The sequence below is a fragment of the Podarcis melisellensis genome (genome assembly GCF_964234715.1).
Source record: "Podarcis melisellensis genome assembly, chromosome: 1".
Taxonomy (NCBI): domain Eukaryota; kingdom Metazoa; phylum Chordata; class Lepidosauria; order Squamata; family Lacertidae; genus Podarcis; species Podarcis melisellensis.
The window spans coordinates 105,940,844-106,009,257 of record NC_138528.1 but is presented as its reverse complement, the minus strand read 5'-3'; the positions used below and the strand labels follow the sequence as shown (position 1 = coordinate 106,009,257).

At 41.3% G+C, this 68,414-nt stretch overlaps 1 protein-coding gene across 1 annotated transcript; it reads right to left on the bottom strand.

Moving 5' to 3' along the window:
* Positions 1 to 7,877: 7,877 nt before the first annotated feature.
* On the bottom strand, positions 7,878 to 66,840 carry PSMD14 (proteasome 26S subunit, non-ATPase 14). The gene is made up of 13 exons (XM_081930105.1): positions 66,518 to 66,840; positions 66,218 to 66,313; positions 61,844 to 61,926; positions 59,351 to 59,404; positions 43,572 to 43,643; positions 42,835 to 42,954; positions 40,112 to 40,182; positions 39,054 to 39,204; positions 20,613 to 20,720; positions 17,855 to 17,929; positions 13,212 to 13,337; positions 12,381 to 12,443; positions 7,878 to 8,275 (listed from the first exon to the last, which is right to left on the bottom strand). The coding sequence occupies exons 4-13, from the start codon at positions 59,396 to 59,398 to the stop codon at positions 8,177 to 8,179; spliced, it is 933 nt and encodes a 310-aa protein (XP_081786231.1). The 5' UTR covers positions 59,399 to 59,404; positions 61,844 to 61,926; positions 66,218 to 66,313; positions 66,518 to 66,840; the 3' UTR covers positions 7,878 to 8,176.
* Positions 66,841 to 68,414: the final 1,574 nt, after the last annotated feature.

The following is a 68,414-nucleotide window of genomic DNA, read 5'->3' as shown; positions in this document are numbered from 1 at the left end:
ACCGTCGCTTTCTTCAGGCTTGTGTTCCTTCGGTATTTTTGAATATTTTTCTTTCACACGGAGCTCTCTCCTGTGATAATAAGACGGTTGTCACAAGTAATTACCTGGATTTCGTAGGAATAAATTAACATGCTGCTAGAATCAGAGGAAAGATGTTCTAAAACACACTTTTTTTTAATTTGAAAAGAGAGCGAGAGAGAGACGGATTTTAAAAATCCAGGCTTAGTTAAACACTTTGAAGGCCAATGGTTTCATCAGGAGAGCTTTGCCTTTCAATCAATGCAGCGCGATCCTGCTCCGTGAGGCTCAAGGGTAAATCCCTAGACCAGAATATGGTTAGGATACCAGCTTGAAAATGGCTGTCACTAATTAAATGGAAAACACAGATTTTTTAAATATATATATATAGATTTAAGGGGATAATATGCCACTGAGGCAAAGTAAGAGCTGCCTAGCAGGGGGCTGGGCTAGATGAAAGTCGTGGTCCCATCCAACCTTACAATTCTTTAATTCTAAAGGGAGTAACACACTTCTTAGACAGGGTGCAAAGAAATAACTTTCTTCAATAGCACAGCATATCTACAGTGTTATGCTTTGGGCAGTCCCCGATTGGCTCGCCATCCCACCAATCGCAGGACAGCAGTCTGGGAGGAATGAAGACCGGACCATATTTTATAAGCGATCATCTTCCTGTATTCCCATTTTAAAAGCTGAAACCCACTGCAGGAAAAGCTCAGCGCCTTGCCCCCTCCCATAAACATCTTTTTCTCTTCCTTTTTTTCAAGCATCCAAGTCCGAATAAGACTTTGGTGTAACTGGGAAGCTGGCATTCCACATGGTGACCTGACATTCATTCCAACCACAACTGTATTATTTAACTATATCGTCCCTCTGAATTTCGACAGGGTTCAAGTTTTATTTTTAGCCCCTCTCCCAAAATCTGGAAGTTCTGCTCAGCAGGTTCCAACACCAGAGAAAAATGTGGGAGGGCAGTCATTAAAAGAGACCAGTCCTGCTGTAATAGAAATGTTGAGGTTCAAAGTTGTGTGTGTGCATCCTTTAAACGCCCTAGCTGATCTTACGTTAGATGCAATTTAATTCCACATCACCATAACTTGTTTAGATTCTGCAATGCTGGACTAAAAGTGGGGCAGGTGGGGGGGCGGGGAAGAGAGAACCGTAACACTTTATAGAGTACAATGGAGTCCTTAGGTTAGGCAGAAGGCTTTTAAAAACTGGTTGTCCAATCAATTCCATTAACTGAAACATAGAAATCCCAGTACACATAAACTTGAGGCATCCATCTTCTTGCAATGCGTGCCTTAAGAAAAGAGTATCTATGGGCTTATCTGCCCTTTACAGAGACTAGTATCCAAAGGGTACAAACCAGGCGAGAAAGGTGGTAATTTCAGTTTCCCAAAACATCCTGAGCTGTATCCCATTAAGTTCTCCTTGAAATCAATGGCCCTAAGTCATGTCTGACGGTGTGAGTGGCTCCACTCTATGATTATCACTTAATGCAACCTTCTGTTGTGGCCCTTTAATGCAATAAAAAAAAAACAAACAAGTTTCAATGGGAAATTCCAGCATGATGCTGCTAAGTTGCCATTCATTAGTACATTCCCTGAGGGGCAGTCCTGTTAGTTTGTTTCAGCAAAAGCTGATGCCCCAAAGAGTTGTGCTAGCCTTTAAGGTGGCGCAAGTCTCTTACTGCATAGCAGAAATTTATTGTGTGGAACTTCCAACACTACAGGGCCTAGCTGGTTATCTCAGTACAGAAAACCATTTAAAGTATAAGGGAAAAACTCTCTCACACTGCACAGGACAGAGATAGACATACCTTAACAAAGATCTCTGCTGCTCATGCTGTATATTTTCCAGCTAAGAACCTTTACCTGCATTTTATCATTTCCACTAAGGAAAATGCAAGTTTGAGACATATGGAGAGTCTTGCTTGAGAGGCCACCATGAAGATTCTCTTGGGACAACAGTCAAGCAGCAAATGGCCACATCCATTGTCCAATAATATTGAGAATCAAAGGGCAAAGGGCAAAGGGGAAGAAACTCCTGGACAACTTACCAGACCCTATGTCTGCAAATGCTATTCTAGGCTGCAGTAATAGAAATATACTGTCCTAGTCAAGCCTAGGCGTAGCCAAGGGGGTGGGGGAGGGCAGGGAGGGGCAGCTGCCCCCCCAAATCAATAGCTGAGGTTCTGCCCCCCTCCAACAAAAATCCTGGCTATGCTCATGTGATGAAGAGAAGCAATAGTCCTACTCTATTCTGCCTTGGTCAAACCACACCTAGAGAACTGTGTCCATTTCTGGGCACCACAATTAAAAAAGGATATTGACAAGCTGGAATGTGTGTAGAGGTATGTAACCAAGATTATAAAGGGTTAGGAACCCAAGTCTTATGAGGAACAGTTGAGGGAGTATTGGTATGCTTACCCTGGTAGAGCCTGATAAAGAGGAGACTGAGTGGAGATATGATAAAGGTAAAGGTAAAGGTACCCCTGCCCGTACGGGCCAGTCTTGACAGACTCTAGGGTTGTGCGCCCATCTCACTTAAGAGGCCGGGGGCCAACGCTGTCCGAAGACACTTCCGGGTCACGTGGCCAGCGTGACAAAGCTGCATCTGGCAAGCCAGCGCAGCACACAGAAACGCCGTTTACCTTCCCGCCAGTAAGCGGTCCCGATTTATCTACTTGCACCCGGGTGTGCTTTCGAACTGCTAGGTTGGCAGATAGCCATCTACAAATATCTAAAGGCATGTGACATGGAGGATGGAACAAGCTTGCTTTCTCCTGCTCTGGAGGCTAGGACCTGAACCAATGGGTTCAAGTTACAAGAAGGGCATTCTGACTAAACATCGAGAGCTTTCTGATGGTGGGACCTGTTTGACAGTTAGACAGAGTCCCACCAGAGGTGGTGGACTCCTTCCCTGGAGGTTTTTAAGCAGAGGTTGGAGGGCTATCTGTCATGTATGATATAGTTGGGATTCCTGCATTGCAAGGAGTTGCATTCAGGAAGCAGCAATTCATATGCTGAGGGTCAGTGGCTTGAAAGATCGTAGCAAAATTGGATGAGCTTAAACAGCACATTCTTAGCTGACTGATGAGTTATGACTTACACTGGGTTTACAGTGTAATTCTGGCCATGTCTACTCAAAAATGAGTCCTATTGAATTCAGTGTTCCCAGCTAAGTGGGGCTAGGATCTAAGCTGAGTGCCAGAATGATCCTTTAGAGCGGTGTAGAAGAAGAAAGAAGGCAAGATCTAAATACAAACTTGTATGCTTATAACAGAAGTAAAAGTAGTTTTGACAAGTGTAACACTAGAAGTTGAGGCTGGTGCCTATTGGCAAGGAAACCAATAGTACGAGGAGCTAGAGGCGACAAATTCTAATTTTCTCCTCCTGCTGCCCAATTCTTGTAGCTGGAGACACTACGAGTTATACCCTACAGTTGTCTACTTAAAAGTAACTCCTGCTGGGTTCAGTGGGCCTTAGTTCCAGGAAATGGGTTGTAGGTTTGCAGCCTTACATCCTTATTAAAGTAATGCAACCTTGGCCCATTGATTGCAGTGGGATGTGGGAACTGACTGCAACTCGCACTATCCCCAGCAACTATTGCCAGTGGTAAGAGATGGTGGAAGGTGTAGTCCACCAAGATCTGGCGGGCACATCCTGAGTTTGGAGGAAAGAAGATTCACCTTGCCCCCAGCTGTCTGAGAACAAATTGCTAGGCTTTGCCATGTCTGTATTTGTGTGTGGATGTGGTGTATATCTGGCCTGTGCATATCCGAAATAACTAAATGAAACACGTGATTTGGGTCATGATCTCACATTTATGCATCAGTGTCTCAAAGATGATCAGGGACACTTAAGCTTCCAAGCTGTTCTGAGGCCTTGGTCTTTCCAAACATTTAAACAGGGGTGGGGAACTTTTGGGGCCACATTCCCTGATAAGAAACCTGGGACTGTATGTTCAGGGCTGCTCACACGGGCATACAGGGGGCACACATACACAAGGATGCAAGCTATTGGGAGTGGGGGAACCACTTCACTTTCATTTAGAAAAAAGAGCAGTCAAGCAGATAGCTATGAAGAAAGTTAGAAAGCAAAGAGTGGAGGCAAATTTCAAAGGTTCCATCAGCCAGATACAAAGAAACTGCTGTTGCTAAGCTTGCTTACACAACTTAATTGCTGTTGCTAAGCAAACAGAGGAAGGACTGCTCACCACCCTCACCTGGGAGTAGGGAGGGAGGCCTCCAAGAACAGCAGAAGAAACAGGAGCAGCTCATTATTGTTGCTGCTAGCCAGATGGAAGATTGTATGTGTACTGGGATATGTTTGTTTAAGCACTTTCGTCTGTGTCCACATTATTTCATTCACTCCCTGTGAGCTATAAAACACAACTGGCTGTTTTTGGCATGATTTGGAAGCTACTTCCTTGAAACTGACCCCTCTCCTCCAATATTCCATGTCTCGCTCTACCCCCACCCGTGTCATCACTGGTCTGCATGTCATCATTGCTGTTTATTAATATATAGTATTAATTATAATAGAAAATACAAACTTAACCAGAAAATAGAACCTAAGATCATCAAATACCTTGCAGCAGCCACAATCTAAATTCTAACAGGCTATACTTTAGAAGGGGCGGGGGAACTATCAAGTTTAGGAAGTTTTCCAAGCTGAGTTGTGAAATGTCACATGCTTACAGTATTACAGTAGTTGCTTGCCATTGCATATATGTACCTTGCTTTTCCTTCCAGGAGCTCAGGGCTGTGTACGCTGTTTTCTTCTCCCACTCCCTATTTTTATCTTCACAACAGTCCAGTGTGATAGGCTAGGCCGAGAGTTGGTAGTTCAGAAACTTAAAACTTGTAAGACTCTGCATACTTATAGATTCTTATTCTTGCTTGTTGTTCTTCATCAGGGTTGGCAAACTTTGATTTTGTTTTTGTATTTTGCTGGAAATTTTGCAGTTAAAGCAAGGAGGCTCTTCTTCTGACCTTAGGCATGCTTATTTTTGTGTTATCTGTGAATAATTTTAGCGGCAACCTCGTGTGGTGAGCTAGACCGAGTAAACATGTGTACTTAAAAAGCAGTTCTACCCAACTTGTAAGGTATAGCAGACTAGCAGGGGGAACAATACACATGCAGTGTACTGGGTGCAGGAAATCCTGTTGGCATCCCTACATATGCCAGCGGTAGATGGGGCTCTCCATCCTGGCAAGCAAAGGCATTGTGACAGTTCCCGGGAACCTTCCAGCCAGGCACTTGAGGAAGCCACAGGGCAGCACTGAAGACTGCAGCCTGGGAATGTCCCAACATCAGATGAAGAGAGCTGGAGGACTGCATTTGCCTCCCGCACCTGAGGTTCCCCACCTTCAAGTTAAATGTGCAAGCTTTCCCCCTACCTTTTCTGAGAAATGAAACTAAGCTGATGGGAGAAAACGGCCAGAGCTGAAGAGGGAAGTGGTAGTTCTTTTGTTTTGATGGACAATTTTAGCTTCACAGTGAATTATTTTCCAAGGTAAATCACAGTGATTTGGGAGAGGGATGTTGAAGCCATGCATCAGGTGCATTCATCTCCCAAGTATTAGAATCCTAGAACTGTAGAGCTGGAAGAGACCCCTAGGGTGATCTAGTCCAACCCCTGCAATGCAGGAATCCTGACCAAAGCATCCATGACAGATGGTCATCCAACCTCTGCTTAAAAACCTCCAAGGACGGAGAGTCCACAACCTGCCAAGGGAGGCTGTTCCGCTGTCAAAAGGCTCTTATTGTCAGAAAGTTCTTCTGATGTTTAGTCGGAATCTCCTTTCTTGCAACTTGAATCCATTGGTTTGGGTCCTACCCTTCAGAGCAGGAGAGAACAAGCTTGCTGCATCTTCCATGTGATAGCCCTTTAGATGATATTTGAAGATGACTGTTGTATCTCCTCTCAATCTCCTCTTTTCCTGGCTAAACATACCCAACTCCCTCAGCTGTTCCTTTTAATGCTTGTACAGTATATATTTCTTATCTCTCAATCAATTAAAACAGTCCTCTTCAGCTGCAGTCTTTAATTTAATTAACAATCCTTTACATCTTCAAGGCTGCGTGTATTGCTTTTAAAACAAAAAAACCCCACATCTTATGCCTAGATAGCCAAAGTTTTGCAATCTGCATCAAGTTTGAATATTGCTTGTTTCACATTCATTTATTCTGATTCTACTACTTTAGGTGAGGTGTAAAAATTGTAGTGCTCCAACGGCTTGCATTCTGACTACAAAATAAAAGAATTTTTTTTAATTCAAACAGAAAGCTAACAATTCTAGGGGACAGGGAAGTTACTGTTATTCTATTACAGTTTATATGTTAGCTGTCTTTTGCCAATGCATATTCAAGGGCGAATACAAAGACAGCATGAATGACAGTAGTTACCAGAACTTTATGCACCGGATACTGGAAGCAAACACATTTTTAAAAAGTGGGCAGCAAAGATGTGGACTTCTCCTGTAGTGGCTGAAGTTAAAAATTATCTAAGAGTGAAAGAAAACAGACAAATCGGGGTTGTTTTATTGGTAAATTTCTCTTCCTTTATTCACCTTTGAATCTATCAGCAAGAGATTGTTTACAAAACTATTTTCAGAGGTTAAAAATCTCTCTTGAACGAGTCTTGGTGGTTCCATCTTTTCTTATGGTTTTTAACGTGCAAATCCTTGTTTGATTAAATGTGTATTTTTCAGTTTCTTTTTTACAAATAATAACAATAAAAGATTTAACCCAAAAAGAATTTGTGAAGGCATGTTTTTGATTTGGTGTTTCGCAAAATTTGTTGACAAAGAATCATTGTATTTTATGGCAAATTTGTTTTTAATAGGTTTGTTACTCTGGCATTGCGTACACTACCCTTTTTTCTGAATTCACATACACTTTCAAGGCTCTTTGCAGTCCCAAGAGCAAGAACAAAAAGTTGGGGGGGGGGGGGAAGCGACTGAAAATGAAAGTTTTTGAGATACTGGATTCTGTACTTTACAGAGCTGTAGTGAAATAGACGCTCACCATCGCTTACAGCAGCTATGCCAGGAAGCTTGAGCCAGTTTCATGATTAGCTCACAAGGGTTTTAGAAGATTAGTTGTTTTGGGCAGCATTTGATGGGTTTAGCATGCTTCTTTCAAAATCTTGCTTTCCCACTGCCCCTTTCCAGCACACATCCCATAAAGATGTCCGGGTTAGCTGCTGTAAAATTGCCCCTCTCCTGTTTGCTCTAAATGATAGCTCAAATTAACTGGGCCACCGTATACATTCTCAGAAAAACCTGCCTCCAATTTCAAGGTTTTTAATCAGCACATTGCAGGGGCCATTCGTCAAGCTAGGCAATCCAAATTCTCTTCAATACCATTGTATCTTGTTTCCACCTTTTGCACAAATTTAAGAAGTCATTCTCTCATAAGGTGAAGTGCCCTGCCTGTTGGTCAAAGGCCACATACACAGGCTCACGTCTGCTTGGAAGCCACACTCCTCTGACCTGAAAAGTTATAATTTCAGACGGGAGTGGGAAAGGACAGAAGCAAACTCAGTGCTGATAAGAGCTTAGAAGTGCCCTAGTATTGCTTTGGGTATATATTTCAAGACTGACAAGCTCTTGTAAAGTTTCTGCGGTTCAGTCCTCCCTCACACTGAAAGCAATAAGACCACATTAGTGCTGCCTATGCATAGAAGAGATATGTGCCGCAACAACAAATGACCACATGCCCCAGGTCTCCATGTCCCATCAGCTTACTGAAATATATTTCTTTGCTTGTTGAACTTTGTACAATATTGTCAACAATATACCCTCCCCAATTTATGAACAACACAAGCAGAACACTACGGTTATTAAAAAAAACACCTATATGGCAATAATCAAAATATATATACTGCTGATTTTCTTCCAAATATTAAATGAAAAACCACACCAAACCCCAACCACATTTTTAACTCAGTTCCAGAATTACTCTGGAATTTGCAAAGACCCTGACATAAAAACATATCCAAAGTAATTGCATAAACTGAGATGAAAAGGTGTTAGAGAGATGCTCTTAGACTGCAAATGATGTCTTTGACATCCAAACATATCTTAGTCTCAGTGCTTGAAACAATGGATGATCAGAGACTGGGAACAGCATTTACAAGCAAGTCATTATTTAAATACAACAGTATCCAACATAGCTGCTAAACACTGGACAATGTTGCAAGTCATCAGCACATCCACATGTTCTTCTAAGTGACGTTTGGGGTCCTAAAATACAAGTAGAAAATATTATTCGTAGACCTTATCAGAACATCACATTTGCAATTATTTGTTCTGTGTTTCTATTCCATGGCAGAACTGATGGCATCAATAAGCAATTAAAACTCAGGGTTCTCTTATGCAAGCTATTTGATGTAGTTTGTAATTAAAAAACCTTAAGTGTTAGATTGAGACTGCACAGTGTTCATACAAACTAAGCATGTTATTGTCCTGAAAGCGGCATTTTGAACAAATGAGGACCTAACAATAAGACACATACTTCTTTCCCCCTTAATATCCTGACATTGATGGGCAATTCTTGTGGCTATAGGAGTGGAAGACAATGATGGATAAATGAAGCCCTCCACACGTGCAATAGCTTTCCCACTCCTTGTACTGGCTTGGGCAGCTCCTTGTGTGCAATCCAGGTGAATTGGGGGGGGGGGAATACATTGCACAGAAAGCTCTGTGACAACACTGGAATGTGCAGAGGATTCTTGACTGGGGATTATCATCACCATCACCATCATCATCTTCACTTATTAAATTTCAGACCTGCCTACCACCTTGAAGTGCCAGGGGAGAGCTCCAGAAGCGTGAACATTAATTGTCTGCAACTGTTTTGAATCAGATCCACACTGCCCATAAACACAGGACTGTGGCCTTGTATGGTGCTGCTTTTTCATATTAAAGGGCACCCCATTCAAAACCTGTTCCAACACAGAAGTTCCCCCTTGTGGTTGCTTTAGGGCAGTTAAATAAGAGGTAGTGGCAGGGAGTTACTATATAGGGACCTACTAGGACAACATTTGCTATTCAAGACTATGCTCCCCCATGTTGACTGTGCTCGTTGACCTGCGGATATAGGGCAGTATACAATTTTAATAAATAAATCATAGTAATAATAGTTGCAACAGATCAGCATGAAAATAGCCATAGCCAAATAAGCAAGGGTTTTTTTTTGTTTTTTAAAGTGCAAAACAGCCTCAGAGGCTGCAATTAAGAGCGGGAAGAGTGGTTAGAGGATAATGGGTTGCTCAACACAATTCCTACAATTTGTCTGTTGAAAGCCACACTAACAAGGTGCTTTCTCATCTGCAGCGAGAGAATAAAGGCGCCCCACATACGCTCCACCCCATCTTCTTGTAGCTACTGAGACTGAAAGCGCAATTTGTTGGGGGAAAGAACTGATGAGCTGTGTCAAAGGTAGTCTGAACCTTAATCCAACTGCAACACTAGCAGGCTGCATCAGATCACAATCGCATAGCCCTTTACCTAGGAGTAAGCCCCACTGAACTCAATGGGACTTACTCCTGAGTAGGCATGTACAGTACCACACTGCAAAATGCAATGTTGTTATTAAACCATAATCATGTCACCCTGTTGAAAAAGATACTTATCTAAATATCTGGGTATGCATTGCATTGAAAATTAATAGTGAATTTCAACAATCCATTATAACACTGTCTTGTTCTTATTCATTTATCAAGTTCATTAATGAATTCTGGGCTCCATTGACATCAATGGGAGCTTTGCCATTTGCTTCCAATGGAACTGGGACTCCATCCCATGTTATTTTAAGATATCCTCACTCAAAACAAAAGTGCTTTCCAATTAAATAAATGAAAACAAACCATAAAATACAGATTGGGGGTGGGGGATAGTGAAGTGGGGGGGGGGGGAGAAACCCTGATGCTAAAATGCTCTTTTTAGAAAATTTTGATTTGCAAACAAGTAGCGTATCCATAGTTTGCTACTGAATTAAACATTATTTTTGTCCACTCCTTGACTGTTTCATGTGCCTCCGTTAAGAAACTGCACAGTTGGACAAAGGAGGATTATCTTTTGCCAAGATTAGTTATGCTTTCCAAGATGAACCTGGTTAATAAGCAAACCCAATGACACAGCCAGAACAAGACTTTGTCTTCTCAGCCTCTCCTGTTGTCCAAAGCTGCAACTTAGGTTTATTACATTTGTATACTGCCCAACAAACCAAGTCCCCTGGGTAGTTTAATTTAAAAACAACAACACAAATTACAATTAGCAATTAAAACTACTAAATCCAAACACAATAAATCACAAAGGCAAAAAGCCTAGCAACCCTACCCCACCCAACTTGAAATTGGCATAAAAAGCAGCCAAAACAATTTAAAACAGGATTTAAAACCCAGCAAGAGGAAACTGCATTTAATATCTGAAGCACCTATTAGATTGTAATTAAGAGGCCCCCTTCTCCCAAGGCTATAAAGACCTCAGGATGGGCACCTGTCAAGTCTTCCACTGCAAAAAGACCTTCTTTAGCCTGCCTCTCTACATTAGAAGAGGGAATCTGAAGGCCTCCAAACAAGATCAATGGAAGTGTGGATGGGAGAAGGCAATTCTTCAGGTAACCACAATTCAAGGCAACTGAATCCAAGCAAGAGGACAGATAGTAAAAGATCTGTAGCTGAGATAACTAGCTCATCCTTCCTAAACTTCATTTCTACCCTGCATACCTGCTATAGATGTAGATGTACTTGCTCAGGCAGCACAATTTTTAAATGACATGATAAGGGAACATATTCTCTTCCATGGCTATAACCATTTATAAGTAAATAGCTGCATGCAATGCTGCAGTTCCATTTTCACAGATTTCTGCATGTGCAGCAGAACTTTCCTTTCCTCTGCCTGTAGCTCCACCCTTAGTAGTCTTTTCAAAATCTGCTCCAGAGGGTTTGACCCTCCAAATCAGGTTTGTTGAGGGGGGGTACAGGGTGGAGGAAAAGAAAGGGATGTTCTGAGCAGAAATCTGCTTGATCAGTGCTGGGTACAACCCATAGTAAACCTCAGTACTGTCTCTTTCTTCAAACAAAAGGAGTTTGTTGGTTGGTTTGTAAAAACCTTCAAACCCCCCCCCCCCCATTCTGGACTATCAGAATAGTTTGTTTCCTCCCTTCAACAAAAATGCCCTTTCGGATTGATGAAGATTTTTTTCTAGAAAGAGGTGCTGGAACTCCCCCTTTTTAAGCGGGGTGAGTTGTTGAGTGTGTGTCCCCCCCTTGTTTGCCCGCTTGACCCAATGCCACAGGGATAACATAAAAACCTTCACCGCCAAAATCACCCTGCTGCCTGCAGCCACAGCTGCTGGAATGCACCAATGAGGTGCTGAAATGCAACAAAGAGGTGCCGAAACTCAGTTCCAGTGACTTCCAGCTGAAAAAAAGCCCTGCCTGACTTTCCTACACAGCCATTTCTAGAAACGCCTGGATAAGCACCCTGTTCACTGAAACTCATGTCCAAATCCTTGCCATGAGACTCAATATTGGGTATTTGCATAGCACCTGGTAATATTCAAATAGTGCTGCCCTTACACCCACTACCTTGTAAGGTAGGACAGTATTAAATCATCCCCATATTAGTTACCATGTTATTATACCTTTAGCTTGCCACATGATGCACTTGGGTGCGGTGTACAATGGAAGAAGGCCTGCAGAATAACTCACTCCCTCATCATGGATTTTAAGGTCCCTGGGGGGGTTATTTGGCAGGCAACCTGGCAACTTTACTTCCAAGTAAATGGAAACAGATTATGAATACCCCCCCCCCCTCCTTGGAATGCCCTTTGGCACAGGGGATTGTCATTTGAAAAAGAAGGCGTTCCCAGCTCTCTATGGCACAAGGAACAAGTCAAGTAGTACTCTGGGATTCAAGGATTAGGTTTCATAGTAACAATCCAAATTTACCGTCCTAAAATCCAAAGGACATGGGCTTTGAGCATTGGTAATGGCTGAATTTTTGTGCTGATGACAGAATTTTATATGGATATTCTTGTTCTCTTGGCTTTGGTGCCCAAGTGCAGGAATACTAGGGAAAACCCACTGTTTTTAAGGATAGGATGCCAGATGGTTTATTTAGGTAGAAAAATACCAAATGAAACAGTGGCAGATGCCAAATGACAATTTTATGCCCCACTGTTGAGACTATCTCAAGTCAAAGACTTCAAATAATTTGTTTCAGTGGAAATAAGTGCACCATTTGTAAGGAGTTAAGGAGAAAGGAAAAATCGTCAGCATGTGACTAAACAAAAATACACAAAACATGTTATTTCACGTCAGTATAATTCATTACACCTCACCTGCTTGCCAACATTTTTTATTGCCAGCTGTTCAGGTGTCATCTTATCTTCTTCCTCCACAGCCTGTGAAGGATATGCAGAAAAGGTTAGCATTTGAGATCTTATTAAATCAGGAGCCCCCCAAAATTAAATGTTCTTTTATAAGGCTGAAGCTGAAGTGACAGCATCATTTTAATCACTACATATCCAATGAAAAAGGAAGCTGCGCTAGGGAAACAGTCAAGGCCCACATCTCCACCCCCCCACCCCGTATAACAGTGCTTTCATTGCCACTGTAAGTGGTCTGTGAAGTGTAGCATTTATATCTGTGGTGTTAACAATGTACACCACCCTTCACAGACATGAAAAAGGAAACACTCTTCAGGGCAGGGGCCTAACTTCTGATAGAGGGGGAGACAACCGGAGGATGGAAGGAAGTGGCACAACTAGCAAGGAACACGCAAGTATCATTGGATCTTGCTTCTGATGGGATAAGCCCTTCTCTCTCGCTAGGTTTGCAACATGTTTATATATATTATAAAGGCTAAGCCTGTCTATGTTGTGCACTTTTCTACCTTTTTAAAAAAGAAAGCAGATGCCAGCAGGGCTGGCAATTTCATGCTCACTTCTTAGACACTTTTAATGTTCAACAATGCCATTTCAGTTTGGGGTTATTGGCCCCCCAATTCCAGTACTAAGTGCCCTGCTTTTTATTCTTTGTTTTTTAAAGGATGAACAGCTATCCCACCAATACATGTAGACTGCATATCTGAATCTGGAATTCCAAAGGCAAAAACAAGTCTGGGGCACCCACAGAATATCATCAGCTCAAGCAATGGCATACTGTGGTACCTTGTTGTAGTTCTTTGCTAATTCCAGCATTTCCTTCACTACTGTCTCGTTGAGTTTGCAGTGCTCACTGTAGTCTTGAAGGGTTAAACCTTCCATCCAACTCTTCTTATGTAAATTGAGCAACATCTGGTGAGGAAAGTCAACAAAGTATTACTGATTGTGGAAGTGCTTACTCTAGGTGAGAGCAGGAGTTTGGGTATTAGTAATTGTGGCCTCAGTTTTGCAATAAACTTTGAACTGTGAAGAATCATGCAGATTTTCTATGTCTATCAGGATTTGAAGCAACACATGGCAAGAGACAGGAAAGTTTTTGGTGACGGAAAGTGCTTAGAACACTGCTGCCAAGTCTGAATTAACTGGGGCTATCACAGATCATTTTTCTGTTTTGTAAGTTGACTCCTCACCCCAGAGTTGAGTATCCATTGGAGATCATCTGATGAGAGAGAAATTGTTTGCTCTAAAAGATAATTGTAAAACTTGAACCCACCCTCACAGGGGGATTTATAAAGACCCAATTGAGTGCTAAAAATGGTTTGTGATCATGTGGTTTCAGGCATTCTGCCAGACTATCAGCTTCCAATACATAATTGGTGTCAGAATTGCAGAGGTCCGATTCCCAGTCATGAGAATGAAGTCATGAATGTGCAGAGAAGGACACTGGACTGAAATGGATGCCTGCACACTAGGTGAAGACTTCACATGTTAATGGAAATAGCCCTGAATCCTAAAATCTCTTCTTTGTCACACTTGGCAATTACTGTTCTCGCCTTTACAAAAGTGCTTGCAGTGTAATGAACAAAAATACAACCTCCTCAGGTTAGTTCTAAGGCCTAGACTCCAAAATGTAGAGCAGAGAGGGGAAAAAAAGGTTTTTCTGCAGGAACTAAGATCCAAAGGAACCATTCATTTGTACGTTTCTTAATGTCTTGAAAGCACAGGTCTATTACAGAAGGTCCAACACTAACACAAAAGTATTTCTTCGTTTTTAAATTTTTTGAATTGGCAAAGAGTTTGTCATATGGTTCTTGCACACTTTTAATGAGGTGGTTCCAAGCAAGACAAAGGATAGATTCTGTTTGTCAATAAAACTATGTAACTGTAATGTTTGAATACAGCCTTTATTTAATTTCTATACCCTTCAATAACTAGCATGGGAGTTACTTAACATAGAAAGAGGCTGTCTTAAAGGGCAGAATCTAGTTGGCACCCTGGTGCTTTTGATCCAGTAGATGCTTCTAATAACAGAACAAACCATTCCCTCCTGCAGTCCTCAGCATCCCCTTACACTGAAAATTGGCTCCAGAGAGCTGAGGGACTCTCTAGAACTTGGTGGAAGGGCAAATCAGCAAAAATCCCAGTCTCTTCTGTTTGTGAAAGCATCAATTGGATCAAAGCTCTTCTGTGACTGCAAGGGCACCAACTCGATTCTACTAAAAACATTTACCGACAGTGATGAACAAGCCAAGTGGAATCTATTATTGCTGTCATACCATACAATAACATTCTGCATTTGGGGGAAATTAGTAGACTTTGTAAGGCAGAAAGGACCCTAGCAGTATATAGAAACCAGTATATAGAATTCTAGAACAACTTTTTTATTATATCATTTGAAGCACAGAAAAGATTTTGGTTGTAATGAAACAACAACAACAAAAGAGTATGGTGTACAACAAGGAATTATTAACTTGCCAGCAGTTATTCTTATGTTCAGCTTTGAACGACTTAAGTGTGCCTCTCAATATTACCTCAGCAAGTTTAAGGAAAAATTCTAATTGGATCATACAAAACTTAAGTTTTCATGAAACAAGGACCTTGACATCATCATTCATGACTTTGTAAACCTGAGGACTGATTTTGAAATAGAGTTTACATATGACTGTCCTGAAAATTTCTTTGGAATATTCAGCCACTGCAGAATGTTATACCATGCCACTCACAGGTAGTGGAAGGCATAAATATATTCATTCTGTACTGTAGCAACTACACAATCTGCTTGTTTCCAAAGACAATTCAAGATACTGGTGGTAATCTATAAAAGTTCTACACCTTAGGGCAGTGTTTCCCAACTGGTGTTCCGCGGCACACTAGTGTGCCGCGAGACGTTGCCTGGTGTGCCGTGGGAGGGAGGCGGGCGAGTCGGGCAGTGGGAGCGCAAGGCTTGCGGGCGGCAGCTGGCAGCGCGGAGCACGGGGCGCCCTTCGGAGGATGCCCCGTGCTCCGCGCTGGTGTCGGCAAGCCTTGCGCACCCGGGGGATCTCCCCCCGAGAGCGCAAGGCTTGCGGGCGGAAGCCGGCAGCACGGAGCACGGGGCGCCCTTTGGAGGACGCCCCGTGCTCCGCGCTGGTGTTGGCCAGCCTTGCGCACCCGGGGGATCTCCCCCTGAGAGCGCAAGGCTTGCGGGCGGCAGCTGGCAGCGCGGGGCGCCCTTTGGAGGACGCCCCATGCTCCGCGCTGGTGCTGGCCAGCCTTGTGCACCCGGGGGATCTCCCCCCCCGAGAGCGCAAGGCTTGCGGGCGGAAGCCGGCAGCGCGGAGCACGGGGCGCCCTTCGGAGGATGCCCCATGCTCCGCGCTGGTGCTGGCCAGCCTTGTGCACCCGGGGGATCTCCCCCCCCCGAGAGCGCAAGGCTTGCGGGCGGAAGCCGGCAGCGCGGAGCACGGGGCGCCCTTCGGAGGATGCCCCGTGCTCCGCGCTGGTGTCGGCAAGCCTTGCGCACCCGGGGGATCTCCCCCCGAGAGCGCAAGGCTTGCGGGCGGAAGCCGGCAGCACGGAGCACGGGGCGCCCTTTGGAGGACGCCCCGTGCTCCGCGCTGGTGTTGGCCAGCCTTGCGCACCCGGGGGATCTCCCCCTGAGAGCGCAAGGCTTGCGGGCGGCAGCTGGCAGCGCGGGGCGCCCTTCGGAGGACGCCCCGTGCTCCGCGCTGGTGCTGGCCAGCCTTGTGCACCCGGGGGATCTCCCCCCCCCGAGAGCGCAAGGCTTGCGGGCGGCAGCTGGCAGCGCGGAGCACGGGGCGCCCTTCGGAGGACGCCCCGTGCTCCACGCTGGTGTCGGCAAGCCTTGTGCACCCGGGGGATCTCCCCCCGAGAGCGCAAGGCTTGCGGGCGGAAGCCGGCAGCGCGGAGCACGGGGCGCCCTTTGGAGGACGCCCCGTGCTCCGCGCTGGTGTTGGCCAGCCTTGCGCACCTGGGGGATCTCCCCCCCGAGAGCGCAAGGCTTGCGGGCGGCAGCTGGCAGCGCAGAGCACGGGGCGCCCTTTGGAGGACGCCCCGTGCTCCGCGCTGGTGTTGGCCAGCCTTGCGCACCCGGGGGATCTCCCCCCCGAGAGCGCAAGGCTTGCGGGCGGCAGCTGGCAGCGCGGAGCACGGGGCGCCCTTCGGAGGACGCCGCGTGCTCCGCGCTGGTGTCGGCAAGCCTTGCGCACCCGGGGGATCTCCCCCCGAGAGCGCAAGGCTTGCGGGCGGCAGCTGGCAGCGCGGAGCACGGGGCGCCCTTCGGAGGACGCCCCGTGCTCCGCGTTGGTGTCGGCAAGCCTTGCGCACCCAGGGGATCTCCCCCCGAGAGCGCAAGGCTTGCGGGCGGAAGCCGGCAGCACGGAGCACGGGGCGCCCTTTGGAGGACGCCCCGTGCTCCGCGCTGGTGTTGGCCAGCCTTGCGCACCCGGGGGATCTCCCCCCGAGAGCGCAAGGCTTGCGGGCGGAAGCCGGCAGCACGGAGCACGGGGCGCCCTTCAGAGGACGCCCCGTGCTCCGCGCTCATGTTGGCAAGCCTTGCACACCCGGGGGGCGCCCTGAAACAGAGGGTTCCCCATGCTGCGGACTGTAGCCTGCCGCCCGACGCGCGGGGCGCCCTGAAACAGAGCGCCCCTCGCGCCAGGCAGACATGGGCCAGCCCCACAAGCTCGGGGGACAGCGGGGAGGCGCAGCACCGCCATCCCACTGTTCCCCGACCTGGTTTTGGGGGGGGAAATAAAGGGAAATTTTTTTCCCTTTATTTCCCCCCCCCAAAAAAGTAGGTGCGTCCTATTTCATAATAAAGTAATTATAAAATACTTTCTTTGTGTTTATTTGATGCCTATTAAAGAGTTACTTTATATATAGTCAATATAGGCACACAGTTAATTTTTTAAACATTTTCTAATGGTGGTGTGCCTCGAAATCTTTTTCATGAAACAAGTGTGCCTTTGCCCAAAAAAGGTTGGGAAACACTGCCTTAGGGAATACCTCATTCTCTACATGCAGGACCAAAGAAATGGAAAATAGCATTTAGAAAGATGTGGGTTTAAAAATAGCCACATTTCCTTCATCATTTAAACAAAGATGTTCCTAAATTATTGACTTAAGACAGATTGATTTTCACCAAAAACTTATTTAGCATTCACTAGTTAGGCATGCAGGTGCCTTCTGGAAGAAATGTAGAATTCCACAATGAAGTTCAGGCTGAGGTTCATTTGGGCAAGGTAATGCATTCACCATATGACATAAAGGGGGCGGGGAGAGAATGACATAAATGACAACAAAAGATATTAGAAATTAAAATTCTTATCACAACACTGCAGCATGCTGTAAGTTAATTTAAGCCATTTGCAAGCAATTTTTTAAATAATACCCCAAACAACTGAAAATACGCTAGGAACAAAACTTACCTTCTGTTCTAGTTCATTCTTCCTGTAGTTGATGGTAATGGAGTAGTAATGTCTATTTAATCCATGAATTAACGCCTAGAACATTTAAAAGCAATAAATAAAATATATCTGATAATTTATACTAAATACAAGCAAGAATCTGATTAAAGTCTAGAAACATGGACTTGAGCTGTAATTTGAAAAACTTTCCTGAAAGTTGTTTAGGTTTCCATATCCAAAGCTGCCCAAATATATAGCCATCAATTACATATTTTGCTGTACTTTATATTTTGCTAGAAACGCATCCAAAATGAAACACACATTTCCAAAGGGTACAAGTAGGGGACTATAACTAGGTATAGAAGATGATTAATCCTTTTAGTAAGGATGCATCTGTCTAAGTTATACTCAGATCAGACCTACTGAAATTAATAGACCCAAAGTAGACATGTACATTATTTTCAATGAGACAACCCTGAGTAGGACCAACATTGGATACAACTCCTATTCTGTCACCCAAAATTTTAATTTTGGTGCAGTTATGTAAAATACAATCTTAAAATGGCCTTAAGCAAAGCAGACAATTTTCACACGACAATAGTTAAACTTTTAACATGAGTATTTGTCTCAAATGGAAGTTAAATAAATGCATGTAACTGTTTCTGGCCAGGATCCAACGTAATATCAGATCTGCACAAGGGAGAGCCACAGCCTCAACTGAGATTTGCTGTTTTTTGAAGGACAGAGGGTTTTTTGCCTGTTCTGGTGCCATAGTTTCTATCACTAAAAAGATAGAATCGCTTTTAGAAGCCAAACAGCAGCTTGTCTCTTTGACAGTAGGAGCTGCTACAACAAAATCCTATACGACAAGAGCTGTTATTCCACATGCAGACACATAACTATTTGGATTCTTGTTTCTTGTTTCTAAGGAATGACACATATTAATGGATGGTAATTTAGAAGGAATGTTGGAATATACAAATTGTTAGGTTTGGGCTTGGAATAAAGAACCTGCAAAGGTTGGCAATGCTTTTAACAGCTGATCTGAGACCAAGGTATTACTGAACTCTCTAAAACAAAATAATAATGAAGCATGACACTTTGGGGTTTGCCGGAGAGGTCATTACATGCTGCCTTGAAAAGCCCAGTAATATATTCTCTAGAAACAGACAAGCACAGGCTTGCCCGCACCCAATCAAAAACATTAGTGGGTTCTTCTATACTCATTATGATCTGCAGTTTGCACAGATTCAAATTGAGTAATATACTTCCACCTTATTAAACAAGCATTCTTTGGTTTGCTCAATATTTTGTTAAGCTACTGCATTCATGCTACCAATATACATTTTGAAGTCTGAGGAGTTTATGATTATGACTAGGTAGGAAGTCTCCAGGGTGAGAGAAAATGCTGGAGCCTATGATTCCAACTCAACAGTGGTACTATGCTGTTTTCAAGGCAAGTTCAGTGTTTACAGCATATGTTGCTATTGGTGCTCCCGTAATTAATCTTTGGAGAAATAATTAAGGTTCTTTGTGGCAACTATCTGGGCCTTTTAAAATTCATTTTGAAAGAAAAAATAATATATATATATATAGAAATTATTGTCATTAGAGCATGAGAATGATAGCGACAAAGCATTAATCATTCATGAGGGAATGCTTGTTTAAGAAACAAGAAGCCTCCTGTATGGAGCTCTGTTTATATCCAACTCCAAGAACTGTAGTCTTAAATGCCAGATTATTCTTACAAGATAAAATAACATAGGGTGTTTGTTTTTATTTTTAAAAATTATATGCCTTACGACTACAAAAGTTCTCTAAGTGGTTTACTGTAGACAGTAAAAAAAATCGTTAAAGAGAACATGGGAGGATGCCTGAAAACCCACGACTTGTATTTTGGATCACACTGCAAATAAAATCTCAGGTTATGAGGAAATATCCAAAAAGGCCTATTTTCTGAGGAGCTAAGATTGAAGTGCTAATGGAGGCAAGCTATAACCCCATAAGTACAGATTTGTTTAGCAGAGCTACTGAAGTCAGCAGAGATATTCCAAGCAATTAATTTGATGATTCAATGGAACTGCCCTTATGAACCCAGCACTTATATGAAAAACTAGGACCAACAGAAAGAGAGAACAGAAGAAGCATCAGTGTTTAAAACAAAACGATGTGGAAATAATTTATTCTAACACACACCTATAAAAATCTGATAAATCTGCATGTGATCTCTGGAAAAACAAGGGGCATGGCAGCCATAAAAATGAGTCACTATAGATCTTTATGCAAAATGAAATCTCTTAACTTTGGCTGTAATATTGCATCTCTATAGTAAGAGTTAGTATTTTATAAATGTAATTTATTGTATTTATAAGCCATTTCATATTCAAAATGCTCAAATCAGTGTATTATAAAATGAAATATAAAATTAACAAATGTTTAAAATACAGTTCAACAACTTACACAAAGGCTGGTGGCCTACAAAGCTGATATTAACAACCTAGGAATGCCTGGATAAACAAAAACAAACTGCAGTTGGTACCTATCTAATTTCAGGAGGAAGAATGTTCCATAAAGATGGAGTTTTATTGTTAAATACCCTGCTCCAAGTAATGATAGGACAAATATGAGAAACATTTGGGCCTTGTCTAATGACCTCAGTGATCAGATAGAGTTATGGAGGAAGATTACATTTACCAAAAAAAAGTGTGTGTATGCAAATATTAATAATATGTATTATAAAAAAATATATAGACACATATATACCAAATACTGAATTTACCTGGATAGATGGCTTGTTTAAGTGACCCAGATTTGAAGTTGTTTGTCTTGGTTCATGTCCCAAGACCATCATATTAGCATTGATCAATCTAAAAGCATCAATAACAACCTGTAAAAACAAGACGCCAAAGTCAATTCTTTGTAGAAAATACAAGCGATTGCACCAAGTAACAGTGGAGAAGTCACGATCAACTCACATCTGTTTTTGGCCTTTCTCCAGAAAATTATTTAATTATAATATTAATAAAAAAGAACCACCTGCTGTCTCTGCCACCAGCACACCAACTCGGTTGAGTATTGTAAAGTGACACCAATTACTACATTTTTGGGGCAGTTGAGAAAAAATAAATTAAGTTTTATACACTCTTATTTTGATGGCTTAAGTTTACACACACACACACACACACACACAAACACACAGAGTAACTTTAAAAACATGTTTGTCACCTACATCTTACCTAGTCAAATTGAATGACAGGGAAACTAAATCTGAAAGTGAGCACAAGCTAAGGGACCATGTTTAAAGCCCAGTCCTGTCACATCAATTATACCACTGGAATACTTGAAATGACAACAAAATTATAGTCAGCAAGGAACTTTCCCCATGTATTCCCTTCTAGTCAGATGCTTTTTACTCCCTGCAAGTAGGAAAGAGGCTATAAACTGTCGGATGGATTATGACGACCTTGTCAGTGTCATGGCCAGGAGCAAAACCAAGCAAAACCAAAAAAGGGAAGGGAACAAAAATCAAGGTCACTTACAACTGTAAATATACAGTGGGCAACTTTTGGGGAGGTGTTTTTGTTTTGTTATTTACTTATTTTTGTTTAATCCTGAAGAGCTCTCAAGCCATAGCCATAAAGGCGACTCTTGATTTTGCCTATGGAGTCTTCAGGAAGGACCCGGTGGGTCGAAAACAGACACTGCAAATTCTGATGTGGGGCAACCAACACAAAGGACTACAATGCTAGAGACAAGTTGTTTTTCAATTTAGCCCTCAGTCCTTCAAGCTGATTTGCTTAGCAGTGATCCAACTTTCCTTTTTCTCAAAGCAAAGAGAATCGGTGTGGTGTAGTGTAGTGTGAGCTGAGAGTCTAAAACCCCCAGTTTATCTCGCCTCAACTACCAGCTACATTCTCAGCTCTCCATCCATAGTAAGAGGATAATAACAGTAGCCTATTTTGCAGGATTATTTACTAGGAATGTGCAAAGCTTGTTGAAGGAAAGGAGCATATTGCAGCTTTACAATTTTGTAGGAATAGCATGGCAAAAACCCACACTGAGCCTTAGGAAATGATACCAACAGACAATTGCATCAACACACAACCTCACATCTCCACTAGGGGAATGCCAGTGGCAAGTTAAATAGGATGTGCATGAGATCACAGGATGAGGAACCACTCAAGTTTTTAGGCTTCTTCCTAATGCAAATGTTTTCTGTGTGGAAGCAGCGCTTGAATCAGCCTATGACTCCAAGCAAACATTAAGAGCACAGGAGAGAGGCAGCCAGGATTCATTCCTAAGAGGCCTCCCAAAATGTAGGAAAGCTGCATGGACTAAGGAGAATCAATGATTCAAAGGTTAGAATTACCAATGAGACCCCACAGAACTGAAATAAGCAGAGCTAAAAAGAAATCCAGAGGTCAGCAAAACAAATCCAGAGGTTATCTTCTTTCAATCGCCAAGCTACAGAAGCTGTTCGGTTCTGCTCTTCAGCTGGGTACCAAAGGGCAGCAAACAAGAGTTTAAACTGTTTGCATCAGAGGGTGGAACAAACAACTTATGGGTGATTACATATCCTTTATGCCTACATGGCAGAAGAGAGAAATAACAAATGCAAGAGTATATTGTTGGAATATTATGTGATGCAAGTCATTCTTCATTGTAAGCACTGCCATAAGGCCAATGAGTAACAAACACAGCTACAAATAGGAATTTTCCTATGGCACTGTAAGCATCAATTATAGATTCTATTGTTCAGAAAATTAAAAGCATAAATTGTACTCCTGAACCAAAGTTTTTTAAAGCACTTGCTAATGAATGACACATCAAATGTTTAAGTCCTGTCTAATTAACAAAGCTCTCATCATCATGAAGTTAGAGAAAAAGAGACGCTGAAGAACCCTTCTCCCACATTTCAGCTCGCAACCTGCATAGCTTAATGTGGTTACTGGAGGACTTACAAAGGGTGGCAACCCTGTTGGCTGGTATTAACTCAAAAGGGAACATCTGTAGCTCACTGGCAGAACACCAGTTTGTAGGCAAAGGGTCCCAGATTCAATCCTTGGCATCTCTAGGTAAGACTACAAAAAACTGCCTGAAACCCTGGGCCACTGCAGGTCTGTGTAGACAATATTAAATTAGATGGATCTTTGATGTGACTCAGATTTAGGCAACTACCTGTGTCCTTATACAAACAGCAAACCATCAAAAGTATAAAGTTTGGGGAATTAGTTCTATAAGAAAAAGTCCCCAAACAATATGGGACAAAGGTGTCTTACATTTCTTTTAGAACTTGCATTAAATGAATGAAAACTCAGGAGTTAGTAGGTAGATTTACATCATGTTCAGCCCCCTGCTGCTTCTTGAAAGGGGTTAGCACTATCCTGCACCCCAAGCCCAATAGCACCACGCCATTTCTTTTGGGTAGTCTGCAAATACAAGTCTGTATTTGCACATTAGTACCACAGAGTAACTGAAGTTGTCCAATGTAAAATGTAACTGAAGGCAAAAATATTTGGTGGGGTTTCTTGGGGGGGGGCAGAGATACCTGCACATTCCTTCTATCCTTATGATTATCTGGCCTAATTAAATACATAATTTTAACTTAACAATGTTGTTTACTTGATGGGTTCCCCACCCGGTTTAAAAAGTTACTTTAGATTTCCAGACAGTGAGATCCAAATATATGCATATACTGTGTGCTTCCTAACAGAAGCAACTAAAAAGAGACGAAAAAAATGAGAGTATGTAAGAGGTGGCTTGATGCTTTGTATAATCCTGATAAGAAAACCCCAAGCGCATATGTACCAAGAGGTTGGGACCCAGGGTGGGGTGGGGTGCTTAACAGCCCAGGGGGGGGGGGCATTTTCAGAATTAGCCCCTAAGTTGTGGAATTCCCTCCCCACAGAGGTACATCTGGCAATTTCACTATACAGTTTCCAATGTATGCAAAAAATGTACCTCTTATCCTGGCCTTTGACACCCAAGATTAAGTTAAGTACTTAATTCGTTCTGGAGGTCCGTTCTTAACCTGAAACTGTTCTTAACCTGAAGACCACTTTAGCTAATGGGGGCCTCCCGCTGCTGGCATGCAGGCACCGCACAATTTCTGTTCTCATTCTGAGGCAAAGTTCTTAACCCAAGGTACTGTTTCTGGGTTAGCGGAGTCTGTAACCTGAAGCGTATGTAGCCTGAAGCGTATGTAACGCGAGGTACCACTGTATATTTATATTTAGGACCCACTCTATCCTTGTGACTAATGGTTTAAAACTGTTTTAACACTGTATTTTAAATGGTTGTAACCCACTTGTGTTTTATGGTGAAGGATGGGTCATAAATTAAACAAACCACCACCGCAACAGCCTTGTGGCTGTTGCTTCTCAGACACTATTCCTTTTCCAGCTCTTATCTCCTGTACTATCAGAGCTGATCAACTGACAAGGAAGGAAATAAAGTCACAGCTGACACTGTGGAGACACTGGCCATGTACCCTTCTGATAAATTGTGTGTGTGTGTGTAGCAGTTGCTGGTACCCCTGTCCCTGTTATGCATGCAGTAGAAAAATGATGGAAAGATGATCTCCCTGTGAAAAGTCATTCCCATGCCTAGATTTCCCTTCCTAGATTGAGGCAACTGTATGACACCGTTACAGCAACTACAAAAGCTTAGTATTTTAGAGATCGGCGCCAGCTTTTAAATTTCAGTTATAAATCTCGTATTTTTTATGTAACGTTGGTTTCTTAGCAGTTTCCCAAACTCTTGAAGCAGCATTTGAACCAGATGTTTTAATTTATGAACACCTGCAAATGCCCAACCACAGCAAAAAAGGGAGTATAAATAAAAAGTAAGTAAAAACATAACTAAATATTCTACACTGCAGTCCTCTAGAGGCTTACTTGATAGGAAACAACACAAATAAAGAATTTACACTGAGGATAAAGATACAATTACTTGGCAGTGTATCAGATTCAAAAGGTGCTTCATATTTTAGAGTACTAACACTTACACTCCTAGAATGGATTCTGACTGCTCCACTAGAAAACATGGAAGCCATCCAAGACTGCAATGGCGTTTTCTAACAAAATTGCTTCTACTTGTATTTGAGCTCCATATGCACTTTTCAAAATCGCTTGCTGCAAACAATGCTGGATCAATGGCCAAGCATCAGGTTTTACAACTGTGTTATGATTACAGCGGCCCAGTTTTACAAGGTCATATTTGGGCAACGTTTATGGAAATGCCTTTAGCCATCTAGTGGTTTGTGGTGGAACTATACAAGCACAAACGCTTTGGGAACCCTTGATTTGTTTCAAATCAATTTCCATGCTGCTCCTCGAACAGAGGCAATTCTATGTCTCTGATAATCACCAGTGGTCTGCCTAGTTGACTGTGCTGTTGATCAGTGCTCAAATATATGTCCCTGGATAAAATTATACAGTGGTACCCTGGGTTACAGATGCTTTGGGTTACAAACTCTGCTAAGCAGGAAGCAGTTGCTCCAGCTTAAGAACTTTCCCCAGGATAAGAACGGAAATCGCACGCCAGTGGCGCAGCGGCAGCAGGAGGCCCCATTAGCGAAAGCATGCCTCAGGTTAAGAACAGTTTCAGGTTAAGAAAGGACCTCCGGAACGAATTAAGTTCTTAACCTGAGGTACCACTGTACTGGCTTTTATGCCTAGGCACAGCAATTGCATAAGGGCATCTGATTTTGAATTAAGAAAGTCATTTCTAATAAACTACTGGACAAAAATATGACTTGAGTGACATTTTGCTTCTACTTAACAGCATCATTACAACCAATGAGAAAAAGAATATTTTAACTACACCAAGATTAAAGGAATTCACTGTGATCACTATAGCAACTGTCTTAAGGAAAACTAACATGCTCAACAACCTGCAACCTAAAATTAGATCTAGGATGCAATAAAAAAGCATAAATGCAGCAACACACCCTACATTTTGATTTCTATGCAATCTTATAATTGCTTTTTTGCGCAGCAAGAACAAACGAGTCCCTTCTTTAGATAATCGTATCAAAATAAATAGGCTCATTAATGTCCAGTGCACTAATGAGCAGTGGATGAAGGAGGTGTTAATTATGCTACAGTAAGATTCAGGGATAAAGCCCTGGTGAGCACTTGCGATATATGCAGTAGCTCAAGCCTTCTTTAGGTTTGTGTACTTTGAATTTCATTGTGATGCGGTGACAGCAGTGCAGTCACCTTAAATTTAGCAGCGGAAACTTTGTGGACACAGTAGTTGGAATGCCAATATCACAAGGGTCAATTCAAGAGGAAATAAATTGATATATCGCTTCCGTTTTTGCAAGGACTTGAGAGTTCTTTAGACCTCTAAATTTCTTCTGACCATGACAATGCATAATTGCATTAAAATGCAGCCTAAAGGCTTACATGACAATTACCTCTCCCTAAGAAGGGGGAATAAAGAGCTCTGTGTAACAGCAAAGTGGGAAAAAAAAGTATACAGATCAAGGTGGCTTTTTGTTATTACATGTTGTCCTATACAGCAATTCTTTTCACCAACTGGACGATTTAATCCTGCCTAGTGCAAGTGCCTTGAGACTTTGCAGAGGTCACTTCAACAGTAGACAGCTTATAACAAAACCATTAGCGGTTTGGCTAGCTTAAGGAAACCTCTTCCTTTCCTTTTTTTTGTTTATTATCACTGCATGAATCTGCAGCATATGATAGTTTATAATTTCTCAGGCTTGTTAAATTCATGTTAAAGGTCTGTTTTCTTGTTGAATAAATTTTGTTCATATAATGCTGCCTATTTCATACAGTGAGTCTTTAATAGCACCTTTGGTCTATGCGCAACTCACAGATCAAAACAGAGGACTAAAATAGGGGTTGATGATGCTATTTACATGTGTGATTCCTGCTGTCTTCTTGTTAGTAGCTTTAATATAATAGAAGACCTTGTCTGTTTTGTAATTAACACATCTTTACTGGAGAGATATTTGGAAGTGATTGCTGTGAATATACTGGTTAGTAAAATAAACACAATCACACACCACTTTCTGTTATCAGACAAATTTGTGAATTGTACACATTATACTCCAGATCAACAAACTGTGATATAACAGCCAAGTAGAAGACACATTTATATAACCTTATATTTTTTTTCTGAATATGTGTATTCATTCTGACCTTGCAAATATAATTAGTTTGTGGGATGCATGGAATTCAGTACCATGTTTAGTAATTGCAATGTTTAGAAATAGATACTAAATATTTTGAAGCTGCCAATACAAATTAAAAACTGTACCTATGTATACATCTGTGTTGGTTTTAAAATTGTATGAAAAACAGCTACATTCCATATTTGTATCAACGGCTGTCCTCTGATCAAAGGTCCATGATACTGCTTGTTTTGTCAAAATCTAGCATTCAACTGAATTTCCATCTATACACATTTTATCCAGATCATGAAATAATCCATTTAACAAGCTATCATCTTAATAAGTTATTTCAATATGATTAATTATAGACCAGTAAAGGGAATATTTTTACTACTTTTTAAAATCTATTTTCTAATATATTGTTGTGTTTTTAAGAATCCAAGACCTTCCAGTGGAATTATAGCTTTTACAAGTGTTTATATACTTGAAGGTATTTTTTAAAAAATAAAAAAACTTTAAAAAATATCTATACACAATCAGAGGTAACAACATTTCAGGGGGAGGGCATGCTACAAATACAGATTTAACATCTAAGGTGATTAACTGCGATCAGTTAATTCAGTTCAGTTACTCAGAAAAGAAGCTATTTCTGGCATATATTTCCAGCAAAAAACCAAACAACCCCCCACTAAACCCTACGACACACAGAAGCTCTTTCAAAAATGTATTGTGTTGCAATTCAGTCATCTAGCTATTGTTCATGCCATAGTTTTATGAAGAAACATAATAATGCATAAGAAATTCTTTGCAAAGGATATAATGTAGCTATGCTAGGTGCAGAAGAAGTAATGTCCCATCTAAAATCTCTTTTATCACCTGCAACTGACCTGTTATCAACTGCTTAGTTGGTTTCTAAATTCTTTAAAAATTAAATGGAACACATGACCCTTGAAGCGCAGCTGAGGTTTATGACCACTTCGTTATTTATGCTGCCATGCACACTCAGACAACCACAACTGAAGAACATCTTTGGTCCCCTGTAAGCCCACAGCATAAAAAATTCAGAGAAATCTTACTTTTTATGCCATTTCCAATGAAAAGCACTAAGAACAGAAACTGACTCATGCCAAATGCATATCACTGAATTGCTGTGATTGTGAGTTTGAGGTCTGCTACATGGAAATTATTTATAAAAATGTCAATTTTAGCTCTGGAAAAGAGATTCCTAGGAGTATGCACATTTTATTTCTTTATCCTTGGAGAATTTGTTTGCTTTGGGTCAGGTCTACTATGCAACCTGAATACCCATACTGGGAGGGGAGACAGCTACAGAATAATACATTTATCTTGACAAGCAAAGGCATGCATCTCTAAGCCACAAACAGAAAAACCGCAAGTTTCAAGGCTATTTGCCTTAATGAAGATAGATGGATTATTCTACATCCACCATGGTAAAAGGCATTTAAAAATTAATACTTTTAAACAAAAAGTCTACTTGGAACTTTTTGGTTTAGGGCAGGGAAATAAACTGAAATAACCCTTCGAATTTAAGTAAGCTAGCACTACCGTCTTATCTAAAGCACAGCACTAATTGAGTACCACTACATTAAAGAAAACTATTCAGCATACAAAAATTGCATTTGTTAAGTAAGATATTTCTTTTTCAGCTCCTAGAAGACAAACACACATCTCATCTTCACATACTAAAAGATGAAATAAAAAAACCTTTAAAAATTCTTAGATGTGCAATATACATACGTTAAAAGTTAACAGGACAGAAGATAAAACTGGTACTGGAATGCAATTTGCTACTAATGGTCAGTTTAGGAAACCCACATTGAGACTACAAAGATGATCGACCAAACCATGGAATCACTGTTTGGAGGAACATAAATGAGCCCCAGTTGCATGCACTTCCTCATTCTCCTCCTAATCACACAAGACTTCCCTTCCCCTTTTCCCAGTCTACTCACGTATGGTTTCCCCCATTACCTACTTAGCACTAACCAAAGTTTGTCACAATGTCTGAATTAGCTAACTGATAAGTGCTTGCCTTCCAAAAGGAGAATCAGAAACACGCCAACAGATTTCTGAAACTGATTCCCAAACTTTGCATATTCAGAACGTGGAGAAATATGGACTGTACTAAACAGGGGGGAAAAGCCACACGTCATATGGGATGGGGTGAGGAGCCTATGTGTGAATCCATGGCTTATTCGTGATCCTCTAAACTATGGTTTGATCACTTGAATTAAGCCACTTGTTAGATGTAGTTCTGTAAATTGTGCAAATGCCCTTGGTACATGTCTGAGGTTTATTATCATAAACAAGGTTTGTGAAGTTGGCACTTTCTAACAAGGCGTAAGCCAGCAGTTCTAATTTTCCCCCTCTATGGACGACTTTAAAATTGCTAGGGTCTCTGCTGACCACTTAATAAAATGAGCTTATCTCTTCAGTGTCAGTATCAGTATCAATACCAATGCCATATTATGAAAACCACAGGCCCTAAGCCAGGATGCTGAGAAAGGCCACTTTAACTGATTTTTGAAAGGGAAAAATTAATAGGCTGCACCAACACCATATTATGAAAATCTTAGGTCCACGCTAGGGCCTTGTTAGCCTGTTCGATAATCCAGCCCTAATCAAAACAGTCTTGATTATCCATCATCTGTGGGGCAGGGGAGAGAATCTATCAAGTGCAGAGCTGGAGTCAGGAATTATTGACGATTCCAAAACCTTTCCATGGATCACCTGAATGGAGTTCTGGGAGAAACAGTAATCTAGCTGAGAATATCTTGTCAAAGCTAACATTTAGGTTACGTCACTTGTGCATGTGTATTTCACAATACACACACACACACAAATATATATACACACACACACACACACACACACACACACACATTGTTTCATGTGCAAGGTGAACTAGCATCACAACCTGTATCAGCTTCTATGCCACAGAATCATAGAATTGTAGAGTTGAAAGGGACCTAGAGGGACATCTAGTCCAAATCCCTGCAATACAGGAATCTCAACTAAAGCATCCATGACAGATGGGCATCCAACCTCTGCTTAAAAACCTCCGAGGAAGGAGAGTCCACAACCTTCCGAGGGAGTCCATTCCACTGCCGAACAGCTCTTACTGTCAGAAAGTTCTTCCTGATGTTTAGTCAGAATCCATTGGTTTGGGTCCTACTCTCCTAAGCCTGAGAAAATAAGCTTGCTCCATCTTCCATGTGGCAGCCCTTATGATATTTGAAGATGGCTGTCACATCTCCTGTCTCCTCTCTTCCAGGCTCAACATACCCAGATCCTTCAACCATTCCTCATAAGGCTTTGCTTCCAATCCCTTGATCATCTTTGTTGCCCTCCTCTGCAGCACATGTCCCAGTTTGTCAACATCCTTCTTAAACTCTGGCACCCAGAACTGGACACAGTTCTCCAAGTGTGGTCTGACCATGGCAGAATAGAGTGGCATTAAAACCACTCAATCTGGTGAGAGCAACTGCTCATTTCTGGAAGTGTTTCCAAGGGCTAATTTTACCTTTACCTACTCATGTGTTTTAAGATTTGTGAGGTTAAGAGAAAAAAATGTTCAGACGTAAGTTGCTGTATTACTGAAATTAGCTTTAATGTATGTCAGAAATGTGCCTTAAGCATACAATCTATATAACTGCTCAAAGATGGTAGTCTAGCATGCTGATATTACAAAGACTAATGTATTTGGCAAGCTTTGTACTCCTTCCTTAAAAACACTCTGAAATATAATGGAGGGTGGGGAAAAGCGAGACACTGGAGTCAGTACTAGAGTTGAGGATTTGTGATATGACTGAAAAGAGAGCTTACGAGTTAGGCTTCAGATCCAAGTTGTCAACTTGACAGAACTGAAGTTGCATTTAGAAGCAGCCAAAGATCTGTGCCAAAGTCATCTTCTTGCATTACAGAAGATCTGAATGTGTCAGTCACACAGCCCACAGTAATGCAGAAAGGCCAGAGAAATCAACATTAAGTTTTCTTGATTTTGTTGGCATTTCTCTCAACCAATTCACTAAGCTCTCCGTATTTGTCCAAATAAGCCAGTTAGACAGAAGACAGGTAAGAATAAAATGCTTAAGAAAGGGCACTATTCAGTGTATAGATTAACACTCTGCATGTAAACACTCCTAAGCTGTGAAGCAATTTACATACAGGAAAGCACTGTGGATGAATCTACAACAATCTCACCAAAACAAATTACATCATGAAGAAACTTATTGCATGCTACAATATAGCAGACACAATTTTAAACAAACAAACAAACAAACAAAAACTCTTTTAAAAACTAGAACCTGAAAAAGCACAAAATATGACAGGAAAGCAGGATTTAGAAGTATTAGCAAATGTACTGTGAGATAGGGGAAAGATAGCCCTGCGACATCATTTGAGAGCAAAAGGAAAGAACTATAGGGTCAGGTACAGTGCACTGAAAAGATCAGAAACCACTAGCAGGGAACAGTGGGAAAGAGGAAGCAGTGGGGGGGGGAGCACAAAACGCAAAAATAAAAGAGGGGGCAGCACTAGTTGAATGGTTCAGAGTGCACAGTGGTGACCCACGATGGCTGCTTTCAGGCAAAACTGTCTGCAGCACCATAGCTCTGTGCTTCAAGCTTTGGCACAGGCCCCCTGGAAAGGCTACTTTCCTAAACCCACTATTGCTTCTTCCCTGCCTCCAGACAGGAACAACTTACTGCACTGTGGCAAACACTGCTATAAATTATGTTCTGCTACAAGAAATAACAGTGAAGCTGATAATGCTTACCCCTCTGACTGAACTGTAGCCATCAAAAGACAACCTTAGCTACTTCTGGAAGATCCTCAGCCACTGGATTACAGGAAGTCTCCAGGGGGACAGTCAGTTCCATAACCATGGAACAGCAAACAAGATCACTTACCTGCGCATCCTTTGCAACTGGAACTTGGCACAAAGATGGCAGTTTTGAAGGCACTCCAAGGTTGATGCCAGGGAGGAGGACGGGAATTGTGGGGAAGGGCTCTTGCTTCTACAGCACATTGCTCATGGCTTTCTGAAATTAGAATCTGCCCTCTGACTTTTGCTATGGCAACATTTAGGGAACCAATGCAAATTTTGTAGCAGTGACATAAAGTGCACCTAGTCGCCTTGCCAAGCAAGAGGTGGGCTGCCCCATCTGTACAAACTGAAGGCAGAATGGATTGCAGTGGCCGGGTCCTATCTAGCTCACAAGGACACAGCCCTTTCAACAGATGGAACTCATTGTAAGAATACCTGGCCAGCGCTAGCAGTAGATGCAGAACCAAAATCACTCCATGACAACCAACCGGAGGAGGGAACTATTTATGGTGGGAGTCCAAACCTCCCACAGAGTACAAGATTTGCCAGCCATTGTTAGTTCTTCAGCTCAGGATTTTCATTCAGAGGGCTCACCCATATTCAGCTTTCAATCATGGTTCGCCCATGAGTCGGCACTTGGATGAAAAAAAGGAGGTGTCATTTCCTACGACAGCACAAGAATGTTTCCATTAAGTCTTTCCCTCACCCCCCTCTATGTCTTGTACAATTACCTCTATAGCTAAGTGGATCAAGGCCCAAAGTGCAGTATCAGCATCATGTATATGGGGCCAACATTCTGAAGATGCAGGAGGAGGGGACAGCAGGGAGCATGTGGGGATCAAATGAGAGGCAGCTGCAAGCGACACCCATCTCTGCTCCCCCAAAGCAACCATTGCTGCCTGGACTGCTTGAAATAATAAGAAAAGTCTGTCGGGGGGGGGGGACCACATGATCCTAGTTCCCAGCAACTGCTATCTGGGTTGGGACAAATAAAGAAAGGAATGGGCCAGTCTAGTGGGGTAATTCTGAAGGGGAGACACTGGGGGGGGGGTGTTACATGGGAGTCTGGACCCTGCCATGTAATAAAGACCCCCTTAACAATAGAAGGTAAAGGTAGACCAGGGTGAGTCTGGATTGCATTTGGGTTCTGAATGGGATGACCCAGTTGTGGATAGAAAGGTTCACTGAGTAATAGATGGTGAGGTGTTTCGGAGTGAAGGTTGAAGCTAGACCCTACCTGCCTGCAGACTGTCTTGCCAGAGTGGTGCATGCTCTAGTTATCTCCCGCTTGGACTACTGCAATGTGCTCTACGTGGGGCTACCTTTGAAGGTGACCCGGAAACTGCAACCAATGCAGAATGCAGCAGCTAGACTGGTGACGGGGAGTGGCCACCAATACCATATAACACTGGTCCTGAAAGACCTACATCGGCTCCCAGTATGCTTCTAACCACAATTCAAAGTGTTGGTGCTGACCTTAAAACCCTTTGTTCCGCAAGGGACAATGACAATAAGGATATTGTAATCGTAAAACGTAAACGGCCTACGTCCAGTATACCTAAGGAGCGCCTCCCACCCCCATCATTCAGCCCGGACACTGAGGTCCATCACCGAGGGCCTTCTGGTGGTTCCCTCACTGCGAGAAGCAAAGTTACAGGGAACCAGGCAGAGGGCCTTCTCGGTGGTGGCGTCCACCCTGTGGAACACCCTCCCATCAGATGTCAAGTAAATAAACAACTATCTGACTTTTAGAAGACATCTGAAGGCAGCCCTGTTTAGGGAAGTTTTTAATGTTTGATGTTTTATTCTGTTTAATATTCTGTTGGGAGCTGCCCAGTGGGTGGGGAAACCCAGCCAGTTGGGTGGGGTATTATTATTATTATTATTATTATTATTATTATTATTATTATTATTATTTCCTGTTTACAAGTGATCCAACCCCTTTGCATACAGGTGGTTGCACTCTGAGCACAACAGATAACCACTATTTACATGGTCACTTGTAAGCACACACTCTGGCCAAGGGAACCTGCAAGGATGACGTGGGCAGTTACAAGTCCCTGTGCGAGGCAGAAATCTACCATCCAGGTGATCACAATGTCACTGCAGGTTTCAGGCCTAGTTTTATAACCAAAACAGCCTTGGTTGACCTGACTCATGACTTCTCCTTGACTTCTCAGCAGCTCCTTGACTTCTCAGCAGCTTTTGACACCACTGACCTTCTAGTATTACTTGGGGGGGGGGTACTGGAAATGCTGTATTAGGATGGTTCTGCTCCTATTCGTTGGGCCCTTATTAGAAAGTAATACTGGCAGACTATTGCTTGGCTCTGTGGCTTTTGAGCTGTGGTCTTTTGCAAGGGTCTATTCCTTCTCTTACTATTCAGTAATGATGATGGCATACAGCTCTCTCTCTCCACTGCATCTGAATCAGGAATGGCTATGCAAGTGTTGGACCGGTGTCTGAAAGCTGGATGGGGGTGAGTAAACCTAAAGCTGAATCCTGGTAAGACAGGGTCAGTGTGGGTGGGAGGTTCCTGTGCCTGGGAATTAGGTGGATGATCTCTTCTGGGGTGGGGTTTCACTCCCCCTGAAAAAAACATATCCAAAGCCTAGGAGTACTCCTAAATTCTAATCTATCACTTGAGTCTCAAGCGGCTTCTGGGGCTAGGAGTGCTTATCCTAGCTTAGGCTGGTTCGCCAGCTACAGCAGTTCCTGGACTAGAATAGTCTGGACTCAACTGTCCACATTCCAGTGACCTTCTGCTTGGACTACTGCAATGCACTTGTGGATGGTCTGGAGACAGCAGCTAGTGCAGAATGCACCTGCTAGGTTGGGTAAGTGGGGCAGCCTGATGAGACCATGTGCCACCGGTCCTGAATGAAAGCACTGCACTTTCTGTCAGTGAGCTAACATGCTCAAGCTGGGGTTTTTACTACTAGTGTACATTTGGTGTTTGAAAGGAAGAGTGTGGATGTTCAATCTCAATATTTCATTGGGGTTTCAGTTTTTGTTGTTTAATGTGCACATTAAAAAAATGATTTAAAAATTGATCCCTTTGGGTTCTTTGACGAAATAGGACACCTAATACAGTATCTTTTTTTAAATAAAAAAGTCTCACAAATGAACAAAGCAAGCTGAATATAAAAACTGCAGGAAGAAACCAACATTAAAATAAAAGAACAGTAAAGATGTGATGCCTCATATTGTGTGGAAAAATATATGTGAGGTTTAAGCAAATAAGATGCTCTGGGGGGAAACTGGTCTCATGGTGCTCACCTCTCCAAAGTACCCTACGAAAAACAAGGGGAGGGGAGCCAGCATCAATTTGCAAAAGGAATGTTGTAATTTTACTTACTATACCTCGCCATGCACAAGCACTTTCAAATGTATCCAATTTTCTCTCTTTATAATAATTCACAACAAACCAAGAACAAAGGAACCACAGATTCTAAAGTGAGAGTAGCTGCTGGGGTGGAAAAGAGAACATACAGAAAATGATATGGCAGACTGAGGTTAATGGGGCACCTGAACTTGTGGCAAGCACCCCCGTATAGGGTTTTACACTCATTGTGTCATTTTGTCACCGTGTTACATCATAGGTAGGTGCAGTTATTCTTTGGCAGATTGCTTGCTTCCAACAAATTACATCTATTAGCTACTGCTTAGGAGGTGGATTCGCTATGGCCTGGGATGAATACAATAGTTTCTACAGAGAGATAAAATGAAGCTTCATCTCCATCAATCTCTTCCTTACATCAGAATGGATAAGCAGATAAGAAGTAGCTGCCTTAAACAGAGTCAGGCCACTGGTCCAGGTCACTCAGCACTATCTACCTTGACCAGCAGTGGCTCTCCAAGGTTTCAGATAGAATCTTTCCCAGCCCCACCTGGAGATGTCAGGGATCGAATCTGGCACCTTCTGCATGCAAAGCAGATGTTCTACCACCGAGCCATGGCCCCTTCACAAACATATTAATTCCACCTCAGATAACCATTTTATGTGGTGAAACCAACTATGTTAATTTTCCCTAACTGATTTTGGCCTGTTATGTTGGAGTTTTTAACAAGACTCATTTCATGGCCAGATCGGGTTCTTCCTATTTTTAAATGATCTACTAGTGCACAGCAGGTCATTTATCTGGACACACGTTTGATCAGTTACAAGTTTAGCTCAACAAAATAAGGGGAGCAGAGTGCGGGAAGAGTAGAGCACTAATCCCACTTTCTTTTTTTCATGCATACCTTAGCAACTAGGAAGACTTGAGATAGTCCTCTCTCCTAATTGCTGCAATATATTAAGGCAATTCCCTATGAGATTTGGCAGCAAGAATACCTGTGAATCAATTCCCCCATCTTCCAAAGAATCCAGGCCTCTTGAAGGGTTGAGGAAGCCCTGTCGGGCAACACCATTCTACCCTCCCAAAATTTCCAGTAAGTGGTATGGAGGAGTACAAGAGCTTATTCCAACATCATGCTCTGTGCTTGATTCATTGCAGGCCCCTACATCTCAATCCCATCCCACAACAAATGCAAGATGAGATGCAGCTTACAGGTCTAAGCAGAGATAGATACAAGCGAAATATTTAGCAGAAGAAAGGAAATGGCTGTGGATACAGTTTAGAAGCTTCATAATGCCTAGCAGCAGCCAGGAAAGCTTCAGAACTGGAAAGTTTCATTAACAGACCTATCATGTCCAAGGGCTATGTAGGTATTTATTAGAATTAAGAAACTCTACTTCCTCTTCTATTCATTCCAAAGTTGCCGATTAAACATGCGGTGAACCAAACTAAGTAACTCTTTACACGTTATCAATGTTTACTACAGAAAGCGATACTAGATGGGCTAAAGTAATAACGGAAGCTATAGATATTTTGAAACAATACAAAAACAATGGTACAATACTTTGTATCAAATGAGAGATCTTGAAGGCAAACTGAAGACTAGCACCAAAAACAATGCACAAAGTGCTTCTTAGGATCTCTGAAAAGTATTTCAGCTCTAGATATGTCTGAATAATATCCTGCACTTTGATACTTGCTTGAGTCTTATATATTTTTAAAATTCCTTTTTGTTTTGTTAAATCAACACACTTGTACCAACATTCTTGGCTTTTCAAAATGAAAGTTAACAACAAACAACAATTATTATGTTGTTATAATACGCATGCAAGTTGACATCTCATCACAACTACAGCAGCAATATTAGCTGCTCACCTGCATTACCATCCCCAAACCATTAACACAAGACTTAAATACTTAAAATATTTATAAAACTGTATAAATGCCATACATACTATTAATTTAATGACTATTCTGCAATACAATAGAAAAGCATGCTCAAACAAAACACCTCAGCAGTATTTTAAAGCAGTAACCAACTAGCCAATTTCTGTATGTTCTGAAGTTTTTCTAATCCACTCTCCCTGTGGCTGAGCAAAATCGAATTGCCTCTCACATTTGCAGACAGCTCTGTGAAGGTGATAATAGAGCTGCTCCCTGCTGTCATGAGGCAGGAAATAGGAAAATGGCATATGGGGCTAGAAAGAAATAAAAAAAAGAAAGAACCAAACAAGAACAAAAGAGATTTCAACAAAGGACAAACTATAACCCAATATGCTTTGCAAGTTAATCTCTTTTCATAATGATTTCACATAATCATTCATCTGCAAACTTACCCTAAAACGTGAATGGCTGCAAAGTCTTTGGGGAAAGTTTTTATTCCGAAACGTTTGGAACACACAAAGTGTTGTGTTCCTGCTCTTTAAAGCAAGAGTGTTATTTCTATCCATGAAAGATCGAATCCAGCTCAATCTAATAGGGCAGATTATTTATGTCGCCAGGCTTTGAACTCATTTCTTTCTTTTAAAAAATTAAGCTCTACCTCAATTTAAAAGAGCATGGCTGCTTAGAAACGTACGTAAGCAATTGTTACTCAGAAAAACCCTTAAATAAAGTCCCCGCTAAAATAGCAAATCACAAATGCTTACATCACAGGCAAGCTGCTAATCTGACTCTAAAACATTTACTCAGAAAAACTGTGCAGTTTCAATGGGACCCGCTTTCTGATTTCACTTCATATATTTCATATAAATTTCTAATTTAAGATTATAGCCTTAGGGTGTCGTTTTTAAAAAGGAGATGTTACCTATCAACAAAATGCAGCAACTCGACTGCTCACTGGGTTCAGAATCTAACCACCATGTTACGCAGCTGCTAAAAAGCTGGCGCTGGCTGTCAATTAGCTACCGGGATAGGTTCAAGGTGCTGGTACTGGTGCTGAAAGCCTTATTCAGCTCAAGATAGGATACCTAGAAGATTGCCTCACCCCTTATATACCCAACTGATCACTGTACTCTGCAGGAAAGGGCCTCCTTCAGATGCCATCTTATCAGAAGGTCTGCTCTGCACAATGTAGGAATTGGACAATTCAGTGTGATGGTACCAGAGCCTAGGACTTGCTGATCAGAAGGTAGGCGGCTTGAATCCCCGCGATGGGGTGAACTCCCGTTGTTTTGGTCCCTGCTCCTGCCAACCTAGCAGTTCGAAAGCACGTCAAAGTGCAAGTAGATAAATAGGTACCACTCCGGCGGGAAGGTAAACAGCATTTCCATGTGCTGCTCTAGTTCACCAAAAGCGGCTTAGTCATGCTGGCCACATGACCCAGAAGCTGTCTGCAGACAAACGCCGTCTCCCTCAGCATACAGAGCGAGATGAACGCCGCAACCCCAGAGTTGGTCATGACTGACCTAATGGTCAGGGGTCCCTTTACCTTTACCTACCCTTTAGAATGCCCTCTCCTTACATATCAGAAACGCATTGTCTCTACCGTCCCTTCTGAAAACTTCTATTCCAAAATGCTTTTAAGTAGATATTTTTTATCCCAGTTTTTCATCTGTGTTGGATTGAAATTGTATTTATGTATGTCTTTATTGTCAAATCTTTTATGGGAAGCGATTCATAAACGACGCAAGTAAGCACAGAAGGGTTCTTCAAGAGCAAAGAGGGAAAGAAAAAAAGAGACAGCAATTACAGGACCAAGTTGAGCTATTTCCATCTACAGAAGTATGGATGTGACAATGTTAATAATATCTCATTAATGAGAATCCAGAATGCCTCTATGGGATTTTAAACTTAAAATCCCATAGAGGCATTCTGGATTCTCATTAATGAGATATTATTAACATTGTCACATCCATACTTCTGTATGCAACAGAAACTATTACATACCTTTCCTTTCACACTTTGAATGGGATCCACCACTACAGCTACAGCTCTTTCGGACAGGGCTTCAAAACTCTGCTGAGTATTGATATCTACACCAGACAACCAGCAGCCAAAGCCAGGGTGACTGTGATACCAGCCAACAACCATTTCAGGCCTGTAACAAAGAAGGCATTTGGAGATTATCATCACAAAATATGAAAAGCTGCAATAAAATATGGATGTTTTCAGTAGGAAATGAAACCCTGAGATGTGAAAAGGTACCATTAGAAACATTTAAATCGCTGCTCACTAGATTGTGGTGAAAACGTTAAAATGTGACAAAGAAGTGCAATCAATTAAGGGATTGTATATTAGCACTGGTAGCATCAGGCTCTCACTTTTTCACCCTCCTACCACATCTCCCAATGCAGTTTTTACCCTTTCAGCACTTCAGCAAATACCTTTGCGAACTCACTGCCACCAAAAGTTGGCTTTTCACAGCAGAATGTCCATTTCAGACATGGACGACAGGAAAAAGCGGTGGGAAAAGATTAAATATCAATTAAACCAGCAGTAGAACTAGGAACTCAGTCAAAAAGCAATTTGCACTGTTCTGCTCAGCTGTTGAATCTTTTGTTAACAGTAATTTTGAAGTTTCTGCTGCAGTATAAGAATTTGAGCAAGCAGATGACAACTGTTGAGAGACCCCAAGTGAAGTAACAAAATTTGTTTAAATATTTGGATGCCTTTTTATCAGGTAACCTTTACTGTGGTGTACAGACCACCATAGCTGAAAAATCAGAGTTGGGGTGGTAACGGTGTATTTCGTACGAGTGGAAGCTGTCAGCTGAATATTAATTCAATGTATGCAATAGTTCCAACCAAAAGCAGAGTTGGGTGCAATCTTACTGTGTGTATTCTCACAAGATAGCAAGCCCATGATTAGGCTTTCGTAACATGTTGTATTAGTTGTACAAGACTAAACCAATTGCTTCTGCTGCAGTACTAGTAAATGAGCCAAGAGGAAACGAGGACATGCATGATTTATTCCTTTTTTAAAAACAAATTGAGAAATTCTTTACCTTCCAGTCTGCTTTAGCATATCCAACATTTTGGCTTGAAACACAGGATCAACCGCCTCTACGCTGACCCCCTGGATTTGGAGAAAGATTAACAGCATAAAAATAATCTAGTTTACAGATATTTATGAAAAGACTTTTCTTGCACACACACAAATGGTTTATGATAGTAACAATCTGCTCCTGTATTACATGGTTACATGGTATTTTAGAAGTCACCTTTGAAGAATTCTAAGAATTTTATAGGACATATCATATCTAATCTCCCCGTTCTTCTCTAGGAGCTCAGAGCAGTATCAACCTCATAACATCCCTGTGAACTGAATGTAGGCTATGAACAATTTGTACAAGGCCACCCTGTGAACTTCATATACAAGCAGAAATTTAACTTTAGTCCTCCCATATCCAAAATGAACAGACAATAGCTTCTGCATTGTACTTGCTAGCAAACCTAATTTTAATGTGATGATTTAGTTGTTCAAATGTATAAAATGTTAACTATTTGCATATTTTTATAAAACCCAAGAACAATTTGTACATCTCTTAGTGTTCATTTTGTAGTCTCTGTTTACAAAAGGCTTCTGGGCAAGCCCACTGTCAATATTCAGAAGTCAATACTCATTTTCTTTGTCCTCCTGAGTATTCATGTCTGCTGCTTGGTTTCAGATTTACTACTGGTGACAAAACATCCTCCATCAGCCAGTAGTACATACATCAGTAGGAAAAAAATAGCTCAGTTGGTAGAGCATGAGACTCTCAATTTCAGGGTTGTGGGTCCAAGTCCATTGGGCAAGAAGATTCCTGCACTGCAGGGGGTTGGCCAGATGACTCTTGGGGTCCCTTCCAACACTATGATTCTTCACCATCTTGCAGTTTCATTCAATGGAACTTTCCCCAAATGATTTATGAAATAAGGGCAATGTGAGGGAATCCTCAGTAGCCCATGGTGACTTATTAGCGAAGCACTTAAGAGGACATAGCTGCTCACATCCACTTTGACTTGGACAACAGAGGTGTACAAATTGTTCTATTGATTCTGTGGGACACGTTTTAGTTGGTTCCACCTTTGGGCCACAACAAGTTGTTTGGTGGGGGCGTGTGGTTGACCACCTGGTTGCTCGATTATGCTCTCTCATAATCATACGTCTTCGCAAGAAGTAGTAGTCCTGGCCTTGAAGGAGACACAGTACTTGAGAGGCAGCCACAACAGAAAACATCCTCAGATACCAAGAACTATAACTGGTGGCTGCTCACCAATATCCGATTCCTGGGTAAAGTGTTTGAAGGGGTGGCTCTTGTAGAACTTCAGTGACTCTTAGGTGAAAATTATCCAGATCCATGACAGCTAATTTAAGGCACAGAAACTGCCTTGGTTACTTGAATATCTCAACAGTAGCAGCTTTCAGTAGCATTAACCATGGAATTGTACTAGATATGCTGAATGATTTGGGAATTGGAGCAGTGTACTTCAGCAGTTCCACTCCTCCCTGGATGGACAATTCCTTGGATGGGAGACTACTGCTCAGTGGGATCCCTTGTACTTCTGAGCATCTGCCACCCAGCTCTATTTCTCCTTATCACTGGATACAGGTAAGGCACTGGAGATGCTGGTGGCAGCAGATGCAATCCTGAATAGATTGTTTAGCCATAGTTATCCATGCCTTGCTAACATTCTACTAGTGCAATGTACTGCCTTTGAAGACTTATCAGAAACATCTTTTAGTACAAAACACATCTACCAGGTTACCAATTAGGGTTGTTTTGGGTAGTACTTAAAAACAGCCACACTGTTTCCGGACACGATTCATAACCTGTAAAGCCCTAAATGGCTATGAACCTGGCCACCTTCTACCATATGAACCTTCCTGAACCTTGTAGTTATCATGAGAGGCCCCCATGTGAACTGTGGCCCCATAAAAATGACTGGAGAGGTTATGTTTTGTATGCTCTTCCCAGAGAAGCTCACAAGATACTAATAGTGTTGTAATTTCTGTGTTAAAATCTTTTTTTTAATTCCAGGAATTTAAAAATATTGACAACATGACTTTATTTTGATGCCTCTTCTTATGTGGTTTCTCGTTTGGCTTTTGCCTGCTGCTTTTGTGATTCTACTATCTCCAAGTTTATATAGTTTATTATTATTTCTTTAAAATCCTGGAAACCTTAATGCTCAAGGGCAGCTTATAAATTCACAATCCATATATACAGGTAAGATGGGAGCAGCATCCCATAGAATTTGGGAGCACATCCTTGTAACTTGTAAACCAGCACACAGTAGTCTGTGCCTTCGAACAACTATGAGCTACAGACTCAAGTTCCATTAGTACCAAGTTACAGAGCAACTCCTAAATGTAATAGAAATATCTGAAACATAAGCTGAGCCACACTCAAAATGAATCTGATAAATAGGTTCAGAAGTACTGCTATGGATAAAGCACAATATATTTTAAATCCCACTTTCTGTGCTGTAAACAATAAAGCTTGATACTTTCTGCAATGGAACAGATCGAGCTATGAAACTGTGAGCACTATACCACTGAGGAACCCAGGTATATAAAGCTAATAACTGACATTGTCCAGTCCTTACAGACTACTATATTTCTTGCAGCCCAGATAGACATACTACAACCATCAGTATTCTTTTCACAACCATCATACATGTAGGTAAGGAAAGGATCTTGGGGTACAACTGGACATAACACATTCACTCACTGAAGAGCACTTACCGTTCCCGACTGTGGCATAGCAAACACATCAATCACTCTGACAGTATAGTCATCAACAAATTCTCCAAGCATCAGCCCCATAACTTCCATGGGAACACCAGCTCGACCATGCTTCAGCATCTGGAAAGAAGAACAAATTCTACTAAAAGTCTATTCAAGGGATACATTTGACTCTTATTCCCCAGCCCCTGCTCTGTAATGTAATAAAATGCACTTGAAATATCCATGTAACACCAAAGGTATGAAATTATTACATATTCATATCCACTCCTTTAGTACTATAATTGGCTTTATTTAATTATAAGGTCTTATTTTCTTGAAACAGCTGAAACTTCTCCATGCTATGCAAACCACTTAAAATACCCCGTTCCCCAAGGGCACATGCCACAATAACAGACAGAAATTCAATAGTTTGAATTCAAAAGACAATGGGACAGTAAGACACCTTGTTTGGATTTGAGAAGTCAAGGTACGAAAATGTTAAAAAATAGTAACATTACAACTTATGCTACGATGTTCAGATGAAGGGCAGGCAGGATATAAATTGAATAAATAATAATAATAAATAAATAAATATTGCCCAAGAATAGAAAACATTATTATTATTATTATTATTATTATTATTATTATTATATTGTTGACATTCAAGGATTACAGAAGTGTCTCACTTGTTCATAGTGGAGACAGATATATGCAGGGCTTTGTGAAATATCATCCAACAAAACACAAATACTTGCCTTCAAAAGCGCAAGGGAAGAGATGTAAACCTGTTCAGCAGTGTCAACTGCAGGAGCGTCAGTAGGAGGCCCCTAGGTAAAGAAGAAACACATCACCAAAAGGTATAAAAGGTTCGATTCTAGAAAGGCAACGCATGCACACATTCTGTCCTAGAGCCCAATTCTATAGTATCTTCCATCTCCCTCTTCTGCCCATCAGTCTCCAACTGGTCTCCCTAAAAGATTCAGCTGAATAGCAGGGGAAGCACCAAGGGCTACAAGATGAAGGAAGAAAACCTAACAAACCACCCTCCTTTGTTGTTAATACATCGAGCTATGAATCAGAAGTCTATACTTCCCACCTTGCCACTGTCACAAACTCAGTATATAGCCCTTGGCATGCCACTCTCTTGGTCTCAGCCCAGCATCTGAGCTATGAGGATAAAACTGACCAATCTTACGGGGTTGTTGAATGGAATACAGCACAATATTGTGAAATGTTCTCAACACGTTAAAGTAGCCTTTGGAAACTTTGGTTCCCATATGCTGTTGGGAGTACAACCTCCCCAAGACAGCTTAGACAATCGCCAGGGATGATGGGAGTTGCAGTCCACAAACATTTGGGGACCCAAGGTTGAAGGCTGCTTTAAAGCATCATACAAATGCTAAGTATTCTTACTGGATTAGCATGTACACACACACACACACACACACACACACGTTTCTGGATCCTGGCCAAAGTTGATAAAGAGCACTTCCCTATATAAACTAGTGATTTAGTCTAAGGAAAGGCAATTGTGTTTCTTTGATCATCTATCTACTCAGCATTTAAAAATAAAAAATAGTGTGCTTAGTGAAAATCTTATCAATGATACAGGCTTGGACTCCAATGAAGTTCTATTAGTGAATTAAATCTTGCAGGAAGTCTCCTCAGATATATATATATATATATCTCCAATTCACCAATTAACTGCATGTTTCTTACAGTGGTGTGAATATAAATGCTGCTGGGCTAGCATGATTAACTGGCACCAACACAAACACAATTTCCTTTGCTTTCCCTTTGCTTCGTCAGTTTTCAGCTAAAGAGGACCTGAAGAAAAAGGCTATGGGAGCACTTTGCAGATCCACTGGTGCAGTGAGAGAAAAATGGACCTCCAATCCCTAGGTGGAAAAGCTGTGAACAAAATACTGTGCTCTTTGCTTCATGAGTAGCTAATAAAAAATTAGCACAATTGTCCAAGGTGTGAATGATGGCCGAGGCCAGTGCTGTGTATTGCTCAAGTGGAGAATGCCAACTAGCATCTGAAAGGGGAAAAAATGCCCTTCCTGGGAAGCAAGGTGCTTCCTGTGAATGATGACAGTGGTACTAAATCTTTTTCTAAACGTGACTGGTAAGCCTAGAATAAACTCCACAGAGAATAGCTTGTACATATTGATTATCAAGGATGATGAAGAAAATCAGTTATATTTTTATTTTATTTTATAGTGTCTCGCTTCTTTTAATTATATTTGAAGCAGCAAAAAATCCATAAAAATAGGAAATAAAACAAAAAGTGTAGCAGTACTGTACATTAATGGGGGATTTTTTGGTGGGGCGGGGGGGAGAAGTTGGTGTAAACAGGAAAAGGCTTTTTACATGCCTTCCAATGACAGCAAAAATGAGTATTTACTTCTCTGGGAAGGGAATTCCAATGAAGTGGGGCCTTAATGGACAAGGACCAGCCCAAAGTCCCTGCAAATAACATCACGGTAAGAGCTGCAACTTACAACAGTAACTCTCAGCTGATGTCAATGGGCTGCACAACTCTGCATTAATAGATGCTTCCTGAAAGGCACCATGAAAATAATCATCAGAATTCTTTGGGACTGCAGAGACTTAGGGGAGGCATATCCTGAACTCCACCACTGACCAGGGAACCAACAGCCACTAGAAGACTGCAACCCCTGCCTCCCAGGAATAGCATCCTGGAAACTTGGTCCCACCCATCCAGCAGTGAATGAGAAGCTGCTCCAATGCTTGCTTTCCTCTCCCTTCCCATTCCTACTTATTTGCTACATTTCAATCCCACTTCAGACAGTATTTTCTTCCATAGTAGCTCACATCAATTGAGGGCGGCTGTCAAGCTTACAAGCTGGACATAAATTTCCACTGAATATGAAGGTAAGAGAAAATTGCGGGGGAAATGGATGGGTACCATAGGTGGCATACAACACCTGTCAGAATTTTAAAAAATCAATACAAACTATTCACTGAAATGTCTGAAATGTGGAATATAATTGGGAGACTTTTTTATCATGTGTGGTGGAAGTGGGAACTGGCAAAAAAAAAGTTTGGGAAAAGATAAGTATTCAAATAATCAAAATCTTTGGGTACAAAGTTCCTTGCCAACCACTTTTGTTCTTGCTAAACTATGTGAAGGGTGCAGTAAGACTGCAACAAAGAATTAATATCATATATGATAAACTGCCACTATGATTATATATATGCCAACGTGAAGGCAGCCATCCATTCCATCTGCAACCAAATGGCTATGAAAAGGTTTTCCACATATGCAGTCAATGGCAAAACTGACTTATTATTTAAGGAATAAGTAGGGAGAAAAATTGGAGAAAATTTATTTCATAGGGTATGTATCAAAATGGTTGTGGTTTTTCACTCTCTCTCTTTTTGCGTTACTAAAATGTCTGTAGGTTAATGGTTCATTTGCTTTTCGTTTCCCCTATAAGGTAACAGAGATTTATGCAATTTTATTTTTTTTAATTTTCTGTATATATTGTTTCAGACTGGCTTTAAATTATCAGGTGACAATGAAAGATATAATAAATTTCAAAACCAAAATGTGCAGCAAAAAATCCTTATTAGCTAAAAAGACAAAGTCACACATGGAAAGAGGAATGGAGTGAAAAGGTAGAGGAGGTCACCAGTTCTTTAAGGCCAGCATGAATCAGCAACTGTGAGAAAGCATTGCTATCCATTTCTGGCCAGACCTTGATGGTGTTCTTGCTTGAACAGCAGGTGGCGGCTCTTTGGCTGATGAATGGGACCTTTCCCCGATGCTTCTGCAGCCCCACAGCACCTGGAGCTCAGTATTCTTTCCAGCAGTGTCCTGGGAAGCAAAGCTCCTCCTCCTCTGGCTGATGGGATGGGAGTGCAGCCTCCCAGAGACCTTTGGTCCCCAACCTATAGCAGAGGCCAACATACACTGCCCTTTAGCTCTGCAGTCCAAGGGGGATTGAGATAATTTGTTCCTTTTGTTATCATATCTATTAGGGAACTTGAAGGCAAGGATTGGCAACTTTTAATTTATGACTAGTGCTTACCACCACTGGGTTGCATCCAACAAAGTCTTTGTGTCGGTGCAAGGAGTTCCACTTTCACAACTGGCCTAGTGCCCCTCCAAATCTGCTCCACAACAGATTGGGGTGGGGTACAGAAAGAGGAAGGCCAAGTCCCTAGGCAGAAGTCATGGCACTAACCAGGTGACTTTAAACTAGACACATACAACCTGTTGTCATCAGCTGGAATAGTGTGGAAAACCAACATGCTGAAGATAATTTGGAGTAAGTAACTTGAGCAAAAGATGTATGTGTCTGGAAACTGAAAAAGGGGCAAAGGAGTATAATGGGATTTGGTAGAACATTTTCCGCAAGGACAGAAACTATTTGTAGTATGAGATCTAGGGGGCAGTAGCACAGAAGCAAGGAAAGGGAATTGTAACTTCTTGCCAATGGCCTATAGCAGGGGTGCACAACCTGCGGCCCTCCAGATGTTGTTGGACTGTTGATGAGAGTTGTAGTCCAGAAACACCTGCAGGGCAGCAGGATGTGCACCCCTGGCCTACAGAGACCTCTATCACCCCATACCATTGTCCATAACTTTGAGCCACCAATGTCTATTAGATAATCCCAAACCTTTCTGGGGTAAAACTGCAATAGCTATTTCTATAGCCTCTTGAAAAAGCTCAGAATATGCGCTAAATATTCTGATTTAATCAATCTCTCAATTGATACTTATACTACATATTACTATTGACGTTTATAGCAACTCAGTTAAGAGTGCTACTTTTAAAAAATTCAACTATAATGCTTGTTTATGCCCAACACTATTGCTGCAGTCAGCTAATACTAGAATGTGAGTCGTTCAAGTATTTCATATTTTTACCTGAAGTGGAACGACACTTTCTACACTCTAGGCCTTCACACATTGCTACTTTGCCCTCAGTGGTGTTCACAACGTCCCTTAATTTAGCCACAAGTTGTCACTATGCATGAACACACTACCCCGCCTCTACTTTTGTTAGAACTGCTAAAGATAATATCCCTAAGGTACTTTACATAGCAAAAGTGCAATGTACTCAGTCAAAATACAGACTCAATACACCCTACTCTCAAATATTCTAAGTGATAGAGAACTATTATATATCAATTATACTTCTTAAGCTTGCTTAGTGTGGCTACCCTTAAATGTTGCCAATGTGGATACATTTTCATATTTACTTTAAAAACAAAACAAAACAAAACACATTCAACTGTACAGTGGTACCTCGGGTTAAGAACTTAATTCGTTCCAGAGGTATGCTCTTAACCTGAAACGGTTCTTAACCTTTTGCCAATGGGGCCTCCCGCTGCCGCTGCAATGCAATTTCTGTTCTTATCCTGGGGCAAAGTTCTGGAGCAACCACTTCCTGGTTAGTGGAGTTTGTAACCCTAAGCGTCTGTAACCCGAGGTACCACTATATGATTGCAATCCCAAGTGCAGTCTTGTATTTAAGGACAAGCTTTATAGCCAGAGATGCAAGGAATTGCTGAGCAGGGAAGTGCAGTGGGTGGCTGAAGAAGAGACAAAGTTTCTGGTCCTCTTCTGACAGGACACTGCAGGCTAGTACAGTGGTACCTTGGTTTACGAACTTAATCCGTTCCGGAAGTCTGTTCTTAAACCAAAGCGTCCTTAAACCAAGGCATGCTTTCCCATAGCAGTGGGGGGGGGGCTCAATTTACAAATGGAACACACTCAACATGTTCTGCTTCCAAGGCAAAGTTCACAAACCAAAACCCCTACTTCCGGGTTTGCAGCATTCTTAATCCAGGTTGTTCATAAACTAAGCTGTTCTTAAACCAAGGTGCCACTGTAGCTGCTGTGGACTTCTTTAAAAGGCTGCCCAATACCGACCAGTTGTTGACCTTTTTTTAGGATTGCAATTGTCGAGGTTTATTTACGATTTTAACCCAGAAAATAAACTGCCACAGGGGCCAGATTAAACCAACTGGCGGGCCAGATTAGGCCCCCAAAACAGACTTTGGACATGCCTGTACTAAAGACAGTGGTACCTTGGTTTACAACCATAATCTGTTCCGGAGGTCTGTTTGTAAACCGAAACAGGTTGTAACCCAAGGTGCGCTAGTGGGGCCTCAAAAAAAAAAATTAGTTCGTAATAATTAAAAAAAAGGTTGTAATCCAAAAAAAGGTTGCAAACCAGGACACACTTCCGGGTTTGACGTGTTTGTAATTCCAAAACGTATGCAAACCAAGACGTATGCAAACCAAGGTACCACTGTAGCCTGAAAACCTATAGCAAAGAAATAGTTGGTTGTGGTTTTGTTCTGATACAAAATGCCAGAAATCTGGACAAGTATTTAAACCAGTATTTTAAAATCAGATGAATTTAAAGAAAAACTTCTCCCAATGACAGCTAGTCTTAAAATGTTCAGCCTCATGAAGAAAAGCAGTAACGCAGCAAACTTCCTTCAAAAAAAGGGGGAAGAAGCTAAACATAGAAGCCGATTATTTAATTTATACTGAAGAATGGTGTCTACAGAATGCCCTCTGAAAGTTGCAAGGAACACTGAATCTTCTTAAATCCATACCATAACCAATTCCTTTGCACGCTACTGTGCATATCTGTAAGCTTGTTAATATGTTAACAAAATATATCTATAAACCCCAAACTGTCAGGGGGACTCATGCTGCCCCCCTTTTTACCTTCCAGCAATGTTAATGAAGGTGCATGCGGCCTGAACACTGAATTGTTAGATTACACATCAACCCTCATCTGCCAGTCATTTCCCATTCCAACCAGTAATCTACAAAGGTGACAAAAAGTAAATATACTTTTCTCCGATATACCAGATGCATCAAATTCCCCTGAGATTCAATGTGCTAACACCACCACCAAGGACTGAAACTGAAGCAAGCCTTTAATTTGGTCCTTTACTTTTAACTAAAATAAGCCATTAAAAAAAAAAGAACTTTATTATTTTTTAAAAAAACCAACATTAAAGTTCTTTTGTACCCAATGCATACAAAGCAAAAGGGGAAAATCAATCCCGATTATACTTTTAAGAGGAGAAACAGATGCTTCTTCCTGACTAAACTGTCTACCAAGTGTTAGTCAGTGAACTGACCTGCCTGCAGGGCAATCATATCAGTCGTAAGCCGTATCAATCATTTCCTTTAAGCCCTCGCTTATTAGAGAATGGAGGATTTAAGGTAGACTCACACTATTAAAATTCATTTCTTTTATCAACATTTAGCAACATAAAATGCCTCCAAAAGCCCAAACGAGCAAAGATAACATAATCAGCTCACAAATCAATCAAATGGGGTTAACATGAGACACTACTTTTCTTCAGGAGCATTCAGATATGATCCAGTTATAAAAACTGTGACTTTTCCTTGGGCAGCCCTTGTTGACTAAGTGTTAAAAAAAGGCATTTGCCATTATAACAGCATAAAACTAACGCCTCAGAGTGTTACCTACTCAGGCCTTTTAGCAAATTTGTTAACACTTTTAGGTATATTACTCCACCTTTCTCTTAGTGTGAACTGGTATCAATTATTTAGCCAGTTTTATTATGTTATTAGAATACCTGCTGATTAATCATGAGTCACTTTAGAACACTGCCCTTCACTTGCATCATGCATTTCTTCTCTTAAATACAAGAGATGCAAGATTAAACAACTGGCAAAGCTACAAAAATGAACACCATCAACCTGCAGAGAAAAAATTGATACTTCACTCTGAGTATTGTCTGACTCCAGAGTACTTTAAAAAAAAAAATTTTAAGCCCATAAACATTTTTAAAAATGGGACAATAAAAAAAATCCAATTGATGCCGAAATCAGTACAAATGAGCTCTCCACAGCTAAACTAAATTCTTATATGAGAGACGGTGAGATCGGAACCAACTCCAACCTTTATTTTCACAATTAAAACCCCTTAAAAAATAAACACAACAAAACAGACACAAGCAAATGTACAACTATCCAACACTGTCATGTTTATTCTTACCCAGCAAAGTAAAAAAGGGAACCTTTTAATACTTAATTTTGTGAGTATTAAACAACTAGTGTGAAAAACAAGATGCATGTAAACTATTTCTACTGCCTCTGCTTCAATGACTAGCTGAGACAACCTGTTATAGGAGGTGTTAATTGGCAATAGGAGTGCAAGTCAGAAGCATGTTCCCCATCGTCCTAACCCAGCAAGGCTAGGTCATTAAAGTGGAAATGAATTCTTTCATGCTGACTTAACTCTTGGAGTGCAGATTTTCAGCTGTTACACCTACAGACAATTGAGAGTGTGTGTTAAACCACTCGCCTCTAAAGAAGAACCCCTCTATATCGTGTATAATTTATATTTTATTATTCATGGAACTTATTCATTAAAAAATATAAATAAGTTTAAAGGGTTTTTAAAGCATTAATGCATACCTCCCTATATGCAGTTTCAGAATATATATATATATATATATATATAGGCATTGCAATCTGTATACTTGGGGAAAAGAGTGTAAGACAAGTGGTTTTTCTTAACAAAGGTTAAATAATGCTAAAATCCCAAGGTAAAATTTGTGTTTAATCCCATCAATAGTTGTTAAAATCATCTGTACACTCCTATGGTTTTATCTCTGCTCATGTTTTATATTTGCAAGGCAGGGAAAATTTGGGTGTTCACGTATTTAGATATTTCTATACCACCATCACCATATGGTCACAGGGCAACGTGCAGCATATTAAAACACACCTCTACATATTTCTAAAGCCAATTAAAACATCAATACAAAGTAGACACAGCATAAACTAAAATGAGAAAATCATGAAACAGCAACGGGTGCAATACCAAACTACCCTCAAAAAAGTTACACTTCACCTCCAAAAGCCTGGCAAAAAGGTATATCTTTACATTCCTCCTAAAAGAGTGTAATGGTGAGGTGAAACACATCTCAGTGGGAAGAACATTCCAATGTTTTGGCGCCACCACTGATAAAGCCCTACTATGGGTTCTTGCACTGCTGACCCTGTGCTGGACAGGGACCATCAGATGGGCTTCAATGGTTGATCTTAAAGACCATGCTGGATTGGAATAGGAGGTGTTCAAAGTACAGTACACACATCTAAGCAATACCATATGCAGCCAGTGTGTGAGACTAGGTTTAGTTCAGATTCCTGCTCAGACATGAGGCTTAGTGGATGAGGTTGGGCCAGTTGCTATCTTGGTGCCCAAACTCTCTTGACTGCATTGTTGCAAGGAGACGATGGAGTGCACATCACACTAACTTCTTGGTGGAAGGGTGAGCTAAAGGACAAAGAACCTCTACCTACCACAAAAAACAGTATTGTCCAAAAAAACCCTGTAATTATTACCTACACACAGAACATAGCAGTAAGATGTGCTCAGACACTCTTTTCAATTAATGCTTTACAAAAATCTTTTCTGAAATGAGATGAACAGCATCTTGCTAGAAATGTCCACTTTTGTTGTCCTTTAGAGCTAGGGATATATACATTAGCGAACTAGAGGAAGCCAACACACCCCAGTGACGAGCAGCAGACAATGTACCAAAGAAATCTAAAAAGGGCAATTCTCCAAGAGTTTTCAAGCATCAAAATGCCATTCCACACTAGGCAACACACTTAAAATGACTAGTCCCACTATTTGGCTCAGAGGAAAGAACTTAAGTCCATTTGCTTTTTCATGAGACAAATGTTTAGATGCCATCTGTAGAGATTACTGGTGGACAGTCATATGAAGGGAATTTACTTTCTGAAACATTTATAAGGAGACCGTAAGGAGCACTGAAGCTGACTGAAAACATATGCTCAGTAAGCACTATTAAAATTTACAGAAAAAGGAAACAAAGAAGAGTATATAGCATCAATGTGTTATTCTAGAAATACTAGAATGTTCTAAAAAAAAAAAAATCTTCTCCAGTCCATTAGAAGCAATTTTGTCAAAATTACATATACACATATATATGAGATTCTCTGTTGCTCTAAAAAACATATGATTAAGTCAAGAGATCCTGGAATACTGTTCATGTGTACATTCTACAAAACTGGATGTTATAAAGCTTAAAATCTTAGTTAAAATATCCCATGAGAATGGACAATTAATATAAACCTGCAAAAAAGTAAAACTTTACGAATGGGAGAATGCATACAGCTTGATACAGGGAACTCAACAAAATGTATGAAAAATGCTGCCTGTGCTTTCAAAAGTCTACTGGAGGTCATTTGTATCTGAATCCTTGTCTTAAAAAAACCCCAATAACCCGATACTTGTATACTTTCCTTGCTTGGATATTTTCAATATTTATGGAAGCTTTGTGATTTCCACTGCAGGGGACAAAGCCAGTGCTGCCCCCCCCCCCGACCTACCATGACATTTAGCTCAGCTATTTCACCGAGAACACACAGAAGCCATTTTACCATAGGCGTGGGTGGGAGGGACTCATTCCACATCCTGCTGTGTCTCAAGCTGAAGGGGAGATGCATATTCACCCCTTCCTCCCTCTGTGTGAGGAAGGCTTTGCATGCATAGGATCGGCTGGCTTAGCTCAAAACATAGGAAGAAGTAGGCAGGTTAAGAGCCAAGAAACACTTTCGTGCCTTCCTCAATCTTCCAAAAGGTTGAAATCCTCTGCAAATTTTGGGGGTTTAGGAAATGTAGAGGAGGAAACAACTTGATTTCCTGCCCTTTCCCACTAAAGGGGTATCAATACAATAGGCTGCTTACAGGCATTTATTTTTTCAGAATCCTGAACTGATTCAATGATTGAGGTAAGGTACCCAGTGTTCTTGATGATGTGATAGCCTGTTAGAAAAGGAGACAATAGTAATCTCCTGACCCCAAGGTTTCCTGAGTCCAGTTCAGGAATGCAGAGTTCCCAGCATGAGAACAGATACTGCTTAAAGCTTTCTTTATGTCCTTCCTCATATATCTTGGCTTTTTTAAGAGGTTACTTGAGGAAAGAGGTGGGCCAACATACTTCTGCACACCTCTCCTCTGGGCTTTTCATTAATGCTTTAGAACCTGACCATGCACACATTGACTCAAGAGTCAGTCCCACTGACTGAGGAATATGCCACATTAAATTAAATTAGAATTAGCATAGGATTGCAAGCCATATCTGAATGGGTATGGATGACCAAAAACGTCCATACCCATTCAGATTATTAACATCAATTCTGCCGTACTCTTCTGATCCACTAGCAGCAGAGCTTAACAGGAAATTAACGACACTCCTGAAACCCATTTTTTTTTAAAAATCAAACAATAGAACATTAAAAAGAAACTTTTAACAATATATGCCTGGTAACCACAATGCCAGGATGCAAGTTCCTGAAGTGTAAGAAAGACCCAACGCGTTTATGGTTCAAGACAAGTTAGAAGAATGCTTGCCTTCAGATTTTTCAACAGATCGTTCATCTGTCATTGTAAAACACACAAAAGGAAACAGTGCCTGTGAGTTCAACTTCTCCATACATTAGATCAGCATGTACAACAGGATTTTTAGATCAGTGGCAGGTCTCTTAGGTGCTACAGGTTTTATCAATGAGTTCTTTAAAAAAAAAAAAAAAGGAAAGAGTTTCTACAGAATCAAGCAGTGCAGCACTTGAAACCTCTTTCAAAGTGACAGTTTTCAAGTGCCATGTACAATGCCCTAATCTGGAAGTGTCCCAGCTAACCCATCTGATCAACAATTTCACAGATGGAAGCACTTGATGCCTAATTGGCAAGCCCATTATTCAAACAAAATAGCTATTTGCAATTCTTGCTTCTTTATTTCCAGTTGAAGTGCTAACGCGGCTAAGAGACAGGTCACCCCTCCCCCCCCCCGCTCCATTCTAAAAGAAGTGGTCCACCTTTACATGTATTCCCAGAAGACACCACTTAAAAGCATCTAGCCAAAATTGCAATAAGCAAATATGGCAAGATGCTATGTTCTGCATTCAAGGACAGACTTAGCTGGCGTTGCAGTTACTCTTTTTGAGGGCTGTATACAGTGTTACTCTGGGTTATTTACCCACCCACCCGCATCATCATGTCACCAGCTGTCAGTGCTATTGTGCACTAGAAATGACATTTCAGAATTCAGAAAAGGAAATGCAGTGAGAAGAAATGTTTAATTTACATTAATAAATTATATCAGTAAATTCCAAATCCTTAGTCAACACAAGGTAATTGTACAGTTACCCCCTATAGCCCAGGTGTAGGCAAAAGGAATATAGGCATTTACTGGTAGATGTCTAGGTGGTTAGCAATAGAACAGCAAGGGGCTCTGGCTCCAAATTGTTGGAACAGCAGCAAAAACAAAACAAAAAAGTCTTTTTCCATCTAAATTAGGCTGCTGATATTAAGAAAGCAGATCAGGGGTGCATTTTGGCGTGACAGGAACTCAGCTCAAATCACTACAGGTACTGAAAACACATTATTAGGCTCTGAATGCACTCAGAAGCAGAATCATTTTTTAAATCCTCATTGTGCGTCTATTGTATATAGCTCCTGTTAGTAGATCTTGGGGTTCTAGAAAAAAACAAAGTAGGCTGGCCAAGCCTAAATCATGCCCACTCCTGCTGCAACCCAGTGGAGAAACCCCTCCTTATCAGCCCTGTACACAAAAGACATGAGCAAACATGGCTGTTGACAACACAAATCTTTCATTATAAAAGCCATCAGTCTTATTTGAGCAGTCCCCATACTGCTCCCTGGAAAGAATGGCTATGAGCCAGGCCCAGGTTCTCAGCCACAATTCCACCTTTTGTAAAGCAGGAAAATTTTTATTCATTAAATTTATATCCTACTTTTCCTACCAAATAGTGCTCAGAGCAGCTAATGTAAGATCCAGTGATACTGCATGAGGTTTTTTGGTTTTTACAATCAAGCAGTATATAAATTTTATGAAACTGATAAGTAAACACCCAATAATTAAAATGACCATTATAACAATGACAGCGCCTAAATGCACCAATTCCCTGCCAAAGGCCTGGCCAAACAAAATGATGATGATCTTCTGCATGCGACTGTTAAAAGACTGTTAAAAGAAAAATATCCAAGGCAGAAAATGTTGCATTTATTACACTTTCAAAGGAAGAAGCTATTTAAGGGGAGATCTGCTCCAACGCTTATTTATTCTATTGTACCTCCCCTATACACTCAAGGTATCTCCTTAAAATAGGGTCATCAGAGGCAGTCTGAATTACTTTAAAGTAAAAATAGGCAATATCAGGACTGGGGACGGAATGTGGCTCTCCAAGCCTCCCGACTCCCCTCAGCCACATTACCTACAAGCTCTATTTTGCAGCTTCGTGCTTTTGCCTGGCTGGACTGTGCTATTGAACTCTGGTGTTTCTTGCTTCCCTGGACCGAGGATGAGTGCAGAAACTAGTTTAGGGCCTTAATGTAAAATTTACAGTAATTGCCCCATCCACTGTTGCTTCTGGCCCCACCCTCCCCTGGTGTGTGATCACTGGAGCATTTGCCAAAATGCTTTCAGAGGTGAAAAGCCCCTTCTTTCCCTAGGGAGACAGATAATGGCCACATTCAGACTACTACCCAAAGACCAGTTGTTGGTGATCTTAGTTTGCAAAGAAGCTATGATTTGAGGAGAGTATGCAAGTCCAAGGTTTATCTCTACTTACATCCAATCCTCTAAGCCAAGCTTTCCAAACTGTGCGTTGCAACACTTTAGTGCAGAGGTTTTCAATGTTTTTGAGTCTACAGCTTGTTCTGCGGCACCCGCGTGGAGCCCAGTTATGCCACCCCTTGCCTGCAGAGCCAGCAGCCCTTCAGGCCTTTTTGAACACACCCCTGTGGAGTGTTCCTCAGCTCCCCTCTTCTCCCCTCTCCTTGGAAGTCCTCTGAACAGTCGCAACTGCTCTGGGCTCCCCCCGCCCCAAAGAGAAGTGCCTCCTTACATTTCCTCACAGAGGCCTGGGAAGCAGCCCCTGGCCAGCCCCAAAAGCACCATTCACCTGGGGAGCTCGTAGCCAGGGCTGCTGCAACAAATAGCTGGGCAAGCCTTTAGGAGGCAGAGAGGCAAGAGGGCATCAGAGGTGGGATGGAAGAGCGACAGAGGCCAGTGTTGCCTGCAGCACCCCGACCATCATTCAAGGCACCCCAGGGTGCCACAGTACACTGGTTGAAAAGCACTGCATTAGTGTGTCTGCTGCAGTACGTAGATGTGTTGCGCGAACACTCCCCTCACTCCTCCCAGGTTTGGAAAGGGGTTAAACCTTGTTTACTAGTAAAACTGAATTACTGTGTCGCTAAATGATGCATGCCTAAAAAGTGTCACTGACATGAACAGTTTGGAAAGTTCTGCTCGAAGCCACTGATTCCCAATTAGCTACCTATGGCGGACTCCGTTTTTCAATAGCCAAGGCATGGAGTCCCAACCTTTGGAAATTTTGATATCTCTAAGGTAGTTTTTGTTGTGTGAATGGTGCCACGGACCTCCTGTGTGGGTTACGTGGACTGCCTGGGGTCCATGTACCACCAGTTGGGAACCACTGCTCTCAGTTTTATGAAGTAATCACTAATTGCAACATTTGTCTCTCAACTTGTCAGAAGAATCATTACTATAGTATTGATAGCCAACATCAGACACCGAACACAGCTCCCATTTCAATGTGAACACCCCCCCCAAAAAAAATGCTCTAGAGAATTGAGGAATCATATGGAGCAGAACAGCTGTCCAAAGAGAATAACTTTTCTATATCAGCTTTATCCATGCCATTCATAATCTTATAAACGTCAATCATGTTACCTCTTATTCCAACTTTTCTCAAAACTGAACAGTACCAAATGTTGTAACCTTTCACCAACTCCACAATGTCCTTTGTGAGCTGATGTAACCAGAACTGTAGACAGCATTCAAAATGTGGTCTCACCATAGATTCGTACACCATTATGGTATCAGCAATTTTATTTTCCATTCATTTCCTAATGAACTTGCCCTTTTTATATCTGCTAAACACTCACAATGCAATTGACAGAAATAATATTCCCAATGCGAGATGAGCGCGCAACCCCAGAGTCGTATGTGACTGGACCTAACAGTCAGGGGTAACTTTACCTTTACGCTTTTGTTAGTGAGGACCTCCACAGGTTTAAAAGCCCTTCCACAAGTCAAAGGGCCACAGTGGTTAGAAGGGCTTTTAAACCTGTGGAGGTCCTATACCACAGTTATTTTCCTACCTTGAATGCATCCTCATTTATCACTCCTCTCCATTTACATGCCTACCTGGAGAGTTCAGACCGACCTCAAGCCAAGACACCCCACTCTCAAGCATCACATGAAAATATCATGCATAGTTTTGCAAACAGAGGTATTCTGCTATCATTGTCTCTCCCTCTAACGGAGAACTAATGCTAACAACAGTTTTGCTTATTTGCCTTTTTCATCATGAAATTGCATTACAAAACAGAACTAAAAATGGAAGTGCAATTTTATAATAAACTGAGCCATAGGAATTAAGTTTAAACGTGTTCTTTTCCCCAATTTGATGAGAGAAGGACCATTACAATAATTACAAAGCCTCTAACCTTCTCCGTTTCACTCAGAGAAATTATTATAGATTATGCCTAAATGCATAATTCTATGGGAATTCTAAAGTGATGGACTTTCAAGCTTACTTTAAATTAAGATAGGCTTGAAAAGAAACTGCTACAGACTAGGTCATCAATATGCCAGTAGGCAGCAGTGAAAGAAACAAACATGGAAATCATTGCCAAAAAAGACCTCAGGACTTTTTAAGGTATGGCATTTTGTTGTGAAAGAGAATAAAGATTACATTGGGTGGAAGATGTTGGAGGCTTTCTTGGAGGAGCTGTTCTTTAGAATAATCATCTTCCTATATCCAAAAATAGGCATGAAGTTGCAGTACTACAGATCTATTTCCTTACACACAGCAGTTAGTTTTCAATGTTTTTAATTTGTACTATGGCTATGGTGATAACCATGAGGTCTGTGTAAACTAGGTCTGTTCACGTTTACATTGCATCATATGAATGAAAACTGAACTATCATCACTAAGCCAGGAAGGTTTTATTTGCAACTTGTTTGTGTTTTCCACTGCCTGCTGGATCAGATTTTGCCAATTCATCATCTCTGAACATATGATCCCACATGACTAACAAAAATATCCTACAACTTCACACATTGAACACAGACAAATTATGTTTGGAAAGTTAAGACAGTGCAATAATTTACACTGATGTATCAGACAAAGCAGGCTTTTGTGTAAGAAAGTTCAAGCCACAATAAACATGCTTTCACGTTGACACACTGTTGCTGCTTTTGCTGCAAGAAACATACACACCCTTCAATAATTCATATACAGTAATGTTCACTCAAAATCATGCAACATTGCACCCTCTTCTTTGCACTTACCGTATTTCAACTGTCTGTGGAAGTTTGATCATATTGGGCTTTTTGTTTTGATGATTAAAATTAAGACTTTAGGAACTGTAATTAAAACTTTTTTAAAAGTAATTAACATACTGTATACTAACCTGTCCCAGACCAGGCATACCTCCTCCAAGACGTAGAAGTCTATCCATGTTTTCTAAAGAAAAGAAACAAAAAGAAAGCATACCTAGATTCTGATCTGTTTACTAAATTGTTCTCCATATAATTCACCTTCAGTCACTCAGTATGTCAAAAATATTGGTAGTAATTACAACACAACATCAGACTTCCTGTTAATTAACACCACATATTAATTCAAGAAGCTGTCTTCCATGCTAATTAACAACCTTACTTTAACTGCATTGGTTTTGGGTTATCCCTGGATTTGAAAAAGACAAGCATTTCTTGTTTTTTTATATATATAGCATTTGCAAAAATCACTGACACTCTCCTCACCCCACTTACCTGAAAAAGCATCTGCATAGCAAAGTAAACAAAACTCATCCCCAGTATAACAGAATTCCCTTCAATTTGTCCAGAACGCATCAATATAAAAATAATTCAAAAGTGAAATTTTTTAACATCCTCATTAGTAAGTTCTGTGCTAATTAACTTACAGCTTGTCAGTTAGCATCAAAACTACATGTGAAAGACGCTGAACAAATTATAGATTTCTGAATTAGCATCAAAAGCTTTTCTTAATGAACTCATTACACCAAAAGAATGCTGTAAACATTAAATGCCTTTAGTTAAAATACTAAGGGCTATAGTTCTGTACATTTCCAATCTTGTTAAACACGGAAAGAGATTAAACCATCAGCATTCTACTATTTGTTATATTTATCTAGTCCTAACACACCTCCAGGTACAACATGTCATTACCAGGTTCTGAAATCTTGAGTATCTTAAAACACAAGCAAGCATGCATTAAAGTGCTCAGAATAACGAAACTTCCTGAGCCAAGGCTCAACAGGCTCTAGAGCCAGAACGTCTCTCTCACCACTATCAACAGAGTCCACATTCCTAAGATGAGTGGTAAAGGCTTCCAGGGCAGAAGGCACGCAACAGGGATTGGTAACCTCTGGCGTGCAGGCCTAATTTGGCCCACTAGGCTTCCCTATTTCGTCCGCGAGACAGCTCAAGTCAAGCCACACCCACCTGCCCTACACCTGACATCATATATGGTGTCTGCTGAAGAGCCGCTTGAATAAGAGATTTTGCAAATTGCTTTGTCCAGCACTTAAATTGATGAATGTTAGTGCTTCATTGAGCTGAGGTTAGAGATTTGGAAAGAAAGGTGTCAAAGGGGCTCCCTCTAACCGACAATCAGCTGGTGACAAGTTAAAGGGAGCCTCTTAGAATATGCACTAGGAGCACACATTCAAAGGAGGTTTGCTCTAACTAATAATCAGCTGACTGAGGAGTACAGCAACTTCTTTCAAGTTTGACAGCTCCAATCTAGTTCCCTACCTTGGCATATAACTTCAAGCAGGCCTAGCTAACAGCATGGGGTGGGGTGGGGTGGGGTGGGGTGGGGGAGAAAGGGAGGCTGCACTAAGAACATCTGACCTAAGACTGTGATGGGATTTAAGAGAAAGGGATCCTTCAATACTTCATCTACTGATTGCTACAACTTCTCTCTTCCTCTTATTCAGGTGTCTATATAGTTGGTAAGAATGTAATATGCAATTTGCCCAAAGTGTTAAGCTACTTTTTAGTCTAGTTCCTATTAATTTCTGAATGAGTAGATAATTACAGTCAAGGGGTTCTTTATGCACATGTGAGCTCCAACATGTAGATAAAGCTCCCACATATGCAAATGTGGCCTTTCAAAAACTTCAGTATCAGGGCAGCTCTAAACATCACCATCTGCACATGAATGAAGTTCCCCACCACCACCACTGTAGCTCCAGATTGACTATACTGACACAAAAGCTCCACGATGGAAGCTTTGGAGCAAGCCAACAAACTTCAATATTACATCCAACATTTAACTCATTTAACTAAACTTTTATGACGAGAAAAGTTTCTAAGATTTAATAATTTTGTTCAAAAATCTTAGTGAGAAAAGAACTAGCAATAAGAGACCCCTGGTTTTCAAAGTCTCATAAATCATAGGTGCAGCATGGAACTAGCTTTCTAATGAAGACAAATGTTCTCTGAAATAATAATCAACTGATTATTGATACTTGCAAAGTGGTGGGCGCAGGTGATTGATGGTGCCCGCAAACCCTCTTTTGGCCCTGCTCAAGTTTACCCACTCCATACCTGTCCTAGATTAGGTGTAGACAGGTGGGTATGGCTTGGCCAAAATGGCTTAATTATACCCGTGGGCCAGAAGTATCTCACTGCTGCTCTAGATAACAGAATTATGTTCCTAAACAATTTAAATAACACACAGCCAAACATCTAAAGCAGGAATGGCCAAACTGGGCCCTCCAGATGTTTTGGGACTACAATTCCCACCATCCCTGACCACTGGTCCTGTTAGCTAGGGATGATGGGAGTTGTAGTCCCAAAACATTTAGAGGGCCAAGTTTGGCTATGCCTGATCTAAAGGAATAACTGGATCTATTCTATGTTTACCTTGTACTCACCGGTTTTCTGTTCCTTTAAACAACTCTCTTCCTGATCTCAGTTGGCTGTCCAAATTCTAGTGTAGGTAAAGCTTAATTCCAACCTAAAGAGAAGGAACAACAATTATATAGAGTAAGGAGCATTTGCACTGCTTTAAGTATTCAGTGCTCATAAATATACAGTGGTACCTTGGGTTACATACGCTTCAAGTTACATACATCGCTAACCCAGAAATAGTACCTCGGGTTAAGAACTTTGCTTCAGGACGAGAACAGAAATCGCGTGGTGGTGGCGCGGGAGGCCCCATTAGCTAAAATGGTGCTTCAGGTTAAGAGCAGTTTCAGGTTAAGAACGGACCTTCGTAACGAATTAAGTACGTAACCAGAGGTACCACTGTAGTCAATAGCAGTGTTAGAAACTAGGACAGAAAAGCCATTTGCCACATGGCTCCTGAAACCAAGTTATGGGCCCCACAACAGAATGTCTAGCCACATTTTTTTTTCAGTTCAGTTACACTTTCTTTTTATTTGTTTGAAACACATAAACTAATACACAGTTCACATCAGTGACACATTGTTATTCATATTTTAAAAAGCAATTCTTAACTGGACAACACAAACATAAATGGGGCTCAGCCCCTGCAAGTTTGGCCAAAACCATGTTATTTGAATTAATTAATATTTACAAATACTGGCATATTTTTCTCACACACACACACACGGGAGAGGCAAAGGGAAGGTCAGCCAGTGATCTCACTTGGGGGGCAGGAAGAGATAAAGCAGCACAATGGGCAGCAGCTGTCAGCGCCAACCTGGTGAGGTGACCGACACTTCGCTGCACAAGCAGCAGCGATCTAACTTGTGTGCAGGGTGGGGAGGCATTTCTCCTGCACCCTCAGCGGTCGGTGGCAGCAATTTTCCTGTGTCTCAGTCGCCACACACAGCACCAAGGCTTCTTAAAGTGCTCCCAATCTGCTAATCCCTGGTCGCAAAATGCACCTGGCACTTGGCTAATTTCAAACCCTGGGCAACTGTAGTGTTTATTTTTAAAGCACGGGTGGTGACAATATTTGTGCGCGTTCAGTAGGAAGGGGTTTTATGATTAAAGAACTACCTTTGAAATTGTAATTTTGCAATGCTAAGAGAAAGATGCATATTGTATTTAGAACAACAAATGATGTTCCAATATACTCAGCTTTATTTTTAATTTTTTTAAAGATTTATTGGTTTACAAAAGTATGTGTAATGTCTCTTTTTTCAAGATTTCTTGATATGCACATCAGTTTAATGAAGAGCTGTGTGCGGAAATATTTTTAAGCTAATAAAAAAAACCAGAATTAGCCAATACATCCAGGAGTAACTCTCCAAGCACAAGCTAACTGCTATATTATCCATGAAAACTCTTCCTATTGTCCACTTGAATCATGTAACCTTATCTCTTATTATCACATTTATAGGTGCTAAATACCAATTTGATTCAACCCAGCAAATTAAAATTGCCTATTTAGCAACACAGAGTAGCCATTGTTAAAACATATCAACAATTATATAATGGACTTTGAAGGTTGTCACATTACTGTATTTAAAATTGAGGCTCCAGAGGTGAAAAGTGAGCTGATTGAAGGAATAGTAATCTTTCTCCTTCTGCCCTCCACACAGATCCAGTGTTACATACAAGTGCAGCCAACCCTTAAGGAAGCTCCTAAATCCACTTCAAAAAACTAGTTTCATTATTGTCCTCAAAGCATGTTTAGGAGCACCCCATAGCTCATTTTAATCTTGGTTGGCGACAGTCACACAATGCAGAACCCATTTTATTTTATTAACGATTAAGTGGTATATAAATAACTTAAATAAAATGGTAACATTTCCAAGCGGTGTTTACCAGATGTAAGGTGAAAGGTAAGAGGGGAAGATTTGCAGGCTTTTCAGATCAATCCCTAAATCCAAGTTAATTGTAAGTCTGCACCAGTCCCAAGAAAATGTTGGATGCAAGCCTTTATTAGCCATTTACAGTAGTTAAACATTTCATGAAAGCTGAAAAAGCATTTTTCACATTTTCATATGGGCAAGTTTTTTGCAGATGGATGCTGTTGAGGTGCCAAAAAATAATAGTTAATGAACAAGTACACCAGGAGTTCTGCACAAATGCAACAGGATCTCCAATTATCATAAATATTTGTATTTGCAAATATTTATGCATAATGCAGTATTGTTTTAATAACTATTCCAATGCAAAAATGCTACTTAGAATTTTAAGCTTGGGGGAAGCGTTGCCAAGAAAACAATGTAAACATTCTACTATTGGTTTTGTCAAACATTCTATTAATAGCTAGTTATACATTCTTTAATAGGACAAGAGCCACAAATCCATTTTTCAATTAACTTCAACACCTACCACATGTGTATATGAGCATTCTTTACCCAGACATTCTGGGTTGACAAGAGAAATCTATCAATTATGTACAACAGAAAGAGACAGGGGGCCTCCCACCTGGTACTCAGATTTCTCTTGATTTGAACTCAATTGCTAGACAAGAGAAGGCATCTTGAGCTTTTTCCTGACATGAACTGCAAATACATTTCCAAATACTGCAGCATGAAACCAACTCAGATTAGAATTCATCTGTATCAATTCTGGATCATATGAAAGGACTAGCTCCTTGATAAATATGCAGCATAACTGAGTTACTTGTAAAAACAAAATTGTTGATTACAAGATCCAATGCTGCACATAAAGCAATTAGCTAGTTTGGGCTAATTTTGTTGTTAAATTTTTGTCTTGCTTTTTCCATCTTATTTCTTCTGTATGTCCCTTATTTTTTCACAGAAGATGCTAAGCACGAACATTTTAGAATTAAAAATGCAAACAAAAACAAAAAAGGAGTTTGTTGTAGTTAATATACTATAGTATACTATAGTAAAGTCAAAGAATGTAACACTGGCTAACAATCACTAAGCTACTACATGAATTTTATTACTCTGCAGATGGGAAACCACAATAAAACATATCATAAGGACAATACAAAATTATTACAATGACTGGCTCATCTTGAAGTGTGAACAACTGTATAGGCCTCTAGTGTAAAGGAAGAACTTGCATTAGAAAGACATATGGTCTCACACAAACATATCTAAACAGGAGAATCAAGAGAGATTACACATATTATAAAGCCCTTACAAAATGTATAACCTACTATGCTTTCTTGTCAATAAAAAACAGACAGTAAGATCTAGCAACCAAAAGCTTTGGTACACAACTTCACAGCTACAGTGGTGGAGCAGTTAAAAATAGCTAGTTTTTTCTTTTAAAACATGGGACTACTACCACCACCACAGGCAGTTAATGGGTTCAGAGTTCTTATCAGAGGCAGCAAGAGATCACTGGACTGCATCCTCAGTTCATGTGCTTTTTAACAGCACCCTCAGTAAAACTTCACCTGTTTCTACAATTTCACACATGTTTTTGAAAAGGACCTGAAATTACGGAAACACTCCACAAGTTCAAGGCAGCATTTTGAACTCGGGAGACCGACAGCCCTCTAAGTTAACAGTTTACCTGAGTACAAAATTGCAGACTGAACTTTTTCACCTCACCTCAAAGTTTTAACCCCTTTTTTCCTAATACTATCTGTGGCAGAGAAAAATCAAAAGTTTGATGACCTTTCCTTCCGTCCTTCACTTGGCAACAGCTTTAGATCAAGATGAAGAAAGAAAAAGACAGTAGTCAGAGATTATGATGGTATAACCAAGCCCTACACTTTCAAACAGAGTAAGTCAGCGATGAAGGATTTGTATAAGCAGGGCTGGGGAAAACATGACCCTCATGATGCTGCTAAACCAACGGTGGGCAGGAGGGGTATGTGTGTGTATGTATTCATGTGCGTGTATACATATATACATATGTATATGTGTGTGTGTAGGCCATCCCAAATATATATTTTCTAATGCAGGCCACAATAAATAAATATTAATTATACACACACATACAGTGGTACCTCTGGTTACGTACTTAATCCGTTCCGGAGGTCCATTCTTAACCTGAAACTGTTCTTAACCTGAAGCACCACTTTAGCTAATGGGGCCTCCTGCTGCCACTGCGCCGCCACCACACGATTTCTGTTCTCATCCTGAAGCAAAGTTCTTAACCCGAGGTACTATTTCTGGGTTGGCGGAATCTGTAACCTGAAGCGTATGTAACCCGAGGTACCACTGTATATATTTGGAGAGGCCTGCATCAGACCAGCAAAGGCTCCTGAACCAGCTTTTAAACAATAATAACAACGTCTGTCTGTGTGTGTGTGTATTTGAGGAGGCCTGTATAAGACCAGCAAAAGGCTCATGACTCAGTTTTTAAACAATCATTAACAACAACATACAGTATATCTCCCCCACCGAAATTAGAAACCCGAGTCCCGATGGGTCAGAGAAGCACGCCGCCCCTTGCTTCTGAACTGCGTCTTTCGCAGCCGCCTCTGGCTGTTTTAGATCCTGGAGATCAAGATAAAAAGCGAAGTAAACTTGACGAAGTAGCCAGCGCCCCATGCCTTTTGGCTTGCCTACAACTCCCATGGCGCCGCCCCTCACCCCGCAGCTATCGGGTCATCCTGGCAGGGGGGTTCGCGAACCCAACGAAGCCACGCCGGCTACTCCCGCGTCACAGGCCGCCCTCACACGCGCGGGCCCGAGGCCTACCTGGCCGCTCGAGCCCTTCCGTCTCGCCGACAGCCGCGCTCGCCGCCGCCTTCCGCTCAGCCGGGCCGCGATGAATCAGCCCGATTCATTCAAAGCCGGCGCACCGTCCCAGGCCTTCCCCCTCACGCCTTGCACTCTCAGACAGCCTTCCCCCGAACACTTCCGGAGGCCAAAGGGCGACGCCCCTCTTCGGCTTCCGTTCCACGGCGGCAACCAATAGCACGACCGAACTCGGAGCCATGGCGACGGGACGTCCCGCCTACGCTGACTCCCTTTCGCCGCTTCTGCTGCTTCTCCGGCTACGCCCCGCCTCCCGAGTTGCCCGGAGCTTCGTGGCCTCAGCGCTGTTGTTCCCTACATGCACCCAAAAAAACCCGCCTACGGCGTACGACGTAAACGCGTTTGACCGTGTGTTGGTACGCGCGGGACCCTGATTGGCCACGATACCCAGCGCGTGCCTGTTTCATGGTTGCTGTTGTTTTGAGACTCACTCCCGCCTTTATCTATCTATCTATCTGCACATTCAGCGCACATTGCTCTTCCCTCCAGATAATCCTGGCAACTGTAGTTTCTTAAGCTCTGTGAGGGGTTTTATTTATTTATTTAATCATTCATTCATCTGTGCTTTTTTTCTGGGGGGATGCATACCCCTAAACATTTTGTGAATCTTTGTACTTCTGTCCATTTACTTTATTTTTGCCGATTTGAACTATAAAATGCTGATTTTCTTGAGTCAAAATGAGAGTACCCCTAAACATTTTTTTAGAAAAAAGCACTGCATTCATTCATTTAATTTGCATAATTCCCTATACCCGCAGGTCACAGGGTAGTTCACAAGGTAAAATAATATAAAAACACAAAATACATACCATAAAAGAAACCCAATAATTCCCCCAACACATTTTAATAGGGCATTGGATTTCTGTCAATCAAAGGCTTCCTTAAAGAGGAACGTTTTTGCCTGGTGCCTAAAGGAAACTACAGTTCCCAGGATTCCTGGGGGAAAGCAATGTGCTTCAATTGTCAGACTATTAGTATTGTCAACACCAACTGGCAGCAGTTTCCCCTCTCACCACCACACCCAATTTTATTGTCATGGCAGTGTCTTAGGCTGAGAGAGAGCAAATAGTCCTGGGGAGGCTGGGTCGTCCTCTTATATACCTGCTGGGATTGACAAGGCATCTGACCCTCACCTGAATCTCATAGCTCTCCTGTAGCTGCCTGTGATTAGTTATCATTAACTCTTGGGGGAAATAATTAACATCACACGTCATGTGTATGGAAGTTGCTGAACCAATTAACCAACTAGAAGGATTACTGTTAATAGCACCAGTTTTCTTATAACTTGATATTGCTGGATAGTTTTGATGAACTGCAAAAGCATTTTTAGTTTGCTTTCTGTTGCCACCCTGGAACTTTTCTTTATTAGTGCTACTTTGTTTTGTACACTTCCTTGCAAATGAAGGAAAACAACTTTTCTGCTTGTATATGCTTATAATATAATTTTGGTTACTGAGGACAAACAAGATTGTACAAAAACAAGATTGGGTGCAGGCTCAGCCAGGACATAAGCATCCTGACTGTGACAAAGGTGACCTGTGAGCTTGCTTGCTTGCCACCTGTTGGGAACTTCAATGTCCTTGCTCTCCCTTCTTATGATCTTTGTACTGGACCTGGAGACTCCAATAGAGAGCATTCCATGTCAAAAAGGAGGGCAAGTGGGCACTCTATCAAATGACAAGGCAGGAGTTACTCAGAGCAGGGCCTTTTCACTGGTGGTGCCCATTGTATGCCTCACTCTTCCCAGACCTGCTCTCTTTTGGCCTGTATTTTGGAGCTTTATAATTTAGGAAGACTTTGGAAGAACTGGTTGACAAGTCTTATCAGTCGCTGATGT

Excerpts from the sequence above, each read along its gene's own strand:
- PSMD14 (XM_081930105.1), bottom strand. The coding sequence starts at position 59,398 with ATGGATAGACTTCTACGTCTTGGAGGAGGTATGCCTGGTCTGGGACAG. Across the intron at positions 40,183-42,834 it reads CTATGCCACAGTCGGGAACG|GGGGTCAGCGTAGAGGCGGT; the intron begins GTAAGTGCTCTT and ends CTCCAAATCCAG. Across the intron at positions 20,721-39,053 it reads TTCAAAGTGTGAAAGGAAAG|GTTGTTATTGATGCTTTTAG; the intron begins GTATGTAATAGT and ends TTGTTTTTACAG.